The 68,926-nt window shown below is 34.9% G+C and overlaps 5 protein-coding genes and 1 pseudogene across 9 annotated transcripts; 3 read left to right on the top strand and 3 right to left on the bottom strand.

Annotated features, from left to right (window-relative positions):
- Positions 1-4,527: 4,527 nt before the first annotated feature.
- LOC108979235 (glucan endo-1,3-beta-glucosidase 13-like) lies at positions 4,528-8,528 on the top strand. Of its 2 annotated transcripts, none has more exons than XM_035688323.1 (4): positions 4,528-4,856; positions 6,919-7,248; positions 7,889-7,916; positions 8,023-8,528. In XM_035688323.1, the coding sequence occupies exons 1-4, from the start codon at positions 4,802-4,804 to the stop codon at positions 8,132-8,134; spliced, it is 525 nt and encodes a 174-aa protein (XP_035544216.1). In that variant the 5' UTR covers positions 4,528-4,801; the 3' UTR covers positions 8,135-8,528. The 2 variants fall into 2 exon arrangements, with proteins under 2 accessions (XP_035544216.1, XP_035544215.1); XM_035688322.1 differs by having other exon boundaries at positions 6,910-7,248.
- A 3,987-nt stretch (positions 8,529-12,515) lies between these two features.
- On the bottom strand, positions 12,516-16,128 carry LOC109011094 (pentatricopeptide repeat-containing protein At5g44230). 2 transcript variants are annotated; one of them, XM_018992156.2, is made up of 2 exons: positions 13,632-16,128; positions 12,516-12,879 (listed from the first exon to the last, which is right to left on the bottom strand). In XM_018992156.2, the coding sequence occupies exon 1, from the start codon at positions 16,062-16,064 to the stop codon at positions 14,109-14,111; it is 1,956 nt and encodes a 651-aa protein (XP_018847701.1). In that variant the 5' UTR covers positions 16,065-16,128; the 3' UTR covers positions 12,516-12,879; positions 13,632-14,108. The 2 variants fall into 2 exon arrangements, with proteins under 2 accessions (XP_018847701.1, XP_018847704.1); XM_018992159.2 differs by having other exon boundaries at positions 13,654-16,128.
- A 2,907-nt stretch (positions 16,129-19,035) lies between these two features.
- Positions 19,036-19,770, bottom strand: LOC108996494. Its single transcript, XM_035688682.1, has one exon. The coding sequence runs from the start codon at positions 19,768-19,770 to the stop codon at positions 19,036-19,038; it is 735 nt and encodes a 244-aa protein (XP_035544575.1).
- An 8,379-nt stretch (positions 19,771-28,149) lies between these two features.
- On the top strand, positions 28,150-29,293 carry LOC109011104 (annotated as a pseudogene).
- A 4,652-nt stretch (positions 29,294-33,945) lies between these two features.
- LOC108996556 (protein ALTERED PHOSPHATE STARVATION RESPONSE 1) lies at positions 33,946-41,449 on the top strand. Its single transcript, XM_018972503.2, has 6 exons — positions 33,946-34,681; positions 35,152-35,967; positions 37,557-37,735; positions 38,451-38,674; positions 39,091-39,421; positions 40,497-41,449. Exons 2-6 carry the CDS (start codon positions 35,202-35,204, stop codon positions 40,914-40,916), a joined length of 1,920 nt encoding a protein of 639 aa, XP_018828048.1. The 5' UTR covers positions 33,946-34,681; positions 35,152-35,201; the 3' UTR covers positions 40,917-41,449.
- Positions 41,450-42,837: 1,388 nt separating this feature from the next.
- Positions 42,838-68,226, bottom strand: LOC108996554 (ABC transporter C family member 12-like). Of its 3 annotated transcripts, none has more exons than XM_018972500.2 (28): positions 68,137-68,226; positions 67,322-67,691; positions 66,880-67,058; positions 66,536-66,575; positions 65,225-65,381; positions 64,704-64,818; positions 64,536-64,616; positions 64,414-64,438; positions 63,736-63,792; positions 57,326-57,391; positions 56,264-56,338; positions 55,933-56,040; positions 54,631-54,765; positions 52,994-53,100; positions 52,807-52,900; positions 51,900-52,067; positions 50,992-51,132; positions 49,751-49,951; positions 49,520-49,618; positions 49,285-49,437; positions 48,538-48,923; positions 46,931-47,111; positions 46,455-46,778; positions 45,578-46,334; positions 44,841-44,962; positions 44,056-44,301; positions 43,419-43,845; positions 42,838-43,086 (listed from the first exon to the last, which is right to left on the bottom strand). In XM_018972500.2, exons 2-28 carry the CDS (start codon positions 67,652-67,654, stop codon positions 42,986-42,988), a joined length of 4,878 nt encoding a protein of 1,625 aa, XP_018828045.2. In that variant the 5' UTR covers positions 67,655-67,691; positions 68,137-68,226; the 3' UTR covers positions 42,838-42,985. The 3 variants fall into 3 exon arrangements, with proteins under 3 accessions (XP_018828045.2, XP_018828042.2, XP_035544214.1); XM_018972497.2 differs by having other exon boundaries at positions 67,322-67,689; positions 68,044-68,193; XM_035688321.1 differs by having other exon boundaries at positions 67,322-67,689; positions 68,082-68,191.
- Positions 68,227-68,926: the final 700 nt, after the last annotated feature.

Here is a 68,926-nt window from a genome sequence, read left to right as displayed (position 1 = left end):
CAGGAAAGTTGTCAATCTATAATAATAATAATAATAATAATAATAATAATAATAGTACAAAACATGAATCATTAACCCTAGCTAAACCCTACTAATTATCAAAAGAAAAAGCAACCTTTAATTACTTTAAAAGTCCACTGAGATTATGGGAAGATATTAGATATATCATACAACGTGTAAATGTGTAGGCCACTCTTTTTTTTTTCCCTATTATTCCACAGAGATTTCCAATGATCTCCAACTCATGAGTCATGATCCTGTTTGTACTACGTAACCTCAGTTAACTTCAATATTCTCGTCCACACGTTAAAGATGCTTTGTCTTTTAACCTGTTTCCTTGGGAACAGACCTTTGTGACTGAAAACACGGACGGACAGCAACGTTTACACAATTTCACGTACTTAATTATGTATAAATATTTGCTTAATTTCCGTCACCCTAAACTTGATCTAATCTTGAACGTACAATTTCTTGTGTCGATCGATTAACACAGTTTCATATGTTAGAACTTAGAACATTACCAAATGCTTTCAGCTTAAATAGTCCTGAAGCGCGCGTTTGGATATTGAGCTGAGTTGAGATGAGTTGAGTTCTTTATAAATAGTAGCGAGTTGAGATGATTAAGTAAGTTTTATAGGGCACATAACTTAAAATGAGTTTAGATGTGTTTGGATATTAAAATAAGTTTAGATATATTTATGAGAATTTAAAAAATATTATGCATTATAGGTCCCATGTGTAAAGATGTATTGAATTGAAAAAGATTATGAGTCTTACGTGTAAAGAGGTTTTGAGTTGAGATGAATTTAGTGATTTAAGAGTTGAATTTTTAGATGTTAGATTCAACTTAAAATTAGACTGAACTGATATGATTTCAGTAGAGTCGAACAACCAAACAGGTCCTAAATATTGCTAAAATGATCTTAATAGCTAGCAGCCTAGGTTTTTTTTGTTTTCAGACCACATATATAGTTGCTGTTTTGAGTTCATAAACAAATAAACTATCAGAATTAACAAATATATTGTTTTAATTATACAGAAAACAGATCATTGGAAAAAGGGCCATACCAAACAGATTGACTTCACAAGAATATAATATTTCCTGAATCTTGACTTGGCAGGGCTTTCACATAACATTAAGCTCTTAGTTTTAGAGTTACGTACGTCGATTGGCAGTAGAATTAACGTGGATTGCATTAGTCTTTGACATAAAGATGGAGCAAATGTAGAGATTGGCGCAGCAAGATTGTGCTTTTTATTTTAGAAGACTGATCTCTAAATGCATGCAAGAAATTTATAAGGAACTGCGCGCCACAGAAAGAGATCGAAGATGGATCGATGATGATGATGATGATGAGTAGAGTACTGTAATAAGTAGTAGGGGAAGGATGCATGAAAGATTAACACTAAAAATGGGATATGTCAAAGAAAATAAATAAGAGGCCAAAACACAGAGCCAATATTCCCGCTGTTTTGATAGGCCGACAAACGGACAAAATATGTCAAGTGGACAGCTTCATCCTCAACAACATTATATAAACAAACACATTATAAATACTAGTATAGTACTTGAAAACGGCAACGTTAACATAATATATAAGAACCAACTTCGCATGTCAATATTATACGATCGACCTCATGATCATCAGTATTAAAATACAGTACGTACTTAGAATATCATAGAATAATTCCCAACCTTCGAACTACTTAAAATATCATACATAATGACTGTATCAAGAACAACCCAAAAATAGAAAAATTTGGTTTGTGGAATCCGAGTTCCGATCCTCTTTCTTAACACCATTTTTTAAAAGATTAAAAAAAAAAATATGCATTCACGCTGGCCTGATGTTCCCGAAGCTGTTTCACATTGCTTCTAGATGTGCCGGATTTTGTATACATAATTCAGTGGTTGCTCATCTAACTACTAGATTCTGTCCCCACATGCTTATAACTATATATATATATATATAATTATTGTTCTGGGTTATGAAAATTAAGCATCTGATTATGCATATCTAGTAGCTAGCTAGGCGATTTGTTATATATTGATCATCGATCATGATCATCTGCATTATGCATTGCTGTAAAACACAGACACCAGTACTACATGATCAATCCGTCAACCCCAGTCATTACTCTCTCTTTAATTTTTCTGTATATTTAAGTTATTGGGACTGACCCAGCAGCTTGGTGCACATGAAGATGTCTTTTCTTGTTTAGGATTTGAAAGGAAAAAGAAAGAAAAATATTAATAGTACTGACCCCACGCTTTTTGTATTTTATTTGAATCGTTGACCCTATGCTCGGATGCCTGTTTTTAAATGATCTGCATATGGTGTGATCTCTGATGTGTTTTCTGTCAACAATTCAGCATATATATATGGTAGTTCCCATGGCACCATCAACTGTAGTACGTACTACTGTATTTAATGATCAAATTAAATTATAAGCGAAACAAATCATATTTATTATCTTGGTTTCAATATATATATATAAGTTAGTTAAATTTTTTATATAAAACATTAAGTAAACGTGGCTACAACTTAAATAACTTTACAATTATTTAATAATTAATACCACTCCAAAATTAAAATAACAAAATGATGATGATAGTTAAAAATAAGTAGCATTACTATATATGAGAAAACAAAAACCACATCCCCATCCTGCATGAGACACGCTAAGGACAGATCCCAAATGGCCACCCTTGATCATAGGTGGGGGGGCACCACCGCTCTAAGGACCTCATTTTCCCCGTCTCCCACGCCTCCCATCCCTCCCTCCCAAAAGGAATTGGAAATTTGAGATTTTTGGTCACTTTTTTTTTTTTTTTTGGAAAATTTTTGAAAAAAACGATTTATACAATCTTAGGGTATGCGGATTTTACGCTCTTTTTGAAAAAAATGAATAAATCGAGATACAAATAAAAAAATTTATTTATTTTTATTCTAAGCTCCTCTTTTTCCCAAAAAGTGTACGCGAATAGACAGCTTACTCTTTTTACACATCACGGCCTCACGACTGTATCTCACCTTACTTTTTATTTTTTTGTGGAAAGATATATCAACTCAAGTGAGTTTCATCAATAATTCGATGAAAAGTATGATGGATATCTCATATTTAACCTCTAATTTATAATCTTAATGTTAGAATAAATAAAAAAATCGATGGGGTCTATGGTCATTTCTTGAAATTTGTAGTCCAACCAATAAAAAATTTTGTTGATAAACGTTTTATTTCCAAATAAAGCCTGAATCTTTGGTTAATTCCAATCAATAAACTACTATATATATATATATATATTTATATATATATATATATATATATTCTCGAGTGAGGAAGTCATATTATATATGGCCGGCATCATCATATCTATTAAATTCTAACAAAAAATTGACACATTCCGTGCAAACCCCCGTTTTTCCTCCTGTGTGAATATCACGACTACTTAAATTCTAAAGTCTCATTCTCAGAAAAATGGATAAATAAATAAATTCTAAAGTAGTCTCAACTTATGTTTCGGACTTCAGACTCCATTTTTTTTTATTGTTTATTGTTAATTGTTATTTTAAGTCGGGTCCAAATTGAACTTCAAGCCTTTAACTATGGAAAAAGCCCAAACCAGTCCGATAAAACTTTTAGGCCGGTGGGTTGTGGCTAACTTTGGTAGGCCCAAAAGGCCAATCCATGATTTATTCTTTCTATATATACTTTAAAAAAAAAAAAAAATTGATCATTTTATTTATGTTCAATCTCTCCATAATAGATCTTGGTTATTTTTTTTTTAAAAGAAGTGTTAAGCTAGAAAGATTTATGAATTGGTGAAGTTTATAAAAATATTTTTGAAAATTTATAAAATATTTAGGCCTCTTTTGGATAGTCAGTTGAAATAAGACGAGATGAAAAATTTATAAATAGTTATAAGATTGTTTGTAAATGGTAGTAAAATAATTTAAGTTAGGATTTTTGTTGAGTTTTCAAAAAAAAAAAATGAATAAAAAAATTATAAAATTAAAATATTATTATAATATAATCTTTATTTTAAAATTTAAAAAAGTTGAATTATTTTTTTATTTTATATGAAAATTTAAAAAAATTGTAATAATTAATAATGATTAAATAAAAAAAATATGAAAGAGAAATTAAAAAATATTTATATTTAGATATTCACTCTCACACTTTATATTTATAATATTTTTTTTTCATAAGATGATATTTTTGATAAGGAGCGTGGGATAATAAATAGTCACTGCAAATTTTTTCTTATATTTAAATATTGTTTAAATGTTGAGATGAATAGTACTTTTCCAAACGGGGCATTGTTGTCTTTGAACCAAATATTTATTGGGGGAATTTCAGGAGGAGGTCAAAATATCGCGAGAAACTGAATTGCTGCAGGACTGTGTTGTCTCTGCCATGCACCTTGTTAAAGCAAAGCATTTGACGTCAGTGTGTAAACTGTGCATAAGCCTAAAAACTGAATCCACCGCTCTACTCTGTCCTGTCAAAAGTAGTACCTAGCTTCTGAAGCATTCATCATACCTCTTAATGAACTTTCATAAAAGCGAAAAAAAAAAGGAACAGGATTTCCCTTCAAGAAACTACCGATTCCTCGACACAAGTCTTGCCATATATTCCTTCCACCCGTATTCTCGCTAGCTCCATCTTCATTCTTCACCGAAATTCACATTGAGATCTAGCAAGAGTGCTCGGAACATCTTGTTTTCAAGCTTTGAGAAAACGTGGGTGGTTTGGAAGGCCTTTTCTTGGCAGAAGGGGTGAGAAGAACCAACCTAGCATGTCGATGAAAGGATGGGCTTTGCAGTGCCTTTTGTTGTTGGAATGCTATCTGGGTATCTTCTACATACATTTCCTGTCATAAACTTACTCTTTCCTGTTACTCCGTCGATTCTTTTCACGGGCTTGGTTTGGTCGTCACTTTTTTTTTCTTGGGTACGTAGTGTGTGTTGCAGTTAGACGTTTTCTGTATTATTTTTCTTTACAGTTGCGTTATTCATTTCATTATCCTAGTCTTCTTTTCAAAAACTTAGCACTTGAAGTTCATCAATCAAGACACTGTTTGTTTGTAACTCTGCAACACCTAGAGTTTCTTACACTAGTTAGTGGATATAAGACTATTTCCTTTTCGATCTTTACATCGGAGGAGACAACTCCTCACACACGCGATATAATCAAATATTACAACTTTATCTCTAGCTAGCTGAGTTAGAGTTCTAAGTTTAATATATAACCATATCGTTTCCCCATCTGTTAGGATTTATGTACCAATTAAAAATTTTCTAGTATTCCGCATTTTCAAATATTGTTTTAGCCGTCACGGTTTCTACTTTCTAGATTTACTTGAATCTCTTTGTGGATGTGGATGTAGCACTTATTTGTTTGTATTCATTGCCAATGTGAGGATTTATCTGTGGAATTATATATATATATATATATATATTGTCTTTTTACTTATCAATATATGTATACAAAATACAAAATGAGAAAAGATACTTACAACCGTGAAAACCGTGAAGTGCGTAACCGCCGCGTAATCGCTTTGAAAAAAATGAATAAAATATAGGATCCACATGAAAAAAATTAATTTTTTAATAGTGGACTCCACTCTTTTTCAAAACGATTACGCATTTCACGGTTGTATGTAGAATTACTCTAGTTTTACTCAATTTTTAATTGTTCGGTGTGAAATAGATTTATAATGCCTTAGGATATATATGAAAGGAAAAAAGGTTGTGAGTATCGTACACTTTGCTTCCCGAGTGCACCTTAGTGGATGCTATATACACGAGCCCCAAATTAATCAATCTGCTGGAATGAAAATTTTTTATTATTAAGCATCACTAAAGATGTTCCGAAAGACAGTTAATAGCAGTTAAAAAGGTTGTTGCGGCAAGATAAAAAGTAATGGACCCCAGGTTCTTGTCATACTTGCACTTTTTTTCGCTTATGAACGTACTTGATCATGATGTTGCTGTATTACACAACCATTGTTTACAATCCTCGATCGACCATACCGCCCTCAGCCCACTGTTAAGTCCGGGGTTCAATTGAGTTTTCTGGCAATTTATGGTGAAGTACTACTTCTTGACAATTCATTGTACGTGCTTCCTTTCACTGTGAAAGATTGATGTACTTGAAAATTCCCAAAAAGTAGGTATTAACGATTCATAGCTTTATTCTAAAAAATATGAAAAGAAAATTGAAAATCTTATAGCTAACTTTATTCTGGAGTTTTTTCCCAAAAAATATAGCAAAAACGATGATATCTTCTTACAAATTACTATTAAGTTGTATATATTTGAAAAGAAATAGTTCAAAATTTTAACATCAAGCACAAAGTCGATCGTCAAGAACATTGTGGCCCTACTGTGATGGGGAAGTTTATATTTTTGTGTTTCTTTTTTTGTAAATGGCTATGTTCAGATTCACAAAATATTCATGTGTGTCCTTTTCAGTTATAAGAGAGAATACCTCACTACTATTTATTATTTTATTATTATTTTTTACTTACTTTTTACTACTATTCATTATTATTCAATATTTTATCATTACTTTTTTATTACTATTCACATAATACTTAAAAATACCTCACTACCCAAACACAACCTAAAACTATAATACTATATGAAAAAATGTTGTTTATAACTTTTTGTTTGGTATAATGTTTCAATATTATTGCTATTGTCATGAACTCCTGAGTTGGCCTTTTTTTTGGGGTACAGATACTCTGTGGTTGTGAAAACTAATAGTATTTAATTGTTGCATGCAATTATCCGGGCTCCTATTTTAATCCTTTTGCAAACTACCAAGTTTTTGAATAACTTTGAGTTATGAATTACCATGCATATATCATCTCTAATGTTTTTTCCTTCACAAAATATATAGTTTTGACAGCAGACTCAGTAGCGCAAGAGAAAGCAGATACAGCAATTCCAGTGACAACATTGTCACCTCCTGAAGGCAACACAACTTTCCTTGATGGCACGACATGGTGCGTGGCCCTTGCCGGGGTTTCCCAAGTTGATTTGAAGAATGCATTAGACTGGGCCTGTGGACTGGGGATGGCAGACTGCAGAGAAATCCAAGAGGGTGGAGCATGTTCTCAGCCGGACACTCTCTTGTCTCGTGCATCCTATGCTTTTAACAACTATTACCAACAGAACGGGAATTCTGATATTGCTTGCAATTTTGGAGGAACTGCCACTGTAACTAAAGCCAACCCAAGTACGTTTTGACTCTATCTTCTTTCCCGCAGCTAATCGTTAAAATACAAACACAAACACACACACACATATAACTATAATAATGGAAAGGGTTTGGGAGTAATAAGTTCAAAAATAGCCATAGAAAAGTATGTTTGCAGAGGTTTTACATGGATCTGAGCACTTAAAAGTAATTTTCTTCTTAGTTTGGTTAAATTTGGTATCAAGTTCCTTGCCTTGGAAGTTCAAGCCTGCTGAAAATTCCTGGATCTTCATCTGTTGAGTTTGGACTTAGTCTTGGAAGATTTTACAGCTGTCTCAGTAAGGCCTATCAAATTCAACTCTTAAAAAAAGAAACAGAACTAAGTTTGAGATCTTTATTCTTTTGGTGCGGTAGCTATACTGTTAGTTCTCTAAGTACTTGGGTTGGGCATGCACGCACTTGGTTTACAAGAGTACAACAGGTTCATTTTGAAGATTGAAAGAGCAGTAGTACTATATAGTTGACATTTTAGATTGCAATAATTTTAGTGGCTATTATGAATTATTCCTTATCATCTATTTTTCTAGCAAGAGCTAAATCATCCAATCATTGTGAGCTGACATGACTAATGTCTTTAAGAAAGATGGTTATATTTACACATGATGTCTTTCTGTTACAGGTTATGGAAAATGTGTCTACGCATCTGGGTATGTATTTAGTGGCCTTAGAGTTTGCTACATCTCAAAATGTTGGTGTATATGCATTTTTACGTACGTTATCAAGAATAAACTAATATGTCATTTGGTATTTCAGGTCCTTGGTCTCTTCAGCACCTATGCTGTCCAAGCATAATCCGATCTCCATCATGTGGTGGAAACTTATAGCGGCTGCTGTTGTACTTGGGAGACTGATCCAGCTTGTTTAGGTAAAGTTGTAAACCTCAGTACTCGAACAAACGTAGAATTGGTCTCTCAACCAATTGTTCCTAAATGTTATTTATGCAGTGGAAAGAGAAGCATCTTGTAACTGTTGTTTTGCTAAAGCTAGCATTCCTGTCTTTGATGTCGGGTTAGGAATCTATAGCTAAGCAATTCTCTCTCTCTTTTTTCCTTCTCAAAGTTGTTCACATAATTAAGAACAAAAAAGTTTGTTCCATTATGCTTTTGTTGAGTTTTTCTAACAGTTTAGTATCTCCACCCTGTAATTAGCTAGCCTTCTTTGTTTCAGTTGTAGCTATAGCAGCACATGATGCCAAGTCATTCGCACTCCCAAGTCCACATATATAGTTGCAAATGGCTGTAATTTTTCTAATTTCAATAGATGGAAGTTCCAAGATTCTGAATATTCAAAATCTGGGAGACAGATCTAACTCACACAACATTGAGCAGATTTTTTGTGGAGTTCATATTATTTTTCATTCTTCGGGTGCATTTGTGAGAAACTCTTTGTCGAGAGCATGTGCACCATCGATATTAGTTGAGATTTTGTTCTCGGACACCAATAAAATAATAACAATTATTTTTCTTTCTCATATTTAACTCCACTCAAAATGTCTTTTTACTTTCTATTTAGTTTCAGCTCTTTTCACTTTGTAGATATTTATTCATCCCATTTGAGTAAGAGAGTGTTTAAAGCTGGATCTACTAATCCAAAATGATTGAAAGGGTACATGTTTATCCCACTTATGAGGATGGTTCTACGGGCGTTCATGTTATACATGTTTAACATGCATGAGAGCATTCTTAATGGATTAACCAAAGTTAAAGGATATTTTTTATAAATGTAAGAAAATTTTGATTTTTGACTATTCCAATCACATAAATCTCCATATTGGAATAATTATTTTTTTATCATATAATAATAAATAATATAAGATGAATTTAGTTTTGGCTATTCACATCAAATCTCTATATTAGATTATCTATTTATTCATTATATATTAATGAGTAATTAATAATTTTAAAAATATTTAATTTTTTTAATTATTAATTTATTTTATTTTATCATATTTTACTATTCTACCTATTATATATTAATTAATAATTATATTCTAATTAAATTAATGTCACTAACTCAAATTAATATATCAAATTATCAATGCTTGAACTCAACCCCCAACACATGAATCGGTGCACATGAACCCAGCCATTGCAATAAAAATATGTTATAGAAAGAAAATGAGAGAAAAATAATTGATAAAATATGTATTTAATATTTGTACGCAATAAAAATATGTTATAGAAAGAAAATAATAGAGAAATAATTGATAAAATATGTATTTGATATTTGTACAATAATTTTAAATTTAAAAGTTCTTTTAAAAGTAACTATAATTAAATTCCAATCATTTAAAATTTGATTAATTCATTATCATTATATTTTATACTCTAATAACTAAATATCCAATAGATTTAATTTTTAAGCTCTTAGAGCATTCTCATTGGATTAGCTAAAAGCTAAATCCAATGAGAATTTAGCTATTAGGTGGATAAATTGCTCACATTGAATTAGCTATATTCCATAGCTACAGTAATATCCAAACTAATTTCCAAATTTGGAAGACACTATTCATTCATCAAATCTTTTTTATATTATTTCTTTCTCTTTCTTTTTAATATTAATTATTTATCTCTCCATTTTAAATGACAATTGAAAAAATATAATTAGAATACAATTACAAATTAATATATAATATTATAAATAGTAAAATATGAAAAAATAAAATAAATTCATAATTAAAAAAATTAAGAAATTTTCAAAATTATTAATTACTCATTACTATATAATGAATAAATAGATAATTCAATTTGAAGATTTGATGTGAATAATCAAAATTAAATTCATCTTATATTATTTTATTGTCATATAATGAAAAAATGGATATTCCAATATAGAGATTTATATAAATGGAATAGCTAAAAGTTAAATTCATCTTACATTCATCAAAAATATATTTTAATTTAGCTACTCCAATGAGAGTGCTCTTAGAGTTTTTTTTAGCCCTACTTGTTAATTTGATTCAAGTAGATTGATGATTTGTGTAGTGTTTATAGACATGTCGTCCTTGCTGGGAAGTACATAGAGTTACTTCGTTTGGTTACCAAACTTCTCTCAACTCATCTCAATTTATCATTATAACTTTTTAAAATTCTAACACAAAATATAATAAACAATTCAACTTTTTCAAATCTCAAAATAATAATAATATTAAAAAATAATATTCTAATAATATTTTATCATCTCAACTCAACTCAACTCAACTCACTTCAACATTCAAACACAATCTTAATGGAGAATCTTGAAAGTCTGAAACAGGATTAAATTTGGGGCCCTACTACTACAGTACTTTTGTTTTGCGAGTGGTAGATATCGTTTGTTCTGTCCTTTACTTTTTGTTTGTAAAATCAAATCCAACGTAAGTTCTGCGTAAAGAAACAAAGAAAAACAACGTCCCTGTACTATATATATAAAATAAAGAAACAAAGAAAACTACCATGTGTACCAGAAATTTAAACCGATAAAAAAAATATATTAATTTTATATCATAACATTCTCTTTACGTGTGAATCAAACTTTCTCTTAATAGATGACTTAAAATGTAAAATACTTAATTAAATGAAATATAATGTATATCAGTCAGAGTTTAAATTTAAGACTTTTATTTCGGTATCGTGTATATCACCGCTTGTCTATATCTATAAAGAGTCATGTTAAATATAAATCTCAAATATACAAATCTCATACAAATATTTTGTAAAAAAATAAGTCTCACTAATAAAGAATAGTTTTTTTTACATTTTTTTAAGATGTGGTCTATTTTTTTATAAAAACTTGTATGAGGCTTGTCTATTTAGGACTCGTACAAATAATTTCTCATCTGAAAACTATTTTTTCTTAGATAATGATAGGTTTAATACTTCATACCACCCATTTAGTATTTCTTTTATTTATTTATTATTTTATTTTTATTTAATAGTTAAGAAAGTGACTATTAATAAAGTATATTTTTTTAATGATTAAGGATATTAAAAAAATACTTAAAAAATAATAATAAAAAAAATAAAAATTTCAAATACACTGTATAATAGTAAAAGGATGATAGAAAAATAGTAAACCTATGCTATTCTTATTGCTGACCAGAGAGAAGAGGGGCCCTCCAAGTGACAGCTCTTTTTTTCTCTTTTGGGGACGCCAAGTGTTTGGTTGGCAGGAAAGTTTTGGGGCTTCTTGTTATACAGATCATTTTATATCTTTATTTTATCTAATTATTATAATTTTCTTAAATTTTTTTATAAAATATAATAAATAATTTAATTTTTTAAATTTTTATATAAAAATAATATTAAAAAAATAATATTTTATCAGGAGTTAGACAAACCACTTGGCCATGACCCAAATAACTTCAATCCATCTTCAAACCCCATAGTTGTAAATTACACAGATCCCTAAGTTTGCAAACATACCCATCGTTATTTGTTTCTCTCGGCAAAACACAGATTCAGGCCCAGGAAGGGGGAGAGATAAGTCCAAAAATCATGTTTTCTTTGTGACATTGGTATTGATTTAACCAAATATCAATGCATATTTAAAATTTAAGTAAATAATAATAAAATAGTCTATATTAAAATAGTCAAAATGAAGTTGTTCTACATATGAGCTATAATACTACCAAAATTTCTTCCTTTAAAAGATTTTTTTATTCTAAAAATATACACCAACTGCACGTTGGGACATTGCTCATTTTCTTCCAACTCGGTTGGGCCTTTCACATTGGGATACTGGATAAAATATTAAGTTATTAAATTATTAATTAACATATAGTTAGTATAGTTACAAAATATGAAAAAAGAAATTAAAAATATTATTATTAAAAAATAATATTATATTATTATTTTGACTAATCTAACGTGAGACAAAATCTTGAATGGTTTTGATTTTATGCAAAAATATATACTTTTAACTAAATTTTGGAGATGCGTTTGATGAAACTAATAGGCATGTCCCATGTAAAGTCAATATATAAGTCAACAAGTGTGAGCTGGCACTTTCTGATAGGTATATTCACCGTAATCCATACCATCTTGTAATTTACAGAAATCATTTTCTTCAGATGATTTTACTTGCATTTGTCAATATTTGTGTTTTTACTTTTTCCTCTGATGATCGATGAAAAAAGGGTCATATTTTCTTTTTCCAAGAACAGAAACAAAACATCGATATTTTGGATTTCTAATGATAGAGCTAAAGGAAAGTGAGACAAGAAGAAATTTATTGGAAGTTTGTAAAACTTATCTCAGAGATTATACAACCCAGCAGGGCCTTGTTAATATGTGCACAACAAGGCCGTACAGATTTTCGACTAATCATATACAAATTAAAAATCACTTACCAAGGAATTTATGCAAATAACTCAATTTCATTAATTTAACAACGCTTAAGGTTAACACTGACTAACAAGCATGAGATACCCCTCCTCACACCCCAAAAATAGCCCCCGAAAAGGCAAAAAGAAAGATGCATCATCCTTATGCAGATGATATACCATCATCCTCTTCATCAAAATATTCCATACCAAGCTTCCTCAATCCATTGATTTTGTCACAATGGGCAGCTTCATGAGCCTGATTAGCTTAAGTAATTTGAACATCTTACTCACTGCCACTATCTCCACTGCATAACCCAAGAGCCTCATAAGCATACAAAGCTAATAATTTTACCAAGACAGAAACATCATTAAATTCAATCTTCGGCTGTAGAATCCGGTGACATTTCTTTACATATACATATTTCGAAGTTGTAAAAATGGTTGAGTAGTGAACACTAGTCATCATAAAGTTCAATGAGTAAAAGCATCTGCCTTTGTAAGCTCATTTTCAATTCTGTGCTCATATTCATTTGAGAAATATCAATTGTTTTTTTTCTTGATAAAACACTTTTAAGAACCCCAAAGTATGAAAAATAGAAATTCTTTTTTGCAAGTATGGCAGTTCCTAAGCCTGCTATTCATCACGCCTGAAGGTACATCTAAATTATGCATATTTGTTGGCAAACAGCCAAAGAATTTTGCAAATATAGAACGCCAAGATTTTGCAAATTCTCCACATTAGTTATTGACTAAATAAATTCAATCTGTTTCTTCTACCTTGGCCATTGGACTAAATAAACTCAATCTGCTTGATTTGCACAAAATATTTGTCTGCACTGTTCGTTCTTCATATTCGTTTACTTCTACAATGAATAAATAATTAATTGTACTTTCAATAATAATAATAATAATAATAAATTGAAGTTGAAATTTAAGATATCTGATCATAGAACGGTTATGCAAACAAATGAAATCTTTGAGCTTGAATTCAAATAAGGCTTGGCTAACAGTGATTAAATCGTAGAGAAAAAAAATTCACTACCATTACAGGAATTACCTCCTCCAAAGCACAAACTTACTGATATTTCTTCTTTCAAAGGAGAGTCGCAATTCAAGTGTTCTATTTGACGTTCCCACATTGATGAAAATCGGCATACTGGTCCATAAGTTTGTCCTCTTGTAGTACCAAATAGTAACCTTTGAGGTAACAAATTTTGTCGATGTCCTAGCTCACTAGTGAAAAGGGAAAGATGTCCAGTAAAGAAAGCTGTGTGAACAATCAGAACTATTTCGTCATCGTAATTTTCTTTTTCATAGACCAAAAATCTCAAAGGTTGCATTATCCACAAAAGAAGCCGGCTAACGCAAATTCAGAAATAACTGTTCCAGAAGAGGTTTTCTAGGCGGCTGCTCAAATATATCATACCAATTGAGGAGCATGGATATTTGAGTATCAACGGGCAAAACAATTATATTACCAACATCCACCCATATAAAGGACTGTAAGGGGTTGGTGTTGGACCTTCATCATCAATCACCAAAAATCACCACAAGAGCATGCCCCATCATGAAAGTGATGAAATCTCATGTTATCCCTTATAACAATCTCCCGCCCAGTAGCTTGAGATGCACTACACATGAACGCATGGCAATCATCGCATATTCTGACATTCTTCATGATCTTAATCGAGCAACCGGCATCTGTACTGAGCAGCCCATATGCCAAGGCTAGCTTCTCACTATGACTCATCAGTATACGCTGCTTCTCCTCATTACTAACATCATAAGTGACAGAACTTAGTATTGGCTGGTACCCATGAGCCTTTAATATGTCCAGCAGATCATCCAATGCCTGCTTAATCTCAATGGATTTTGGATGGCTCATATCACCTGCATAGAACTCGTGAATTACCCCCTTTTTTGCTTCAACCCAGCTACACCCAGGATTCTTTTTCAAGCCCTTCTTTCTCATCAACTTCCTCAAACTAGAAACATCATCCCACCTACCCGCCGATGCATATATGTTAGAAAGCAAGATGTAGTTTCCAATACGATTAGGTTCTAGCTCAAAGAGATGGTTAGCAGCAATCTGAGCAATGTCAGGATTTCCATGAATGCGACATGCTCCAAGCAGTGCTCCCCACACACCTCCGTGGGGTTCCATGGGCATTGTTTCAACAAGCTCAAGTGCTTCTTCCAGCCGTCCAGCCCGACCAAGCAGATCTACCATGCAAGCATAGTGATCTGCCAAAGGAGAAACACCAAAACATTTGTCCATGGTCAGAAATAATTGCCGACCTTGTTCAACCAAGCCTGCATGGCTGCATGCTGTAAGCACCCCAATAAAAGTGACTTTGTTGGGTCTTGTCTCAGTCTTCAACATCTCATGAAACAACTGCATTGCTGCATGAGCGCAACCATGCATCGCAAATCCCACAATCATTGAACTATAAGAAAACACATTCCTTTCCTTCATTCCTTCAAAAATCTTATATGCTTCCTCAACACTTCCACACTTTGAGTACATATCTATCAATGCAGATCCCACAACAACATTCTCAGTGGGCCCAAATCCCGATTTCTCAGCAACATCTCGCACCCAATTAGCATACTTAGCCGCACCCAATTGTGCACAAGCCGAAATGACACCAACCAATGTAACATCATCGGTCTCCACACCCACCTCCTGCATTTTCTCGAAACACTGCAACGCCTCCCTTGGCCTAGCATTTTGAGCATAGCCTGTGACCATCGCAGTCCACACCACCATATCCTTCATAGGCAACCCTTGAAACAATTCCCCTGCTGAATCCATATCACCATGCTTCGCATAAGCAACAATCAACTCGGTCCAAGAAACCACATCCCTTTCACCCATTTCGTCAAACACTTTGCGCCCACAATTTAAAAACCCGCATTTTACATACATATCTATCATAGTATTGCCAACATACAAATCAGAAGCAAACCCACCAATCACAATTGTTTGCGCATGGATTTGTCGCCCTAAATTTACGTCAAGAACTGCACCGCAAGCCTTAAAAAGTGCAGAGAACGTGAACGAGACTGGCCCAGTACCTTCCCTTCTCATGCGATTATACAAAACAACCGATTCGGAAAAGGGACCTTGGATAGCATACCCGCGGATGAGAGCAGTCCAGAGGAATGGGTTTGGGTACTTGACCTGTTGGAAGACAAGGTAAGGGTAGGGGTGAACCGGAACGTGGAGGCTAGTGAGGATACGTATAAGCTTGGTGAGAACGTAGCAACATTGTTCAAGGCCCATGCGGAGGATGTGGGCGTGGACTTGTTTGATTTCGGTGAGGTTGGTGCAGCCATGGAGAACAGAGACGAGCCGCACCTCTAGAAGTTTTCGCTGCTGAAGCTGAGAGAAAGGTATGAATATTTTAGTTGATCGTGGTAGCCGTTGCTCTTGAGGAACTAGCTTTGGGATAGCAATGAGGGAGAATTTACGGTAGAAAGAGACCATGACACAATCGAAGTTGATAGTTTCAATGAATAAAAGGACGAGGAGACCATGAAGCTTTACTTACTATGACTGTAATATTAGCAGTTGATAGTTTCTAACGTAAATTCTCCCTCATTGGGTCTATTTGTCAAGGTGTTTTGGATCAGTCCATTATAAACATGAACTGTTGGCATAATTGGACCTATACATGGTGGTGTTAGACTGTTAGTGGTGCAATATACACCCATGACTTGCTTAAATAAATAAATAAATATCAGAAAAAATGTAAGTTTTATTAATACAATGTCAATGTCTCTCCTACCCGATGAGAAAAAAAGTATAAAGTTAATAGTTCCACTTTGGAGCGGTCATGACTGGTTTTGCCTTTAGATCAGCCGCCAATAAAAGTATTGACACACCAACAATATACATTGTAACACAATGAAGATGACTACATCAGAACACCTAAAATATCCTACTTATTTCCCTTTTCTTTTGCTACTTGTTGTTAGGGGTGATTAACGGTCCGGTCGGACCGAACGGACCGACCGGACCGACCGTTTCGGTCCGGACCGGACCGGACCGAGACTTAGACCGGTCCGGTCCGGTCCATATTTTAGAGGACCGAAATCATTCGGTCCCGTCCACGGTCCACAGTTTTTTCGGACCGGACCGGACCGGACCGGACCGAATGAAAAATTAAAAAAAAAAAATATTTTTTATATATATTTTATATATAATAATTGTACAATTAACAATATAAATTTTTAAATATATTATTAATACTTGTTAATATTCTATAAATTAACAATATTTTATATATATCTTCATTTAACCTATCACTATTAATAATATAAAATTTTAAATATACTATTAACACTTGTTAATATTCTATGAATTAATAAATATATAATATCAATTAGTTAATTATATAGTAATTATATAAATTAATAATATAATTTTCATCTAATTTATTATCATTGACCATATAAAATATTTTTTTATTGAGTTTGTTACATAATCCACATTAATAAGTCACTTAGTTTAATTTAGTATTTTAAATAAATTTTTTTATTAATTATTTAAAAAAAAAAAAAAAGAGGGCGGACCGACTGGACCGGACCGGACCGATAGCTATCGGTCCGGTCCGGTCCCTTTGGGTGTTCGGTCCGGTCCGGTCCGGAAAAATAATGGACCGAAAATTTTCGGTCCATCGCCGGACCGGACCGGACCGGACCGGACCGGCCCGTTTGCAGCCCTACTTGTTGTTATCTCCCATCACCGCCCAACCATTCCCACGCCAGCAGCCCAACGCCACAACCATAGCCATTCCGAAGATTTCTCTTCCTCAATTCTCATATTATAACTTAGAAGCTGCAGGATGAGAGAAAGAAACAAGGAGGAACTGGAAAACCCATTTGGGCCATTTCCTTTCATTTTCACACATTACACACACACATACACTCTCTCTCTCTCTCTTTTTTTGATTCACACGGGGAGACATCTCCATTGTCTGTTTTCTAAGCTCCATTACTAAGAATAGCTGAAATTTGATGGTTCTAATTGTAGAAGAGTTCCTTGAATTTCCAACTTGTGTTCATTTTTTGTTTCTTTTCTACGATCCTACCATTTCTTCTCCAAGAGAATGCTTGCTGAGAAAACTAGAGGAAATGCAAGAAAGAAACGCAAAAACCAGCTGGAGTTTATATTATACTTTTTTGTAAATGAATGATGAAATTCTCCCATGGCAACTTTGCTGAAAAGTTTTGGTGAAGGAAACCATTTTCGAAATGTTTCTGTTGCCTGTTGTTTGGTTGCGAGAGAGACGACTCATAACTGAAGGTGACGAAATAATTTCGATGAGGGTAAGAGAGAGAAACCCTGGTGAGGAACTGAAGGAAGTTTTCTTTAGGAGAAAGAGGCGAGAGTTTGCTTTGCTTCGGTGCGTTGCGTCCCATTATTAGTGAAATGAGTGGGCTACGTGGTCGGCACCTATTGGAGCCTGTTTTCATCCCAAAATTAGATGTATTGGTCAGAAGATTTTAATAAGATTGTTGAACCATTGAGCTGTCAATCCACCTAAAACTAATTGGTGTTAGAAAAGACACACTCAAGTCTTTTATGACATTCGACATTGTACCTTGTAGGGGCCTATTATTAGAACGATCACAAAGGGTGATATTGTGGATACGCCCCGAGAAAGTGGAAGCATAAATCTATCTCTATGAAATATTCTAAAACTATAAATGATAGAAAAATTAGGAGAAGCGGTTGTTTACATAATTTATTCACATCATAGAAAACTACTAATAACTAGATCCTCTTATACAATCTACTCATCCCAAATTCCTAGCTACCTTAATGATGACAGACAAATCCCATATATTAGGGTTGTTAGTAGTTACTTGCCCCCAAACGGGCATGTAGCTCGCTTCCTTAATGCCCATCCCCACTTAGGTGAGCGGTGGCGACCTCACTCACTGCCCCCACCTCCTCACTTGTACCCACTCGTATAGGCAAGTGGATTGTCCAGATCACTGTCCACCTAGGCTCCTAGCCTCATCAAACAAACAAAACATCTCATAACATCATCAAAGCATCAAACATGGAATACAACAACCAAAGACTGCCATTGAATACGGCCACCATCAAAGTTCTTTGACCTAAACATGTAGTACAAGAAAAATAAATATTTATGACGAATTATTTGTGATAAAAATAAACTCGTTTTGATAGAAATAATAATTTTTGTAGAAAATAACTGACTACAAATAAACAATTTTCTTATAATGGCAATGTAGTAATACTGCTTGCATGGTTATGGATTCTATCTGAAAAATGTGAGGAGTTTATGGTTAAAAAATTAATGTACATATTAATGTACATATTTACAGTTCTCAAAATTCATAAACAAACGAATAGAAAAACAAAAAACAAAGAAAACATCTTCATCATCTCAGAATACATCGGGATGGAAAATTCCGTGAACTGATCAGTCTTTTCTCTGAGCCGCCTTCAAATGCATCGTCAATGCATGGTTCTTCACCTCAAGTTTTCTCAGTAGCTCCCTATACTGAGGAACCAACTCCTTCAGAAATTGCAACTCCAGATCCTTATCCCCGTTTTCTTCCTGGCGCCGTTCGTGCTGGATAACCACCGCGCGTCTGAGAACGGTATTCTCCTGCCTCAGCTTTTCAACTTGCTCTTTCAACATCGACTTCTCTTTTCCAAGACTTTCTACAATGGCATAAGCCTGTGAACTCACGACGGTCTTCTCTGAACTCCCGAGCAATTTCGCGGCGCGATCTTTGGCGTCTTCCACACTTTTAGCATTCGTCAGTTCCTTAATAAGCAACTCGATGAATTCGGCTCCCTCATTGGGAAGGTTCTTCATGAGGGCCAATGGGTTTCCCGGAGAAGCAACTTTCTTCTGGTGACTCGGATTTGATTCATCAACAGTGGCTGATGCAGATGACCCTAACAGAATATCATGCAGGCGCTTGATGGCAGCGTCTAAATCGCCTTTACGTTTTTGCATTGATATCTCGTGAAGCTGGGCGTCTTTGTCAGAAAGCACGCCCTGGAGTAGATCAACAATGGCGGTAATGGGAGGGTGAAACTCACGAGACCGCAAGGCTGGAGGAGAACAACGGAGCCTCTTGGAAACAACAGGCGATGGAGGAAGTTCCTCCACGAATGGCCTCTTAACTCCAGAGACTGCAGACATCGCGACGATCAAGGAAGAGAGATCTACTTGGGTGTAAAAAGGATTAAAACAGAAATTTGGAAAATACTCTACAATAGATTACATGAACTTTGAGTTGATCTTCGCTGTATATATATAGAGCCCGCCGGTGTCTGGTTGAAGTCCTAATCAGAGAGGAAGTCTGATTTCCTTCATTGAGTGGGAATTTGCTTGGTATGTGGTGGCGGCGCCACAGCCCATAAATGGTTAAAAAGCCCGTTATTGAGGGCTGGGCTCAAATTTGTAGACCTGATTAAGATTGCGCATTTGGGCTCACGTGACCCAGCAAACAACAATATTTCATGTATTCGAGTTTTGTTACTAATCATTCCACATACCACATATCATATATTTTTTATTTATTTTAGTATTAAATTAATTGAGTTATTCTACTCATCATTCATATACCATAATTAAATTAATTGAAATTTTCTTTTCAATTTTATTTCGTTCTGCCCGAAGTTTTATATTTTGGAACAGTAATTGGCACGGATTGAGGGTGTATTGCATTTCAAACAAGATTTCGGCCATTTCAAAGCATTTTCCGATCGGATTCTGGTATTCTGGCCGAAATATTGATTTAGGTCCGAAATAATAGATCATGTCATTTTTTAAATTATTTAGGGTATTTGGTATTTTGAACGATATCTTCTGCTTAAGCCCAGTACATTTTTATCACATCTCTCTACTTGGGCTCTTTATTTTTCTTTTTTCAGCTCAAACAAAACCTTTAAAATTTACATCCTATCAATACCGAGTCCTAACTTTTAGCTCCAGTCTTATAAATTCGTTTGTTTTCATAATTTATCTCAACTTATTTAATCATTATAATTTTTTTAAATTTTTATATAAAATAAAATAAATAATTTAATTTTTTCAAAATTTAAAATAAAAATAATATTAAAAAATAAATATATTTTAACAATATTTAATTCAACTTTTAATTTTACTCTCAATCTATCTCATTTTATCTGTAAAAATAAACAAAACCTAAGTCCAGTTTAAGCTTACAAACCAGCAAACGATGAATTTTTCCTGTTGTGATGAGTTTTTGTTAATAAAATTCGGATTGAGAATTCAAGATTTTGGTCAATTCTCTCTCTCCCACACACAATAATAAAAGGCTTTTCCATATATAATATAACATGCAGGTAATTCAAGAGGTCCCTCTAAACTCAGATCTTGCTCGGTTTGATTCTCATACAAGAGACATGACTTAAATCGTATTTAAAGTTTCAGTTTCACATAAATATTTAACTTTCATGTTATTGAGGAGCGCGTATTTATAAATTAACATGACTTGATATAAGGAAGTGCCTCGACTCGTTTCCGTTTATACCCTTTTTCTCTCTAAAGAATAGGGTTCTTGCTGCTGCACGGGGTCTGGGCTTTACGTGAGGCTGCATGGCAGCCGTAAAGGGTGGCATCGGTCGGCCTTCCTTTGCCGATCTGGTGGGTACAGTCCCTCAACCTATACCGGAGATGCTTCTTGCACCCAGGCTTCCAAAGATGTTGGAAGGTGAGGTATATTTTCAGTTTACTAAAGAAGAAATAACAAGATCAGCGGAACCTTTCCGTTACTCTGTAGTCCTCAAGTTCTTGAAGAACCGTCCGTCGTTGGATGCTGTGAGGGCTTTCATTCACAGTCGATGGGGCCTTACGGCCAGTCCAGTAGTTTCTGCCATGAGGAGACCGCGTAATGTCTTCGTTCGCATGGCTAATGATGTTGATTTCACCAAAGCATTATCACGGGAGGTTTGTGAAATAAATGGGATATTCTACCGTGCTTTCAGATGGCCACCAGAATTCAATGAGGATGCCGAGCCATCAAGGGTCCTGGTATGGGTTTCTTTGCCGGGTCTTCCTCCAAACTTTTATCAAGAATCTTTCTTGAAGATTTTGATGGCACCGATTGGAACTTTCATTCGCCGTGATAATCCGACACGGTGCGCAACAAGAACGGATGGTGCACGGCTCTGTGTGGAAGTGGATGCTGCAAAATCGCCATTGTCTCATTTCTGGATTGGAGCACCTGGACTGTCTTCTAGCCGAAAGCAAGAAATATTTTATGAAACGCTCCCGACTTTCTGTTCGTCATGTAAGATGCAGGGTCATAATGCACGAACTTGTAATCCTGGTAAAGCTGGTAAGAAAGGGGGGAGAAAAGGGAGTAGGAAAGGCCTTTCGGATGATCAAGGGGTAGAGCAGAATGATGATAAGGTTGAAACTCCTCTGCTCTTGGAAAATAATGTTGTGGGTGAACATTCTATGCGGATGGATAAAGAAACAGAGGAGGCTGGGGTGGAGAAGGCGACGGAAGTAGCAGTTGTAGTTCATGTGCAGTTGGATGCCGAGAAGGAAGAATTGACAGTGCAGGTGGCAGACCAAATGGTGCAGTTGGGTTCTGAGAATGATGAACAACCAGAGCAGATGGGCGAAGTAATTCCTCCTGTGATTAATAAGGTGGTGCAGTTGACGCCTCTTGTTGAAACAGAGGATGAAACAAATTTAATGTTACAAGTTGGGGACGCAGATGGTGTAGGGATTGTCATGGGTGCGGGTTATGTGGTGTCTAATATGGACGTAAATCAGAGTTTGTGTGCGGAAGATAATGGTCCGATTATGGAGCAGACGCAACCAGTGGTGGAAGAGGAAATAGATGAGGACGTTGATGAAGAAGTTGATGAAGAAATCATGATGGAAGAGAATTGTTCTTCAGAACCAGAACCGGAATAGCATCCAGAGGTTTTTTCACAAACTAAAGACTACTTTACTGAATCTGAGTTGAATGATGGTAAAAAGAGGTATAATAAAAAAAAGTTTATTAAAATGCGTAGTTCTTCTCGGGTTCTTGCCCGAAATAACATTGCTTAATGATTGATTCCATCTTGGTATGGAATATTAGAGGGGTGGGAACATCTAGAACCAGACTAAAGACATTGGTGGGAAGATATAAACCGAAAATTATTGCACTTTTAGAACCGTTTCAAAATTTAGAGTGTGCTCGTAAATTGGCTAGAAGTCTAAATTTTGATATGGTTATTTCTAATGAGGTGGAAGGGGGGAAAATATGGCTTTTGTGGGATAGTATTTATAAGGTGCAAGTTGATAAGTTGGGGATGCAATTTATTTCCGTTGTTGTAGAAAATGGTGCGGATAAAATTTTGATTCATGTGATTTATGCTAAATGTTCCTGGGTGGAGAGGCGCTATCTATGGCAAGAGCTCAGTAGTAATCATGTGGGTGCAGATCCTTGTGTATTTGTGGGGGATTTTAATATTATCAGGAATGATTCGGAAAGGAGAAGAGGAAGACATCGGCCAAATGTGGCTATGGATGATTTTAATGATTGGATTCATCAAAGGGGTCTTATGGAAATGGCTACGAAAGGGAGTTGTTTCTCATGGTGTAATGGGCAGTCAGGATTGGCCCGTTCGTGGGCTCAGCTTGATCGTGCTCTAATGGATAATTCATTCAGTAATTTGTTCCCTAATACTATTTGTTCTTACTTGTCTAGATCTGCTTCAGACCATGCCCCCATGATCATTGAGTTCAAGAAAGATCCTTTCTCCTATGGGCCGTCTTCATTTCGGTTTCAACAAATGTGGGTGGATCATCCTGGTTTCCTGGATTGTGTTAGAACTGCTTGGAATTTACAGATGGTAGGTTCTCCGATCCTGTGTTTAAGTAAGAAATTAAAACATACGAAGGTGGTGCTTCAGGAATGGAATAAAAGAGTATTTGGTCACACAATAGGGCGTATTGATGCCCTTGAAAAACAGATTGAGGAGATTGAGATACAGCTTCAATCAAATTGGGAGGTAAATTTGGAGAGAGAGCTACATGAGGCAGTCTCAAATCTAGCTGGTTAGAGGCATCGGGAAGAGATGAGATTGGCACAAATGGCTAAGCTTAAATGGAAGTTGGAGGGAGATAGTAATTCAAAATTTTTTCATGCTTGTCTTATCAATAAAAGAAGGAAGAGAGTGCTGGAGATGAGATCGAATGGAATAACTTATGAGAGCCCGGAGAGTATTCATCAAGGGGCGATGGAATTTTTTCAAGATGCACTTCGAGGAGAACCGCCTATAGAGCAATCTAGACTGGAAGGCCTTATTGAGACGGTCATACTAGAGGAGGAAAATGCCTCTTTGATTAGGCCGCCTACTTTAGAGGAAGTGTTTGAGGCAGTATCATCCATCCCAAATCAAAGCACTCCGGGTCCTGATGGGTTTGGAGCGGGTTTTTATAAAAATTGTTGGGAAGTGGTTAAGGTTGATGTTTGGAAGGCAGTAGTGGAATTCTTTATGATCAAGGATCTTCCAAGATTTTTCACGGCCTCATATTTGGTTCTTATACCAAAGATGGAGTCACCCACAGGTTTTGATAAGTTCCGCCCTATTAGTCTTTGTTCTGTATTTTATAAAATTTGCTCCAAGATTATTGTTTCTCGTTTAACTGGTATTTTACCTCGCTTGATTTCTTTGGAGCAAGGAGCCTTCATTCCTGGAAGGAGTATTTTTGAGAACATTAGCCTCACTCAAGAGTTAGTGCAATCTATTAATAAAAAAATACATGGGGGGAATATCTTGTTAAAAGTGGATATGGCGAAAGCTTATGATCGGGTGGATTGGGGATTCTTGATAATGGTTTTGAGAAGGTTTGGTTTCTCTTCTCAATTTTGTGAGTTGATTTATTCATGTATCTCTAGCCCTTGGTATTCAGTCATGATGAATGGAACGGTTAAGAGTTTTTTTCCGGGTGGTCGTGGGCTCCTTCAAGGGGATCCTCTATCTCCTTATTTGTTCATCATCCAACAAGAGGTTCTTTCCCGTTTGATTCATAGGAGTGTGCAAGAGAATCAGTTTGGACTATTCTCTCAGACCCGAGGTACTCCTATTATCTCTCATTTGATGTATGCTGATGATGTTATGGTTTTTTCTAATGGAAGTCAAAGATCGGTGCAGGTTCTTCAAAAAATTTTGATTCAATATGAGAGGTGGTCAGGACAAACTATTAATGTTCAGAAATCTGCTTTGTATTGTTCTAATAAAATTCCAATCCGGCGTAAGCAATGGATTTTAAGGCAGACGGGCTTTATGGAAGGAACTTTCCCTTTCAAATACCTAGGTGTGCCAATTATTCGAGGGCGTTTGAAACATGCTCATTTAGAAGAAATGGTGAATAAAGTGAGGCAAAAGATCAGTGGATGGAAGATGATGCTTCTTTCTTCGGGAGGAAAACTTGTTCTTTTGAGGCATGTCCTATCTAGTATGAATATCCATCTACTTGCTGTTTTACAGGTACCTCAAGTTACTATTGCCAAGATTCATAGATTGATGAGTTCTTTTTTTTTGGGAGAAGCTGATGGACGGAACAAAAAGAAATGGTTGGCTTGGAATAAGATGTGTAAGCCGGTGGAAGAAGGAGGAATTGGGTTACGAAGCCTTGAGGATGTTCAGAAAGCCTTGCATATGCGCTTCGCTTGGAACCTTCTTCAAGGTAATTCTTTATGGGCAAATTTTTTCAAAACCAAATATGTTGGAACCCGGCCGTGATATCTTATAGAAAATAATAAAGGATCTCGATTTTGGAGAATGGTTGCTAATTGTATTCCGTTGTTGTTAAATAATTCAAAATGGAAAATTAGAGAGGGTGATCTTTTTTTCTGGTATGACAAATGGAGGGATAATGGTCCATTGATTAATGAAATGAATATTATGGATTCTCCTCTTTTGAAAGTTAAAGATTGTAGGATGTCGAATAGTTGGGATGTTGAGTTATTGGAGGAGTTAGTAGGGCATGATAAGGTGGATGAGATAATAACTGATTTAGCTGGACTAAAGAATGGAAAGGATGTTCTAGTTTGGACTCCTACGGATACAAGTATTTTCTCTACAAAATCTGCATAGAATTGTATTCGTATTAGAGGTAATTCTATGGTTTGGCATGCATGGATTTGGCATAAGAATCTTCCTTTAAAAATGTCTATCCATTTTTGGAGGACATGGTTTATGGCCTTGAGTGTGGATGACAGATTACGCCGTATTGGTATTCCTCTAGTATCTAAATGTAATTGCTGTAATCATGGTCATATTGAAGATATTAATCATGTGCTTTTTGAGGGAGAATTTCCATTTAGAGTGTAGTCTTTTTTTGGAAATCTTATTGGCATACCTCTTGGTAGAACTTGGAAACAGAATGTTGAGATTTGGTTTAGGAGGGCTAGCTCTTCCTCACAGGTGTGCTTTATTGTTGGCATTATTCCCATTATTATTACTTGGCGCCTATGGAGAAGGAGGTGTCTTGCTCGAATGGAAGGTATTTTGGAATCGCATAATTCTGTTGTTCATTCTATATGTGTGTGGTTAGGGTCCATCTCACAGGCGGCTAAGCAAAATAAAAATCTGTCTCGTTGAGATGGTATGATTCTGGAAGCTTTGTGGATAGTTCCGGTGGTTCCGAAAGTTCCAAGTTGTAAAGTGGTGAGGTGGGATAAACCGCCGTTGGGATGGTTTAAATTGAATACGGATGGTAGCAGTATGGGTAATCCGGGCTCTTGTAGTATTGGTGGGGTTATTCGGGATGCTTCTGGTGAGATAGTTCAGACTTATACTTCTTATATTGGGTTTGGTTCAAATAATAAGGCGGAGCTTATGGCTCTCCTTTATGGGTTGAGAAGATGCAAAACGTTGAATCTCTCAAATGTGATAGTTGAAATGGATTCTATGGTAGTTATTTCTTGGTGGAGTAGAGGGAGATGTGGAGTATGGTACTTTGAGGATTTTTGGGAGGAAATTGTTGAGTTAGCTTGCACGGTTCATTGTTGGTTTCAGCATGTTTTTCGTGAAGGTAATAGGGTGGCGGATTGGTTAGCAAAGGCAGGGGCCTTAGGATCTGAGTGAGATTTTTCGAGTAGTTATAATTTGCCTCGGGTTCTTAGAGGCCTGATCCGTTTGGATTCTTTGGGTTTTCCTTCTTTGAGATGTTAGATTGTGAAAGTTGAGGTTATTTGTAAGCCTTGGTTTTTGGGTTGTGGTGGGTTTTGTTTAAATAGTGGTCTATTATTTTTGTTCTAGATTTTTTCTTGATTATGGACCTGTTTTTCCATGGTCCTTTCTTGTAACCACGGTATTCCTCCGCTATAAGTGAGGAGTTTATTAATAAACTTTGAGAGGGGTCACTATTGAACATGTGACTTCCTACTCTTTAAAACAAAAAAAAAAAACATGACTTGATATAATTAATTATATTTATATATATATTTTTAAAAGTTATATTTATATATTAAAAAGAAAAAAAAAGGATTTCACCTATAAAACATGATTTCCAGCTCAAAACCAACCCATTTCTATCAAAAATCTTATCCAACTTGGATAAACCCAATGGCATGATGCCACATAAGCGACAAGTATCCAAGCCTCGCATTCTGAAGCCACAAATTGCACATGTGGTTGTCCTCCAACATTTCTTCAATGGAAAATGCAAGATGCCCCCCGCTGGGGCTCCGCTGGATTTTAGTGTTTTTTTATATGTATTTTTTTTATATAAATATTTTTAATAATTTTAATATTTTAAAAAAATCAAATAAAAATTATAATATTATTAAAAAATATTTCTTTAATTACGAAGTAGAATATTTCGTGATTAAAGAATATTTTTTAATTTTTTTTTTTACTTTTTGATTAAGAAACTGTTTTTTAATGATATTTTAAATTTATTTTGTTTTTTAAAAATATTTAAAAGTGTAAAAAAAACCTATATAAAAAATAAATTAAAAAAGACACATAGAAAAGTGAGTACTGCTACGGTCCCGAATTTGGAATCTAAAAAATATCTCGAATAGTATAATTTTTTTTCATGTATTTTTTAATCATCACAAACATTTTTTAACAAAATAAAAAATTCACAATATCATTAAAAAATATTTTTTTAATCATTCAATAAAAAATAAAAAATTCTATTCGAATCATTTTTTAAATTTCGAATTTAAGATCCAGAGTATTTCTCTAAAAAAGTATATGGTCCCAGCAGAGGCTTAGCATGACCCTTCTTCAATAGATCAGTTTATAATAGTACTTTAGAACAAAGGAAATATAATAAAATAACTAAAACTATCAAAGTGGAGAGAATTCTACGTATTGCACATTGTTAGGTTAATTTAGGTTGTATTTAGATGGTGAAGTGAGTTGAGTTGAGTTGAATTGAAATGATAAAATATTGTTAGAATATTATTTTTTAATATTCTTATTATTTTAAAATTTAAAAAAATTAAATTATTTATTATATTTTATATTAAAATTTAAAAAAATTATAATAATAAGTTGAAATTAGTTAATCAACCTTAGCGCGGATCGGAAAATGGCAACGACCGCCATGACTTCTCTCCCACAATACAGTGGGCTGACCCAAAATTCCAGTATCTCCTCATGTCCGAAGCCTGGTCAGTGTCCCCTTTTCCCATGCATTTCTACGTGTAAATGTACAGAACTGGAGTACAGCTATTCTCTCTCCTACACACAAAAGCTAATGTTTTCAGGTAGCAATTCAACCAATGAGGCGTAAGGGAAAGGGAGCTTTGGGTGCTCGATTTGATTTCACTGGCTCACCCACTAATTTGGTGAGGGTGTGAGAAGTATTGTAATTTGCTCTTATACATGATAAGAAAAATTATTTACATCAGTCTATTATTGGTTGCATCTTGTTGAGTTAAAAAAAAAAAGAGAGAGAGAACAAACACGATGTGTAGAGAGTGCTGGCTGATGTATAGCCAGGCTCATTTGGGTAATGCTAGGGAGCTTAGAGCTCCCGCTCCCATTTTTATTTTTATTTTTTTAGTTTTTTTTATTTAGTGATTAAGAAAATATTTTTTAATAATATTATTTTTATTTTTTATTTTTTTAAAATATTTAAAAGTGTTAAAAAATGATGTGAAAAAAAAAATTCACATAATTTTTCAACACTTTTAAATATTTTAAAAAAAAGAAAAAAATTTATAATATTATTAAAAAACACTTTCTTAATTACTAAGTTAAAAAAAAAAATTTGTAGTGGGAACTCTAGCTGGATTCCTATTATTTTCCTTAATATTTTTGGGGTTTTTTATTTTATTTATTATTTTTATGTTTAGGAGAGGAGATGACTGAAAATGTGTATTAATTTGTGGGGCAGATAATTGTGGCATCAACTAGCCTGATGCTATTTGCAGGAAGGCTTGGGTTGGCACCATCGGCAAACAGGAAGGCCACGGCGGGACTAAAGCTTGAAGTAAGGGACTCAGGGCTGCAGACGGGTGACCCAGCTGGTTTCACCCTTGCATTGCCTGTGGAACTGTTGGTCATATTATTGGGGTTGGGGTCGTTCTTGGCCTTAAGAACATGGGTGCCCTGTAAAAAAAAATTATCTTAATCCATCTTCTTAATTTTGATTTGACTCTCTAGCTCATTTGTGTTGCGTTGTTGTTGATTTATAACGTTTATTTGGTTTGACAAGAACTCCTTCAGCGTTTGTGTTGGTAGTGTTCAATCGCTAATTGTAATGACTCGGTAAAATGCAGTGATTCAAATTCAAGATCTTTGTTTCGATGTTATATAAAATTATTATTTGTTCAAAAAATTTAATTAATAAGAAGAAGTAGATTAATCTTTTATATTTATCTTAGCATTTAGTAACATTTAACATGATTATGCTCATGGATGGTTTTGTGAATTATCACAAACCATGTCTACAAAAAGAATGATATTTGGGCACAAGGAATGGTTTCGAAGCTGAACTTCAGTACTTTTGGGCGCAAGTATCTATATATCTACCCACTATAATATATTATATGCTCATGACTTGTCTTTCAATAGTACTTACCCACTATTAAACCGTGTCAAGGAATCAAATCAATCCAAGGTTCTTGATTTTGGTACCAATTGTCATATCATGATTTTAGGATATGACAAAGAAAAAAAAAAAGGATGTGAGCTAAGCTATCTCCGAGATGAAACTACTTTTTTTTTTTTTTTCTTTCTTGTTTAGGTGAAGTTGGAGCATAAGCTTAGAAGGTTTATATCCTTGTTTTGAGTTGGTGGAAAGAAAGATTAAAGTTTTAGGTAGGTCGCATTGGGTAGTTCCACGTTAATAAAGAGTCATGAGGATGAGGATGTGAGATAATAAGTGCTTAAGCCACCATGCATGCGTATTAGATTAAGATACTTCTTATATGCGCTAGTGTTGGGGATTATGATCATTTAGTTGCTTTTTGCCTTCCAAAAAATATGTTTATATATATATATATATATTAGTTAATTGGCTTCATAAACACTAATGCCGACACTCTCTCTCAAACTTTCTCTAAGAAATCCTCCAAATCGTGGAGGTGGAGGAGGACTGGAGTCCTCCTCCTCCCTCCTTCCCTCCTATCTCCATCTCTCACTCTCTTCCTTTCTCCTTCTCTTACTCTCATTTCTCTTCTTTTCTTAATTTATTTTGCTTCCTTAGGAAAAGATAGATCTATAATTTTTTAGCACCTCTTGTGAGGCACGAGCAGCACAAAATGCTTCCTAGATCGATCGTTGGGAAGATAGTGGCGGATTACTGGATCAGATCGTTTAGATCTGACTTTTATGGCTGATTTCAAAGTCTACTGGAGTAGATCTAAACTGTAATTTATCATTTTCACATTATATTTTTACTTTTATTGTTGTTTCCTTATGTTTAGTTAAAAAAAAAAAAAAATCATCTCTTGGACGATTTTGTCTATAGAGATTTCCTCTCCTATGAAGGGTAAGGTATGAGTCTCAATTTTAAGCAAAGTGTTATCTCTTAGACGGTTTGTCTGTAAATATATACAACAATAGTTAAGACCACACCAGTCAAATGAATTTGTGTACTGATAGAGCTCCAATTGTAATAGTTGGCTTGTGATCCAAAAACTTTCCTCTATATATCCGATTATGGATATAACTTTTCTCTGTTGAATAAATGAAGTCAAATTTTTATAATATATATATATATATATATAGAGAGAGAGAGAGGGAGAGAGAGAGAGAGATAAAAGCTAAGGTGTTAGTTAACTGTGAAATTCACTTCTCAATTTGCTTCTTTTAATTTTAGAAAGCCTCATTTTTATAAGGGAAATGTTACAAACATACGTACAATTATTTCATAGTTTTTACACAATATTTTAATAAAATATTATTATTTTTAATTTCAAAGCCATCAAGTAAATCATATATATATATTTTAAATCAAAGAGTAGTATTATTATTTAAAAAAACAATGCTAGGATTATTAATATAAAATTTTTATGTACAGTAATTTTTTTATACTCTTTGCACATTCTACTAATATAATTGGTTACATTATTTTTTTTTAATATAAAATAACTGTTTTGACCAATCACATTAATAAAATATACAAAAAAAAAAAAATGAAAAAATGAATGTATGTGATAAAACTCTTATTAATAATGCATGTGGTAGGTGTGGTATACTTGAGTCGTGAGTGGCAAGACTAAATACGGTGCAATATTAAAGTATAGTATACCAATTGTCTTTATTTCTTACTGCACAACTTAAACAATTTTCATTTATTTTTTTACTTTTTTTCATGTTCAACGTAGCATAATATAACGAGATTGTCGATAAAACAAAATTATGATTTCTTACGAATCCTTTGATAATATCATAATGTTGTCTTTCTTTTCTTTGTCTCCGGTATGTTTAAAAAGACGTATTTAGATGTTGAACTGAGTTGAATTAAAATGATAAAATATTATTAAAATATTATTTTTAAATATTATTATTATTTTAAGATTTGAAAAAGTTAAATTATTTATTATATTTTATGTTAAAATTTTAAAAAATTATAATAATGAATTGAGATGAGTTGAGTTTGGTTTAGTTTTCAAACGTTAACCTCTTTAATTTAGTTGTTTTTCATTTAAAAACAAGAATATATATCTTCATCTAGGACTTCATTATTTCATTCATATTTGTTAATAATATGTTGTACCTTAAATAATCTCTTATTTAAATAATTGATATACCAAATTATCTGAAATTATAATACATTAATTGATATAAATAGAGATGATAAATAAATAGGGAAGAGTCATTTAAAAAAAATACAAAATGAACTGTAATTGTAGAATGATTGTGATTGAAAAAAGGTTGGCTCTACGGCCACAGCTAAGAGCGGGCCCGCTAGTTATTTTGTGTGTTCTTTTTTTACATATATTTTTTAATATTTGTTTTAAAAAAAATTTACAATATTATTAAAACATACTTATTTAATCATTAAATAAAAAAAAGCTAACGATAGCTCCCAAAAAGAAAAAAAAAAAAAAAAGGACAGAATCAAGGAGGATAATCCAGGAACAAGCCAACAGTCGAAAGCAGATTATTAGTCAGAAAAGTGCTTTTTATTTTTTTGCTTTTAGAAAGCAGCCAGGGTTTATTAAAATAAACAAAAATAAAGCCTATAAAACATGATAAGAGACATGCCTTTAAGTAATTGTTTTCGTGAAAGTTTTCTTTATAACATTCATATTAAATAACATAAAGATAATATTGCTTTTATATATATATATATATATTTTAGAATAATGATACATTTAGAATTATTTTTATAATTTTTTATATAATCAAGTTTTAAATTAAGAATATTTATGTAAAACTATGTTATTTTTATAAGTTATTTTATAAAGAGGAATTCTATGCATGAATTACTATTCACTTTTACACCCTACATATATATATATATATATATTTATAGAGTGTGAAGTAATAATATTAATTGATGAGAATAATTTTTTTTTTATAAAATACATTTTATTTAAAATATAACGTAATTTATTTTAAATAAAAGTTACACATATATCATTTTAAAAAATAACAATAATATTTTTATTTTGTAGAAAAAAAAAAGAAGAAAATGAATAGTTGTCAAGATCCATATCTTCCTTTGGGACACTTTGAGAAGTTGGTTAAAGTTACTTTTGGAAGATAATATTACTATTTTCTTTTTTTCTTTTTAAGCTTTTAGAAAGTAGCCATACCAAACCAAAAGAGAAAAAACTATCAAATGTGTTTAGAGATACATCATTTCAAATTTTAGATAACGTGAGGAAGAAGACTGCTTTAGCCTAGATCTACCCTTTTTTTTTTTTTTCTCTTGTTTTATTCTAGAAGATAGTTTTACCTTAGCCGTGAAGAAAATCCTTTTCAAAGTTGTTATAAGAAAATGATAAGAAAATTTGCAAAATAAAATCAAGGCATAATATATATATATATATATATATATATATTATATTTGCAAGTTAATATTGAAAAATTATTAAATTGTTGAATATATTTTTATTAAGAGAAATTTTATTTACCGTTCCCATTTAAGAACTGCATGTACAAATCTTTCATTAAATAAAAAAAAAGTATTATTTTGATAAGGATATTATTATAATTTTAAATAAATTTAAAGATAAAATTAACTAGACTTATAATGTAATTCTCATTTAAAAATTATATGTAGTATTGCTCTTTTACTAATTATGTTTTCAATTATATCATTTTGAATTTTAATTTTTTATTGAATTTAAAATCTCTCTCAAATTTCTTTTTAGGTTTTTTAATGAAAATGATGTAAGCCATGTGGCTAAAAATGATAAAATATATCAAAATATAAATTAGTTTTTAAAAGTTAAAAAAACAAGTTATTAAATTATAAAAAAAATACTATTAATATTTTGATATTTGTTTTAATCAACTTAATAATTTGATTTTTTAAGTTTTGAAAATCTATCTTATTTAATTTATTTATAATAAAAGATCGAAATATTATTGAATAATGCTACATGTTATTTATACTTTTATTTTTAAAATTCATTTTATTAATTTTTTTTAAATTTAAAATTTAAAATTTAAAATTTTTAGCATATTAAATAATTAATTTTTTATAAATATTTTTTTTAAACACAATTATCATTTTTCAAAGGAAAAAGTGTCTGAATAGCACCGTTTATTGTTGTTGTTAGTTTTTTTGTAATTTTATAATTTATTTATTTTTATATTTTTTTAATATATTTTAATATTTTAAAAAGTAAAAAATATATTAATATATTTAAAATTATTTCTTTAATCACTAAATAATAAAAAAAAAGACCAGTGGTCGACTAGAGCGGTCAAACACAGCGGCAAAGTCTCTGGTCTTCTCGTCTCCGGTCCGGTCTTTTGTCCAAAAGCTTAAACTGGCAGGAAAATAGAGTAATAACTTCGGTGCCAAATGCACCTTCTCTGCTTTGGATGCTTCTCTGCTCTCATCGGGTCTCGAGCTACCTCTCTCTCTCTCTCTTCTTGATGTTTTCTAAAAGCATGAAGAGGGTGGGGGCTTCTTTGGAAGGCTTTTCTACGCGGAGAGGATTCCTCCTTTTCGGGTCGTCGTTTTCAAACGCAACCCAACGATATTAGTACTACCGGTAGTAGTCTGTTTTCTGTGCTTTGCTGAGATAAATATTGGTCTCTGTTTCTCACAGTTTCCATGTCAGAACCATTGTTTTCCTGTCATTTTGTATTTTTTCACGACAAGTAAACGTATCAGAAGAAGAAAGAAAGAAATTTGTTGAATTTTAGAAGAAGAAAGAATTTCTCTTCTTCTAAAATTGCCATTTTTAATTGCTGATTTTTGCCTTATGAGCCTTGGAGATTTCGGAACTGCGAGATTTTGTTTACAGTTCCTTATGTCCTGTTCTTTTGAGCCTTTGATGGGCCAGTAGTAAGAGTTGCTAATTCGGGATTTGGTGTGGTGGGGTTTTCATACTTCGGGGCGAGGATCAGTTTTGGCCGAGTATACTTGGGAAATCAGCGACGCTAGTGCTACCCATTTTGGTGATTATTTTCTGGCAGCTTTGTGGGTATGTGGCATTTTCGACGTTGAATGTTTGAAAATGGCTATTCTTTTTTGCTTACCTTTTTGCCTTATTCGAGTTCGCTGAATTACCAGAATTTGCTAGGCATATATTGTGAGAACAGAGACTGTAGGATTTTGAAGACCAATTCAACATATAAAACTCGAGATCCACTGGATTATGAAAATCTTGGAATTAGATAATTTATTTACCTATCTTGTTTGGGTATTTTTTTTTTTCTTAAACGGAGAAAAGATTAAGTGCATGCATGGCTAGAACTCCAAAATTTAGACGTGGAGGGTTTTAGATTGTCTTTGTACAATGTGATGGTCATTTGAGCCGGAAACAGCTTGAAAAGTTAAGGGGCGCTGAGAATTTTTTTTTTGTGTACCCTTTCATAGTCAGTATCATTTGTGTGTATAGAAGCAGAGAAAATTAACCTGCATTTGTCTTTATTCTTTGTGTTATATTTTCAGTTGAACTAGATAGCATAAACTCTACTTTGCTGTCGCACACATCGAGCAAAATGGGCTGTGTTGCGTCAAGGATTGATACGGATGAGAGGGTGCAGATTTGCAAGGAGAGGAAGAAGCTAATGAAACAGTTGGTTGGGTTTAGGGGAGAATTTGCGGATGCCCTATTGGCTTACTTGAGAGCATTGAAGGATACTGGAGTGACCCTTCGGCAATTCACAGAGTCTGAGTCACTGGAGCTCGAAAATACCTCCTACGCCCTGACATTGCCTCCCTCACCACCTCCGCCTCCTTATTTAAGAAAGAATAAAGAAAATAATTGGAAGGAAAAAGTTCTCCAAAAAGAAAGCATAGAGATTGAAGAGGATGATAGTTCTACTCCATCCAGTCCACCACCTCTTACAACCCAGGGCTCATGTTCCTATTGGGACCCTTTTGGGTCTTCTTCACAACAGCATCATCTCAAGAAGAGTGAAGTGGTGGAACTAGTTGGGGATGAAAAGTGGGCTGAGACTAAGACAGAATTCGACGAAGAAGATCAGAAAGAGGGAGCTGATTTGAAGATTATTATGAATCCACTTCTTGATAAGCCACAGCCTGTAGAACTGGTTGATGATAATTCATCAACAATGAGCTGCTGCACTAAGGACACTGCAGATATCGCCATGGTGGTGAGGAGCAAGAAGACATTGGAGGGTATTGTGGGGGAGTTAGACGATTATTTTCTTAAAGCTTCAGCTGCCGGAAAGGAAATAGCTGTTGTTGTAGACATTAATGGAGCAGACAACTTCCCGTCGCAGGGCTTCAAAGAAAATGATAGTAAATTCTATCTTCTTTCAACAATCTAGCATTTTTCTGATGTTTTCTGGTTTCTTCTTTATATGTTTTCCCTCCATACTTGGTACATACTTCTGAAGAGGAAGTTTCACTTGATAACATTGTCTTTTTTTCATGATTTTGTCATGCAAAATCATGATCTTTGTGTGCAATCACCACCAATATTATTATTCTGATTGTATGAAAACCTCCTCATATTGAGATCTCTGTTAAGGATTCTGTGCCTTCTGTTACTATTTGTGCAACAGTTCAAGCTTCCAACCATTGTGGAGGCATTTTTCATTCCATATCAGTGATTGGACTATAGCTTCTTTTGAGTTTTAAAGCCTCGTTTGTTTTTTGTGATGAGATGAGATGAGTTGAGATGAAAGTTGAATAAAATATTGTTAGAATATATATTTTTAATATTATTTTTGTTTTGGGATTGAAAAAGTTGAATTAGGATTTGAAAAAGTTGAATTGTTTATTATATTTTGTGTGAAAATTTGGAAAAGTTGTAATGATTAGATGAGATGAGATGAGTTGAGATGAACTGTGAAAACAAACGAGGCTAAATGATTCAAGTAAACAAGCATCATTATAGGCTATAGATATGTGAAACTTAACTCATGCCAACTAAAAACAAATTCACGCATCTGACCATTTTTTATGGGGAAATAAACCAGTTACAAGTCAAACTCACTAAAAAATATTTTTTTTATTGGAACTGGGCATCCGCGACTAATCCCGGGGTGGTGCATGGGCCTTCGGTAAGAAGTTTCCGGCAAGTGCACTCTGGATAATTCAAGGAAAATTCCCCTAGTCCGATGGCTCCAAGAGTGTGAATGTGGAGATTCAAACATAATGGATTCAAAAGCGAATTCCCATATTTTGACTAAACATGTGGAATCTCATGTCTAACCCATTATTGAGCAACTGGAGTGACAGTTTGTTTCTGAAATTGTCTGCCTAGTCTTTCTTTCATCCTTGTTTTCTTGTATTCAGAGGTATAACGCTGGAGCATGGATTGATTTCTCGTTATTTTCTATGCAATATTTTATCAATTATTAGATTGTGACTGCTGTTTCTATTTCTTTTGTTTCTGAGATCTAAGCTTCAACTCCCCTCTCTTCACTTGGCGTCTAATATGATCATTTATGAATAGTTTGTTCAGAGAAATCTTGTTTTGGTTTAATTGATTTCTGCTCAAAGTATGGCTTTATTCTTGTGATCCTTTCCACGGATGATTTTAGCTATCAAGTTCTGTTGGAATTTATTGTTACTCCATCATTACATAGAAGAACTGGACCATGGATTGATTCTTCATTATTCTTTATGTAATGCTAAACCAATCAGATGATCATGACTATTGTTTGTATTTCTTTTGTTTCTGAGATCTAAGCTTCATTTCCCCTCTATTCACTTGGCGCCTAATATGATCATTTGTGAATAGTTTGTTCAGGGAAATCCCATTTTGATTTAATTAATTTCTACTCAAATTATGTCTTTATTCTTGTGCTTGTGATCATGCCCGCTGATGATTTTAGCTATCACATTCCCGTTGGAATTTATTGTTGTTCTATCATTTACAGGGAAGAACTCTGCAAAGGTCTTTAGTGCATTGTCTTGGAGTCGGTCTTCCAAGTCTCTTCAGGTAACCAAAGAGGCGGTTGAGCCTTGTGGCTCTAGTGAACCATGCAGGCCTGGAGCTCATTGCATCACACTTAAGAAACTTCATGCTGCAGAACAGAGACTTTACAAGGAAATGAAGGTAAGATCCTCATTGGACAACTAAGTTCAACTAGTAAGCATGTGTGTTCTTTGTCAGCATCTGGTGCATGTACCTAAAAAGTTCATAACTTTAATTGGCATAGCCCCATGTTGCTAATTTCTGGAAACATTGTGCTATGAGGATTTTAGGTGTGCTTTTTCTTGTGAATGTTTTATTTTTGATAAGTACAACGAACTTCCTGTGAAAGTTAAGAGTTCTCTATGGCATTGTGGCATGAAACGCCTTGAAAATTATCCCCGTTTCGAATATTCTCTCCTTTCTTTGGAAGGTAATTTGAATCTCATGAAACATACAGAAGCTATATCTATAGAAATTAGGATATATGGCGGATGTTCACAGTCACACTGGCAGGGTTTTTTCTCACAGCTGCATCTTTCTGTTCTAATGCATGCTTGGGATATTGGAAAATTATTGTAGTTCACACACTCATTCGTGTATATCACATGGTATAAGTTACTTGGTAGGTGTGTCTCTGGGATGATTTTGACAATCGATGACCTCGATTTACTCTTTTTATATATATATATACACTTCTGGGAAAGTTATTGAGCCAATATTCGGCACTTATTCCAGGATTGGTTATATGTCTTGCATAAAGAATTGCTATAACCTTATACTTTTCTTTGTTTTTTTTTTTGTTTCTTCTCCTTACTTTGTAGTTGCTAATAATATATTTGCTCATCGCATTGTGTAGGAGGAAGAGATTACCAAATTGGAACATCAAAGGAAGTCCTTCATGCTACAGAAACAAGAGGATGAGAATCATGACTGGACCAAGACTGAGAAAACTCGATTGAGTGTTGAGAGTTTGGAGGCTGACATGGTACGTCTGCAACAATCAATTAGTAAGATCTGTTCATCTATATTGGAGCTTATAGATGAGGAGCTCTACCCTCAGCTGGTAGCATTGACTTCTGGGTAAGTGTTGTAGACATCATCAATATCTAATATTAGCACTCTTTTGATTACCATACATGGTTCTGTATCGATTTTTGAGCTTCCTTTCCATTGGACACAAGGAATTGTATTACTTGCAATTATAAAATAAAAAATTGTATTACTTGCAAAAGTATGCTCTCCAGCTTTTAAAAATTTGAAAAATGGCACCCCTCATCTCAAAACTACTGGAATTGATCAAGAATAGGTTAGCTATTGTACATTCCCCTGCCTTGTAATGGGATATTCAACAGGCCTTAAATACGGGTAGGTGGGATTTTGGAATATATATATATATATATATATATATATTGTATCCTCTACGTCTGGCCAGAGAATCATATTGAGATCATGATTTTGCCCCCAATATTCTCACTGATGCTTGAATCCTTATGTAGGTTGATGCAAATGTGGAAAACAATGTATGAGTGTCATCAGGTTCAGATAGATATCTCCAAGCAGTTGAATTATCTGCATGATAACGCAATCACAGACTTCAGTACAGATTTCCATCGCCAGGCAACAGCTCAGCTTGAAACTGAAATCTCTTACTGGTTTAACAGCTTCTGCAAACTCATAAAGTCTCAAAGAGGGTATGTAAGAACCCTCTGCAGGTGGATTCAACTCACTGAACACGTCACAGATGGCCATCAGCACAGTAGTTACTCGTCTGTAGTCCACAGCCTCTGCGAAGTTTGGCAGGTTGCCCTTGACAAGTTACCTGATAAGGTTCTTCTGCTGATCTTACCTTGGATATTACCAAGTTTACTGATGATCTTCGATCTGGGTGCTTAATATAAATATTCTCAATACATGGCAAACCTACACACACAGTTATGTCTTTCGCCTGTTTGGTCAGAGTTATTAGAGTCAACCATCTAGCAAATTAAATTGCACTGGGTGATTTAACTGATGAACTTGACATCAAATGAAAATGTCAACCCTAGACATTTATATGGCTCAAAACAAAGATGACATCCTTTTGTTTTAACTATCGAGATTAATTTGAAAATCTTAGTTCGAGGTGAATGTGAAGCCCATTATTGCCTTATTGGAATCAGTCTTTGCCTGGATATCTGTGGTGGGGGTCGTGTCTTGACATTTGTCTAATTCTGATAGAATGGTCTCTTTTTTGGTTGGGAAAATATTACAGAAAAATCACATTAACATCGGAGTAAATTCTGAGCGGTTAGTTCTATTTCATGATTGTATACAGTTGCTTTCTTTCAGTCTTGTAAGTTTATAGATAATATAATTGTCTAATCTTTAGCTATTGAGGCTAAGAGATCCATGCCAGGAGTTCCAGAAACAGCTCACAGTCTTGATAGATGAGGTCATTCAAGTAATCTCCTAGCTTTAATCTCAGAATATATCATTATTTTTAAAAATAATGTAAATGAATACTCTTGAGGGTGCAATCTAATGGTCAAAGGGTTTTCTTGGGAAGAGATGTAGACCAGTGATCTTGGGTTCAATAGAATTCTTGTGGATTATCCGGGATTTATTCCCCAGGGTGGGTCTGAAGGGCCGTACCTTGATAAGTAAATGATATGCAACCCACGTGGAACCTTGGTGAGGTGGTCACAAAAAATGTAAATGATTTTATTGTTCTCATGAAAGAATTCTTGGATGCTGCAATTCCCTTTTATCAAAATGATCTGGTGGGGATGCTAGAAAATATTACCTTTAATAAATTTCTGCAATTATTCTCATTTTACTTGCAAAAAAACAACCTTGTAATGTAGAGAATATCTACTCCGATTTTTCACATAGGGAAGTTACTCTATTTGATGTTCCGTTGTAGGTAGCCTCAGAGGCCATTAAAAGCTTCTTGTCTGCCATCCACTCTGTACTCCTGCAACAGGTGGAGGAGTGCAACCAGCAGAAGAAATATGAAAAACTTGAAAGAAGAGTGCAAAAGGAGTCGGATTCGCTAGTCGAATTGGAGAAAAAACTTGAGGGAAGCTTTGCTGATGAAAATACAGTCTCCAATTTGAGCCCTAAGCATCCTCTATCCCTGAAGCGTGCCAAAACTGAAGCGTTAAAGAAGCAAAAAAACATTGAGGAGGCCAAATATCTTAACGCAGTTAATGTTACAAGGGCCATGACTTTAAAGAACTTGAAAACAAGCCTTCCTGTAGTATTCCAGGCATTGATGGCATTCTCACGTGATTCTGTTCGGGCTATGGAAGGCTGTTCACAACCACGTGAAACTGGGAGTTAGTTGTGATGTTGCATCACAAAACTCAACAAACTGAATACTTTTCAGATTATAAGATGAAGTGAAAAGACCTTGTTCCGGGACTATTCAATCAAATCATAGCAAAATTCCGTTTATAGTAGCAGCAGACATGATTGCTGTCTTCACAACACAGGAAGAATGCTGGGATACATACTGTCTGCCTTATAATGAGATATTGGTTTTTCTGCACGAGGATTCTGATGTAATTGCGCCATGTAAGTGGGTGTTTGCATTTACGTGGAGATGAAATACCTCTATTCATTGCTCTCAGCTTCTGTGCATTTGAAAACGCGTCATCTTATTCTCCATTTTTGTTGGAGTAAGGACAAGAGAAAAGACTAGAGTTTTTGGAACTCTACCTGAGTGTAGTGTGATTTTCTAGTTCTTGTTAGGAGGACGTGGGATCAAAACGCATGGGATGCACAGACACGTCTCGAGATAAGTTTGAATAGAGTCTGAAACATTGCTTGAAACATTTTTTTGATATTGAAAATATGCTTTAATTGAAATTGAAAGCTTTTCTGAATAATTTTAGTAATATGGTCCGAAAAATTGAGTTCCATCTTGAACTCAAAACTGAATAATCTAGGTAAGAGATAATCCAAGCTCAATTTACATTCAAAACGAACGTTCATGCCATGTTGCCATGTTGGTTTTCAATTGCATCAGACGTCATTCCCTTATTGGTTTCCAACTGCAGAAGAAATAAGGAGAGGTTTGGATTCAAAATCCACTTCAATTCATTTCAATTCATTTCATTTCATCATTATAATTTTTTCAAATTTCTACACAAAATATAATAAATAATTTAACTTTTTGAAATTTCAAAAAAACTTTTTCAAATTTTTACATAAAATATAATAAATAATTTAATTTTTATTCTACTATTCACAAACCATCTCAATCCATCTCAACTTATCTCCGAATCCAAACCTCTCCAAGTTTGTTGTTTTTTTTTCTTTAATAAAAGGCTCATTGTTATGGTTGTTTCTAGTCACAGAAATGAGATGGCCCGTTATAATTTCCAAACAATCATTTACCACCCCGGTATGAAAAAAGTTTTGTTACTCATTATCCTACACATTATACTTGTTTTTATTTTATTTTTAGTTTTATTCATGCTAAATTAATTGAGTTCTTCTATTCATTATCCCTACACCACATATTTGCTAAGAGAAAAAATAAAAAATCATGTGTGATGTAGGTTTGATGAGTAGGATTTTTCTTTTAAAAAACAACATTAAATTATAGAATAATGCTACAATGCCATTTCAATTTGCCCTCTCATTTTGACTACTCATGCATTTAATTTTTTTTCCTTACTAATTAAGGAAGTGACTATTAGCGTATTTTTATTTTTTAAAAATATTTAAACATGTTTGAAATAAAAAGCAAAAAAAAAAAAAAGAAGTATAATTTGCACTAAGCGGCACAATGAGCAGACACCTATAGGCAAAAGAGGCTCTAATAACAAAAGAGCACTGCTACACATCCTGAATAGGCTATTTCACTTTCTTATTTTTCTTTTCTTTTTTTTTATGTATTTTTTTAATCATTATAAATATTTTAAAAAAAATTTATAATATTATTAAAAAACACTTCCTTAATCACTAAGTAAAAAAAAAAAAAAAAAGTCATTCGTTACACAAATTCGGGATACATTTTCGAGACAAAAAGTATTTCTCATAACAAAAAGGGTACTGCTAGGGTGCCACCCAAAGCGTGCCCCTAGCGTAAATCCCACTTTTTTATTTTTTATTTTCATACTTTTTAAACATATTTACATATTTTTAAAAAATAAAAAAAATATATCAATACACTAATAATTACTTTCTTAATCATTAAGTAAAAAAAAAAAAAATAATAAATAAATAAATACACGAGTGATTAGAACGAGGAAACAAAATGAAGGACATGCTATCCTTTTCCATAACAAAAAGCAGAACCAGCTGTTTTATTTTACATAAATGATTATAAGTTGGAGCTTTTACGTTACTGATTCCTGTTTTTTCAAGCATCAAGACATTGTAAGTAAGGAATTGACATTGGTCCTACGCTTCAACATGGTCCCAATCTAAAGAAGGTCCGTCTTCAAAATCACATCCTAATTGTTGATGCCTGTTGTTGGCTAACCTGCTCATCACAGCGAGACCTGCCACAAAAGGCTACTAGCATCAGATGATGAAAAGCTGATGCAAACATTTTTATTCTTCAACTGCAACCTCTTCATAGTTCCTATAGACAGAGAATGACACGGATATGGCTTGTTGAATTTGATAGTATATTCTTCATAAATAGGAAAATTCTATTCGTTAAGATGATTAGAAAGAAGTTGATCTTCCTTATCATTGAAAATAGAAGCTAAAGATTAAAACAAACAATTTGAAAGTCTGAAGAGTATGTGCATGAATGAGTTGTTACTTCTAATATTTACATAAAGTCGCCAGGGAATATGTGCATGCTGAGGAAGTATGATAGCTGTACCTTCGATAACTTTGTAGAGAGAAGACCACCATCTATCTGCGGAAACATGGTACATATTTAACGTCTCATCTATGTTACTGTCATGCCTCCCCGCCAAAACTCCCTCCAGTGTTATAACTGCATCCTTTGTTTGCATGAGTATGTTGTTGATGTCTTCAAAGTTTGACCTCTGAAGATCGTCCCATGCAGAAGTGAGGCTGGCAGCTAAGGCAAACTGAGCAGCAGCAGCCCAGCGGGAAGAGGCCAGCCGTCTCCTCTGGCCATCTAGTTGCTTGCTTTCTTCACTGCTGGACTTGTCTTCTTTACCAGTTCCCAGTACTAAGCTACGTAAATACTGTGCATTTGCAGGGCCTGTACTTTGGACCATCCTGGAGAATGCGCTTCCATCATTCAATAGAAGGTCCTCTGGTGTATCATATTCTAAAACCTGAAATAAATGTTTCAGGGTCTTAACTGATTGGAAATAATTCAAAGATCAGAATTCATGTCAGCTTGCAATTTTTTTTGGATGATTCTTGGATTTGGCTGCTCAATGTCGTTTAATGGATCCTATTAAGTTGCAGGGTTAGCATTCTTCTACAAACCCAAATATTCCCGTCAAGTAGGAAAGATAATTTCTGTAGGAATTGCATGATACCTGACCAGCATCAAGAAGAAGAATTCGGTCGGAGTCGATGATAGTATTTAGCCTGTGAGCAATAATGAGCATTGTGCAGGATTTGAATTCTTCACGAATGGTTTTCTGAATAAGTGCATCAGTTCTAACATCAACAGCTGCAGTTGCTTCATCAAGAACTAGAATTCTTGATCTTCGCAACAATGCTCTAGCAAGACTTAGCAGCTGCCTTTGTCCAACGCTGAAGTTTTCTCCTCCCTCTGAGACCTTCACACAACTCGAGAGTGCTTTCTGTTAGCATTTGTCATATATTCTCTGGACATTTATTTTTTATCTTTTGCAAAATGAAGTTGTTTGTTAAGTGCCCAGATTTTCTTTTTCCCAGCGCATGGAAAGAAGAAAAATACATGTTTTTTAACCATATTGAAATCTTTATTAAAATGACCTAACCCATTTGAACATGGATTGGCAATCACCGTTGGATAATCATAATATCCTACCATCGAAAGTGAATAAGAATATATTAACATGGAGAACAACCTATGACCTGCATCCTAATTAACTATGGATGATCAGTCTTATACCTCAGCATCAAGACTGAAAGAATTCCTCCTGATAACATCCTTTTGATGTACCCTTACCATATTGAAATCTTTATTAAAATGACCTAACCCGTATGAACATGAATTGGCAATCACCGTCGGATAATCATAATATCCTACCGTTGAAAGTGAATAAGAATATATTAACATGGAGAACAATCTATGACCTGCATCCTAATTAACTAGGGATGATCAGTCTTATACCTCAGCATCAAGACCTAAAGAATTCCTCCTGATAACATCCTTTAGATGTGCCCTTTCTAAAGCCTCCCAAAGGTCAGCATCACTGTGCTCACTGAAAGGATCAAGATTTAATCGCACGGTTCCTTGAAAAAAAAAATACAATGGCCATTAATGATGCATTTCAATATTCCAAATTTTGAAATAACATATTCAAACTAAAATTAGGCATACAATGTCATCTAAAAAAATTTGCTGCCTAGTTCAGGTTAACTAGTGTAATATGGTTTGGCTGCTTCCAAAATGGGGCAGACAGAATGATAAAACACAAGACTGGTTTTTTTAATAATCCATTAAGGATACAAATCAGCACACACACACAAACATAATGATACAAGTTTAAAGAGCGATACTCATAACAATAAGAAGGAAAACAAGCAATCCTAGAGACACATTGACGAACACACACAAGGACAAGCTGCCTTTCTTCGGGAGTGGTTAGGAGTGCAATAACGTATTGCACCATACAAACAAGCATTCAATTGGTGCAAAAAAAGTTTCTGAAATGCATATTATAATAAGGAAAAACCAGAAGGAAAGCCATCTTATAATTGAAGACCAAAGAGGCATCAACTTACCACAATTACAAAGTCAAAGATTGAAAAATATTTCCCGTGTTGGAAAAAAAATAACCACAAGATGAGGAAATAAAATCATGTCATTGTCAAAAAAGCAACATAGGGCTATCTAATTAAGCATACCTGAGAATAGAACCGGTGATTGTGGAATGATTCCAAGAACTTTCCGCAAATCTGTTAGTCCAAACTTAGCAATGTCACAGCCATCAATCAAGATTCTCCCTCTTTCCATTTCTACAATCCGAAATAGTGCATTAATCATGCTAGATTTCCCTGCACCTGTTCTTCCAACTATTCCTAGCTTTTCACTTGGAGGAACTGTAAAGGACAATCCATGTAAGACTGGAGGAAGTTCAGGCCTGTAGCGCATGAAAACATCCTCAAATTTAATCAATCCTGATGAAGGCCAACCAGGTGGGGGACGGTTGGTCTCAATGATAGTTGGGGCTTCAGAAGGCAAATCAATATATGTGCCAACACGCTCAACAGAATTTAAGCTATTTTCAGCTCTACTTGCTTGTCTCAGAACGCCACTCAATAGATTTGTTATATTTAATGTATAACTGAGAAGTAGACCCATCACAGAAGCAAAAGCCACCTGGTTTTCCTCTCTTGCATTCTGTAAGACAGCAAAGGTTGCTATCAACCAAATCATGATGCCTCCTAATGTTTCCAACCTTATGGTGAGCCAACGATTTGAACTAATATTTGCAAGAGTGAATCTGATATTATTATCCATTGACTTCCCATTAATGTTGGCCATCCTGTCATATGCTTTATATGCACGAATGGTTGACAAACCATTTAATGCTTCTCCAAATTGTGCATAAACAGGGGATCTGGTAATGGAATCCAAGCGTTTCACTTCACGGGATGTGCTCTGTAACAACACATACACATTCACAAAACGTGTGGAATAAGAACTCATTATAGAAAGCGAGACTATGTCAGACAGGCAAAACAGCAGAAAACAATCAAAATACTAAAATGTTGAGCCTACCTGATAGTACAGATATGCTGCATAAAACAAGATCAGAAGCGGCATTATGGACCACAGGGATATCGTGCTTACGGTGCCAATCAGAACAAAAGTTGAAAGAAGCTGCCATACTTGGCCCAGAAACATATTCACAAAATTGGCAACATTGCGATCTATATCACCCAGATCCTTTGCAAACCTATTGATTATCCGTCCAATTGGATTAGTGTGGAAGAATATCATTGGAGCTCTAAGAACAGAATGTAGCATAGAATCATGCAATCTTTTAGCAGCACGAAGACTTGAAATGATCAGCCAAAAAGAGTTTCCAAGTGTCACAGCTACCTGAATCCATCAACGGGTGAGCAAGCCTTTAAACTTTATTACAATTACAGATTAATCTTCTTCATCTGTTTTAGAATTTATGTCACTCTAAATTCTAAAACGGATGGAAAGGGAGAAGATCAACAGTTTCCATTTACTTATTTAAGACGCACCTGGCCAAATGAAAGAAGGGCATAAATAAGAATGTAATAGCCAGGTTTGTAACTCTCGGAAGTGCTTTGATTGGTCCAAACACTTAACCATGTGCTACTTAAAACACGAAGAACTTCTGTTAATATATAGCAGATGAAGAGAATCATAACTACCCATAGGCCTCCTAGTGCATTTTTGTACCTGCAGATTGGAGCAATGTAAACCTATCAAGTTATAATAAACCGATTGACAAAAAAACAAAAAACATTAAATGATAGATTAATTTACATAAAATAGTCAACTTGGGGAAAGAGGCTCATTAGAGTGGCCATATCAAGGAAAAGTACTCCCATGGCCCTTTTACACCTAGAAACCCATAACACAAGTTACACGACTACATTGGATTGGCCAAACAAATAAATTTTCACATTCTTCTCTATTATGAGGCACAGCAGAAAGGCTCTTGTTCACGATTTTCTAGTTATTGGTCATCCAAAAAATAATTCATTAAATGAAGTGGACGTCCAACCTCATAGCAACTGAACAAACCCATACTCCAACTTCTTTGGGGTTGACCACACGAATTCTTTTCTATTTTCTACCATTCTTCTCACTAAGAGGAATCAGTGAAAAATTAGGGGTCATGCTTTTCCAGCATAGCTACTGCTGATGAAGGAATTTTAAATCCTTAATTTTTCTTTAAAAATTTTCTACTTCAATTTGTTTAGATATATGTTTTCTGATGATAATTGACCTAAATCATAAGAAATGACTTGTGCAGGATACCTTGTTTTGCTTTGATAACAAAAAGGGGGCATACAAGATTATTGGAATTGAGTTTGGAACGATTAAAGAGAATTAAAATCCAAGAATCAGCAGACACTTGCTACTAAGTTGCATACAATGATCCAGATAGTCTTTCTATTTCTCGTCTCCTTAATTCTTTTAAAACCCATTGCCGCCTTGCTTATTTGACCCATACACTCCACTTGTAAGCCATGTATCTGTGGAGCTAACATAAGTACTTTATAATTTTAAGTTTTAACATTTTCTTGAGTTGGTCAGGTACGTGTTTCCACATGCTAGAGAGCGAGCGTGTTTATGTTCACACTCCCACAACTCTTCTGTAAATTATTTCAAATTAGATTAAAGAGGAGTTTTAATTGTTGTTCTTGGGATGGTAAATACAGGTGGATAGGTTCATTAATTCAGGAGCATAGCATATCTTTGATTTTGTCCATTTCTGGTCCACTAATTCAGGAAAACTTCAGAATCAGCATATAGATTTGTGGGTAATATATGAAACATTATGTCTTTTGGTTTGACACTCATGCTGGGCTCTGCATGGGTTCAATACTGATACAGCTCCTTTCAAGAAGAGCATGTTCTACCTAGGATGAAATGTCGCATTTTCAGTATTCAGCTGCATCCAAGGTTCCAGAGTAGACTATAAAGGCTTCAGAGACATATTGGAACATTATTTGATTTACTGTAGAGGTTATAATTCAGAAAGGAGTAGAAAAAGGGATTTAACACTAGTTTTGTACTGAGTTTTGTCCGTATCAGAAATATCCATCAGAATAGCTGATCAAAGATTATTTTGAAGGTGTTAAAGTATGTATTTTACCTCATCAAAATGCCCCAGCTGACAACACCCGTTTCTCTTTCTTCTTGTTTGATAAGCACAGATTTCTGTCCTTTACCTTTCTTATTACAGCTTGTATCTTTTTTAAGATCATTCTCTAGTCCACTGGAAGCTGGTTTAGAGCTTTTCTGATCGTATTTTATTCCATCTTCCTTTTCCGCCTCTTGTTCTTCCATTTCTCCAGCATTCTCCATTAGTTTCTGGAATAGAACTCCATTTTTCGACAACTCCTCAAAGGTTCCATCCTCTTTGACCATGCCTTCAGACACCAAAATAATCCTATCCACCTGGGGGAGAAAATGTAGCTGGTTGGTGACAAGAACCCGGGTTTTCCCCTGCAGCTCTTCCTTTACACAGCTATTAAAAACCTGGAGATGACTAAGGATTAAATTAATTCAAAATGATCTCAACAACTAGTTTTTAAATATTGATTCACTACAAAAAGTCCTACTATCGTCTGTTTAGTCTTTTAACTGCAAAACGATATATTTTTTTTTTTCACAGTTGTAAGAAACTTGAAAAGTTGGATTTCCTCCTGGAATTGCAGAACTTTATATACCTTTCAGATTTAATGGTTTACCTGAACAGAATTATACTAAAAAGCCATTTCCTATTCTAGTGATAGAATGTAATTAAACCTAATTTCATACTACTAAGCAAAATATTTAGTGATCTCAAGCCATCCCTTAAAAATGAAGCGATCTCATACCACTCGACAATATATAATACCTGTCGAGCAACATGTGCATCAAGAGCACTTAATGGATCATCGAATATGTATACATCTGAATTAGAATATACAGCCCTAGCCATGGAAACTCTCTGCTTTTGCCCACCACTGAGGTTCACTCCTCTTTCACCAATTTCTGTGTAATCATAGCCCTGAGAAAAATATGTTAAAATATGTTAGAATGATAAATTTAGTACAAATATTTCATTTCATAAATTGGAAAATTTACTCAACAGGAAGTAAGTCGAGATCATGCTGTAATGCCGTCACGTCAATAGATTTCCAGTACCGTCCGGGTTCAAATTCTGAGCCAAATAATATATTCTCACGTAGCTGTAAAAAATGCATTTAAGTCAGGACATTCATGGTCATGAGATATTAATCCAGAGTATAAAACAGAAGTTTAAGAGGAGTACAGAAATAGGTGATGTAGTGTCAATGAGAAGACAAGTAAGCTGCACTCACAGTCGCATTGAAAATCCATGAAACTTGAGGTACATAGGCAACAGTTCCTCTGATTACGATGCTTGAATCTCCCACAGAAGGTAGCTCCCCAAGCATTGCCGATATTATTGATGTCTTGCCTTCTCCGGTACCACCAACAACTGCAACTAAACTGCCAACTGCTATGTCCAAATTGATATTTGATAATGTGGGCTTATCTGCCTGGATAGAACTGGAATGTTAATGCTAATTCAAACCAAAAACAAGAGCATTTGAGAATCAACAGAGTCAATAACATCATCTTAAAAACAAGATCTAATGGATAGGGGTGAAAACTTCGCCTTCAGTGTCAAAATGTTGCTCAGTATCATGTGTATTCTTGGTCCAGAGCGCCTATCAAGTGCAGGGTCTTAACTCATGTATTTTGACTAGTTTTTATGCCTCCATCTTTGGTTCTGTCTTGGATTTCAAGTTCATATGTGGGTCAAGCCCAGTGACAAAGGTAAAGACTTAAAGATTCAAGTAATTTTTCATTTTGACCTAGAATTTATCTTGAAAGTGTCATATTTTGCTTGGGAGAAAAATGTTGGTTAATGTATATGAAAGTATTTAGGTCCTACGAGCAGTACACTTGCTCAGGAAAGGATGTCCTTTCCTTCTGGGGAAGGGTTGAGGCCTCACAAACACTTCCACCCTGTTTAGAATGTCTAATATTCCACACACACGTGCCCAACAATCAAATCAATCAGTGCTGCTCATCATCAAGTGACCTTCTGTGTTTTCAATCAGGGTAAAACATTTCTTGACCTCCAAAAAAGAGACATTCATGTCTCTTCTTGTGTCTTTATTTGTGATGAAATCCTTGGCTTACCTCGTAGTCATCTAAAGTGAGGAACAACCCACTGTTGGGGGAGCTGAGTTCTTGACACCAGCATTAAGGGTACAAAAGATGGAATAATATATAATTGTCTACATTATATCAAACAACTTCAATAGTTTTAAATTTTTTTTTGTAACCTTAGATTCTAAATAGGGCCCATAACTGAAGGAGCATAATATTCTCACCAAGCACCTTAAGGCTGAAGTCTCCTAAAACTAAAGTGTCTACCACCCACATCATGCCTTTTCCGTCTCTAAAAGTTGATTTAGACTTGGCCCAAATGAATTAACCCTTAAAAGTTTTCATCTAATTAACCCAAGAAAATGTCCACATTAGTAGAAGTATGATATATTTCATTAAAATCATCTAATAAAAGTTTTACCTTTGAATCCCACGAAAAGTACCCATCCTTAATAGAGATAGCAGGAAGAACTGGTTCAAGAGGTGGATTTGGTATTAGAACTCGCTCCTCAGCTAAAAACAATTCCTCCAAGCGTTGCAATGATACGTTAGCATTTACAACCTGTAAACCCAAAATAACTATATCATTTTGTGAATTAATTATCAAAAGAATTACTGCTGATATGTTGGCCACCTAAACAATGCCACTTTTGCCCGCACTCTGTATCAAGGCAAATAATTTAAGGAAACAAGTTAAAACTCGCATCAAAACAGGGAAGGTTAACATGACCAATAAATTTGACGCATACATTTGAATGGCTGAATCCCCTGGGTGAACCATTCATATAATAGAAGCAGACACTTTCACAAAATATCCCCCCTTAATCCCATGATTAATCTAAGACACAAAATATATAAATTATTTCTTTTTCGCAAGTGCATAATAACGTATTTAAGAACTAAAGCCACTAAATTTGTATGATGTTTCTCCAGTTCCACAAAGGCTTCCCAACTATTTGGGGTGGGATTGCATGAATCCCGTATTTCTAATAAATTACTATTAGTTACATTCCTTTTAAGGTATTATAGGAACAAACATCAGATACACTTCTCAACTTCATTCATCTAGACTACTTTCTCAGGACATTGTCCCCAAATTTGACAATTTTTACCAAACATTCCTGAGATCTTGTAAAAGACTGATCTAATTCCATTCTTTCAACACATATCCATATTTGGGCCACCGAGTATAGACACTAACCTTGGAACAGGATGCAAGGGTAGTTTAATACTCACCGAAAAAAATAATAACTAGGTAATATACCCATTCTAGACGATGGTTTAAACAAAATACAGGAAATATACACAAACTTAAAAGTACATACAGACCTGACTTAATAAGTTAGGAAGCATGTTCAAAGGAAACCGCAATACTGAAAACAGAGAAAGTGAGGTAAATGCCCGTGCTGGGGTCAAATGCCCACCAAGCAAAGTGAACAACCCAAAAGAGGTCACTGTTACAACAACTGGGATGCTGTTCAGTATAAAACTGTTGAACTGCAAAGAAACCATTAGCAAGTCAGAAATAACAATAAAGCTAAGAATGAGATATTCTTATGGTGATGCATATGTCTTTGCTGGTCTCAAATCCCCATATTTCTGGTTCTATATATATCGTGGGTCATGAATTTAGTCATGATAAGTCTATTATGAATAAAATTGACGCTAAAAATCTAGATCAGCATATATATGAAGCATCAGGGAGAATCAGATCGTGATAACATAGAGATCGTTCCATTTTCTATAATAATAATAATAATAATAATAATAATAATAAAAATGCAGTGCTCAAAAACAAGATATATCTTCCAAGTACCTTATTTTTAATTTTGCATACACAATCTATCAAGTGGCACTAAGGGCGAAGGTCTAGAAAAAAAATGACATTGAAATCATAACAACCAATTTCAGTATTTTCTAATCTCAATCTAGTATGGGCTCAGAGCTGCCATTTATTGCTGGCCACTGTGCTACCACAAGCTGTTGAAGTATATATAGTAGCCGGATAAATATGCAAGGTCCCCTCCAGCACTCATACCTATCCCTACTCACTCATATCAAAGTATGCAGTCACTCAAATTTGATCACAAAAGAACTTCAAACAGTTGATTTAAATACAACATAAAAGGTGACTGGAACTTCAAATAGCAGCTAGTAGTATCGTCATGATTTTGAAATTCTTGAGATAGATATGCACTAAAATGAAAACTTCCAAGATTATGTTTTTGAGCTATACAGCAGATAGTAATTGGGCTTTGCGGAACCACGACAGCTCATCATCCCTAATTCTTTGAACTCTAGATTGGAAGCTTGTCTCCCATGCATAACATCTGAAAGAGCATATAGTAATAAAACACGTGCTGTCAAGCATGCAAAACTAAAAAAAAAAAGTTTATTGCAAATGTTCTCGGAGTTAACCATACTTCACAGTGTCCATAGCTGCCAAAATCTCATTCATGAGGCCCACTCTCTTGTCAGTCCACTGTAGTCCTTCCTTGGTTAGTTTCCGCATTTTGCTAAGCACACAGGTCTGTTCTCACAAGGTCATTCATGAAACATGGGCTAATTAGTTCCACCGCTGACAGAATACTCAGTGAGGAAAAATAGTATTGAAATATCTGATAACAGATACTCATTAAAGTTTGAGTATGAAAAGCAAACAGACTGAAGTTCCATTGTTATATTATATAATCCATAATAATGTTAGAAACATGAAAGAGCAACAACAAACTGAAATTGATACAAATCTGAAACAACTTGATGTGACCATTATGATTACTTTTTGTACAAACCAAGCTCATTAATATTAACTAAAACCCCTCTCAGAGCCAGCCCCCTCAATAGCAATGAACCAAATACAGGCCCCACACATTGCATGGAGAAGAAATTACAATGTTAGGAAGAGAACCATTGATGTAACTAGCTTAGGACAAACTAGGAATAAGCCATCACAATCTACCAGCATTATCTACAGTGTATAAAGGAGATATGACCATAACAATAATCCATCACAAAGCCGCCAAAATATGACTTTAGATTTGGGACACTCTCTTCTTGTCAAAGTTAAGAAAATAGTGTCAAAAATGAATACGATAAATCCAAGTGTCATACTACGTTTAAAAGTAACTTAACTCATTAATCATATCATGTACCATAATACATAATTTTTGAAGTGATGAACTTTGTTCCAGTTTAACTCCATCATCCACTCACCCATTATATATGTCATTAAAAAAATTATATATTATACGTAACTAAAATTTAAATTATTAAATGAAAAATAATATATCTGCTTAAGTTAGTAATTTTCATTTAAAGTTAGTAGAGTCTTTTAGTTTTCCCAACACGCTTTTTTTTTTTCTCAATCCAAGCCTTTTGGTTTTGTAATTTAAGGATTCAATAAAGGGTATTGAATATAAAATGAAGTCAGAAAGCCTATAAGTTAGTACTCTTGATGATCAAGGTACTTTGGCACACTATATAAAAAATCTTGGTCACTCTCTCCACTCAAGCAAAGTTTGTGAGGTTTCTCATCACTGACATAGAAACAAAGAGAAGTAGGGGAGAGGAGATGAAGGTGCTCAACCAAATTTTAGAGATTAAGGTGCTATCATTGACAATCTTCTTAAGATTTTACATATGAAGGTGCTATCACTGACATAGTTCAAGGTATGCTAACTTATTTACATATATTATTTTTCATTTTAGTAAATTTATTTATCACTGCACATCGCACAAGTCTACAACTAGTTGTCAATATGAAACCCAAACTTTGTGACAGTACTGCATGTAACTAGATAAGACCTCTGATGTAGTAAGATGTAGTGCAGTGGTCAACTGATGCAGAAAGCACAACAGTTGTTGTATGAACTAAGAAACCAGCCATTGGTAGGTGTAGATTCAGTCAGAATATGGAATATGCAATAAAACTAAAACATATTTACCCAATAATTGCTATAAAGAACACTCAAGGAAAAAAATATCAACAGGATATAGCAAACTGGTAAAGATCCAAGTAATCAACCATTTTTCAAAGGAGGATAGGAAAAAAATCTCTTACCTGTATTGGGACCATGAAAACGAGCATTAGTGATCCAAGAAGTGAAGCAACACCTAGTTGCTGATAAAGAAGGACCATAGCTATGATGATTCGAAATGGAGCTGACCACAATCCATGGAGTTGTTGACATATTTGCTGAACAATGTAAAGAGTATATTAATGGTGATTGAGTCATGCTCACATTCCCCAAAACAAAATTATGCGATGATGTCTTGATTCGATATTGCAGTATACTTCACTAAATTACTGAGATCCATATACTTTAGTAGATCAAATCCAACATAACAGCCATAATTTTTTTTATTTTTGATTTTCACACTCATTACTTTTTCTTGTATGTTTTTGCACTGATATGCACTATCAATGACTACAGGCTTAAAAAATTCTTTGCCGGATAGAATCTTATCATTAGCTGCCACTTTAGATCATTTATCCTTATAAGAACATAATTAAAACTCTCGGATTCAGTTCCCGTTGCTCCAAGAAGCCAAAAGAATGTCATTATTACAATCTTCTTTTACAAATATGACTTTAAAATTTCTAGGCTACTTGTCTCTTTTCCTCATTTGATATCATACCTGATGCATGACTGATCACAAGCAGCATACCGATAAGATTTTCTGTTAATGATGTCTCTAAGGTCTATTATATCTCAATCACATTATGTTCTTGTATCATGTACTTGCTTCACTGCATTACAATATGTATCCTATAAAATGATTACAAACAAACATGGGGGAAAAGTGGCATCAAGATGATGGAATATGACCTGTATCACAATTCAACAAAAATGGAGCCAATGAACGGAAAACCAGCATACTTGATGATGTTATTTGAGCTCTTCATCAACATTGATTGCATTCTTAATTGATAATTTCAAGAACTTGTGCATGCTACTATATTAAAAGTTGAGGAGCACCGACCTAATATGTTTGAGTTTGAAGCATTGTGACCAAAACTTTTGAAGTGCGCACAATAAAATATTTCCTTTGCTCCAAAAAATTTATTTGCAAGAATTTTTCTTTCAAGGCGTATTTTTTTGGGTAAGCTCTTTGAAGGCACTTTGCCAAGTATAACAGATATTGTATTCTACAAAATCTATAGCTTAACTAGGTATTTTCAATTATTTTTTTATTTACTAAATTTTCAATATTCGCGTTATGACAAAATACGTCATTAGTTTTCTAAACAGAAGTCGAAGGCATCAAGTAATATCAAAATGCAGGATATTTAAAGGTTATCAAATTAATGGGAAATTTATTCAGCCTTCATATAATCATATTCACTTAATTTAGAGAATACCTGAAGTGCATTGGCATCAGTTGTCATCATATTGGTTATCTTTCCAGATGAGAACTTCTTGCGACTCTCATGGGTTACTCTTAAAGATTTGCGGAATACAGCAGCCACCTTTAATCAGGAACAGTCACACTTAAAATTTCAGGTGATTTTTGCCATCCCATGTTGTTCATATCATTTGCTCAAATTTAAAGTTTAGGAGAAACATTGCAACTGACCATGTGAAATGTAATTTACTCTAAAAGTTTCCTATTCATTCTGTCAAAGAGGAAGTTGTAGCTAAAAGTGATGCACTAATATATATCTAAAAATCGTTAGGATATAAAGGATTTACCAAAGTTGACCTCAGCCGAAAACCAACACGCATAACATTCTGAAAATACTGAGATTCGCAGAGCACACCTAGTGACTGAAATAAAATGAATCAACCAGTCAATCTTCTTCAAATATAGATGTAATCAATTAAAAATAATGCTCACAAAGTCATCAACTCCTATCTTTTCTCAGAAAGAAACAAGAAGAGCTTTTCATTGCTATTTGACAGTAAATATTTTAAAATGTGGTCTCTTCTCACCAGCCAATAACATAATGAATGCAAGGACAAAAGTCAATGTATAATAAATACTTAATTCAATGGGTAACAAAGACTTTAACAAACCATTAAGAAACAAAATTTGCTAAAATTATTAAACGATATCTACCATATCAAGAAAAGTAGTTTACTTGATCATCATAACATGAATGGAGTATATCCATGCTATTGATTTACTAGAGAAGTCTCCAATGAAAGATGTCGTTAAACCCCTGTGACTCCTGTACCTTCGCAACTATCTTCTTGTAATGACCTAAGGAAAGTTCACAATACATCTAGGCTTATACACTCCAGAAGACCTAATCAAGGTTACAATTAGAACTTCCTTGGAACTATTTTTAATGCCAAAAACTTCTCCCTCTCAGGTAATGTGGGATCACATTCACCACCCTTTCAAAGAAGTGGGTTTGCAATCGTCCACACTCATATGCTTGACTTCCTTGTCAGACCATTTTACTGTGGTAAGGTTCAAGACTTAGCATGGTTCAAGTCTCACACTTCTAGCTAAGATAGACTTCGACACCATTTGTAACGACCCAATGAATTTTAGAAAAATCATAAACTCAACTTGAAAGAAACTATCTTAAAATGTAAATCCAATAACATTCTTGATGTGTTGAAAATATCCTTTACATAATAAATTATCATTCATGATGCCTTTCACTTAAACATATATTGCCCCTTTTGATGACAAGGATGATCAGCCACAACTGTCCACCAAAAATCTAGTGTTAGAAGAGCAAAATTTAAAGTATTTGTGTCAAGAAACATGATATGTAAGATAATATGAGGTAGAATTCGTACCACCCCGATGAAAATTGAGAAGGCATATATGTAACCAATCCAAGCTGGATCGCCTCGTTGCATTGACTGCAGGCAGTAACAAGACAGTTATCAAGTTTGATGGTCCAAAGGCAAGCCACAGGAACCTCAAAAAGTAGGTTCATTTTGTGGCTTAAACTGTAACAGAATTAAACATTGTAAAATCGTTTCAAACTGAGCTAACTGATTAAATTTTATGCATGGATATGAATTAGCCTGAGCACCCAAAAATCTCTCATCATCACAGCAGGTAAATGTCAGGAATCAATGGACTCAGTGTCCAAAGGGTTAATTAGAGAATCAAAATTTATTAACTCAAAATATCAACTGAGTTCCAGGACTATTACAATTTTTTAGTTTTACTTAAACTATGTGGTAGTTTGTCATTGTTGACCTCATTGGCATCATAAAACCATAAATTGATATAGTCCACAAAATTTGCCTGGTCACAATCGAATATTTATAAAATCCAGCCAAACAGATATTGTTAAAGGCTGAAAGTAAAGCTATGATCCCCCTTACAATTTGATGTGATTATCAACTACGAAAATATCCAAGAAGCGTCAAAATTTTTATTTTCTACTTTCTCTTGTTGGAATTTAACAAAATTCTGCCCAGCATATGCTACAGTTTATGAATAGAAGTATCTGTTCAAGCAACGAGTCCAGGCTCTTATTTGGATAAAGAAAAAACATGTTGGATATATTTCATTGGAAACATTTGAAATCCCTAACTTTAGTCCAATTTTAATAATCATACACCACTTTTAATTACTTATTTCTCTTCATGATTACAATATAGAAACCAAAAAATCATGAAAAAAGTCCTTTATGCTAGGGATTGAGCTGTGTAAATAAGTTCTTTATATTTTTTTTTTAATAAGTAAGAGATCAATATTATATATATGAATGAAAGGGGCATAGCCTATGTACACAGGGAGTATACAGAAGAACACCTAAATACATTCTAAGAGCGATAAATTAAGACAAAAAATCATGAACATCGTCCCCGTGCAATACAATAGCAGAAAACCAGCACATTAAAGTGCGTAACAAAAAATTCTTCATCTCGGCCATTGTGCGTTCCTTGTCTTCAAAGCAACACGCATTCCTTTCCGTCCAAATGCACCACATGATGCACGACGGAATCATCTTCCATAGCGCTGCCACTTGATGACAGCCTTGCAACTTTCTCCAACAACCCAACAAATCCACCACCCTCATAGGCATAACCCAAGCAACATCAACCCTTTGAAAGATCTCATCCCACAACACCCTTGTTACCTCACAATGTAGTAAAAGATGGTCCACAGATTCTCCATTCTTTTTACACATGTAACACCAATCCATTACTACACATCCTCTCTTCCTCAAGTTGTCCGTAGTCAATATCTTCCCAAGAGCGGCAGTCCAAACAAAAAAAGCTACTTTAGAAGGCACACGGGACCGCCAAATCTTCTTCCAAGGGAATGGAGTATGCTCTTGTGATGTCAAGATGTTATAATACGCCTACACTGTACATATCTTGTGATTATTAGACCTCCACTTCAATTTATCTCACTGTGCTATAGGAGTCCCCATGGAATATAGTAGGCTGAAAAAGTTTGAAACAATAGGTAATTCCCAATCATAAAAACTTCTAATGAAAATAATATTCCATTGGTGCGAGCCATGAGAAAGTAGCCGCACATCCGCCACTGAAACCTCCCTGTAAACTGCAATACGATATAGGCCTAGAAAAGCCCTTTCCAATGCTCGATCTCCACACCACACGTCCCGCCAGAAACTGATTCGATTGCCCTCACCAACTACAAAGCGTCTGTGATTTGCAAAGCATGGCCACCCTTTCCTTATAAACTTCCATAAACCCATACCATAGCCCCCTCTCACTTCGTTGGAACACCAACCATCCCCAGCGACACCATATCTAGCGTCAATAATTTCCTTCCACAATGATCCCCCCTCTAAGTGATATCTCCAAAGCCATTTCCCCAAAAGAGCTCTATTAAAAGTTCTCAAGTTATATACTCCCAACCCCCCATTCACAACTGAGGCACAAACTCTTCTCCATCTAACTAGATAAAGTTTCTTTTCCTCCCCCAAGCCTCCCCATAAAAATGCCCTAAAGAGTTTTTCCATTCTGTTCATCACCCCTGCAGGCATAGGAAACAAAGATAAAAAATATGTGGAGAGGTTAGTGAGAGTACTCTTAATAAGAGTGAGGCGGCCCCCTTTTGATAAATACACCCTTTTCCAACTAGCCAACCTTTTCTTTACCTTCTCCACCACTCCGTCCCATATAGCTCTATTCTTGAAAGTTGCACCCAGCAGAAGCCCCAAATATTTCATTGGGAAAGAAGACACCTTACAATCCAGAAGGCTTGCTAAACTATGGATATTAGAAACCGCACCCACAGGAACCATCTCAGACTTGCCAAGGTTCACCTTAAGCCCTGACACTGCTTCAAAGCAAAGTAACAGTGCTCGCAAAGTTTGGATCTGGCTATTATCCGCTTCACAGAAGACTAAAGTGTCATCTGCGAAAAGAAGATGTGAGATAATAACAGAGCCACTAGAGCCATTACCCACCTGAAAACCAAATAAGTATCCTCCCCCAACAGCAGCCTACACCATCATGCTTAAAGCCTCCATAACTATAACAAATAAAAGGGGAGAGAGAGGATCTCCCTGCCGCAATCCCCGTGAACTATCAAAAAAACCAGTAGGTGTGCCGTTAACTATAACTGAGAACCGGGCGGTTGAAATACAGTGCCTCATCCTTGAAATCCACCTATCCCCAAAGCCACACCTCTTAAGTAGATATAAGAGGAATTCTCAATTCACATGATTACATGCCTTTTCCATGTCAAGCTTGCAAAGAACACCTGAACCTCCCTCCCGTAGTCTGTGATCCAAACATTCATTTGCAATGAGTACCGAATCAAGAATTTGTCTCCCTCGAATAAATGCGTTTTGAGACTTGGAAATAATGGATTCTAGCACCGTACTAAGCCGGTTGGCAAGAACTTATGAAATGATCATATAAATGCTACTAATGAGACTTATTGGACGAAAGTCCTCAATAGTTGAAGCCTCTTGTTTCTTAGGAATGAGAGCAATGAAGGTCGCATTAAGGAATTTTTCAAACTTTTGACAAGAGTGAAATTCATTAAAAACCTGCAAAACATCACCTTTGACTATGTCCCAACAAGTTTGAATAAACCCCATTGAGAAACCATCCGGACCCGGTGCTTTATCCTTAGCCATACCAGAAATGACCTTGTAAATTTCTTCTTCAACAAAAGGTCTCTTCAAGACACTTACATTGTGAGTCAATTGCCCCAAAGGGCAATGTGTCAAGCTTCGGCCTCCAATAATCCGATTCTGTGAGAAGCGTCTCATAGTAATGCACAATATGGTTTTATAGCTCCGGAGAAGAAGACAACACCTGAGAGCCGAATTGGAGCGACTCAATAGCATTGTTACGCCGATGTGAGTTAGACACTTTGTGAAAGAACTTTGTGCACCTATCTCCTTCTTTCAACCAAAGTGTCCTGGATTTTTGACACCATGAAATCTCCTCTGAAAACAGAACTCTCTCCAAGTTTGCCATAACCGTGCCTTTCCTCAATAACACCTCCTCCGAAGTATCCCCCAATAATTATTTACCCTCTAACTCCTGCAATTCCTCCAATAGTGTAGACTTCTGATTGTCAATGTGACCAAATACTTCCAAGTTCCACTTCTTTAGATCCTGTTTCAAAGCCATCAACTTGCCTGCAAGAATGAAACTTGGAGTACCATTAAATTGATATGATGACCACCAAGCACTCACCATCTCTACAAACCCGTTCGCTGTTAGCCACATATTTTCAAACTTAAAGTACCGACGACCCCTGTTAATACCCCCACAATCTAAAATGATAGGAAAATGGCTAAGCTGACTCGAGCTAACCGTTTCTGACTTACTTCCGGATAATGTGCTTCCCACGAAGGAGAAACAAGAAATCTATCCAATCTCGACCAAGCTCGTCCGTTTGACCAAGTGTACTCGCCCCCTACTTGGGGAAGATCCATGAGGTCCAATTCAAAAATGAACTAGGAGAAATCCTCCATGGCCACAGAATTTCTATAATGCCCTGAACGTTCACTAGGAAAGCGAGTAATGTTTTAATCACCCCCCATACACCATGGCACGTCCCATAAGGAGTTTAGACCTGCCAACTCCTCCCACAGCCTTCTCCTATCCCTATCTACGTTAGGACCATAGGAACCTGCAAATGCCCATTCCCATCCATCATCCACATTTTTAAATAAAGTCGCAACCGAGTAATCTCCAATACACTCCTCAATCGCCTCAACCACTCTTTTATCCCACATTAGTAAGACTCCACCTGAGGCTCCCAAAGAAGCCAAATAAATCCAACCCACGTGCAAGCACCCCCACAAACTTCGCACCATTCTTCTATCAATGAATTGCAACTTCGTTTCTTGGAAACATACCACATCACCCTTCCATGATAAAATCTTAGGCTTCATAAAAACAAAGTGTTACCCCTCCCTTTCGATCTATCCCTTCCAACAATCCCTTCCTTTACATCATAATTAATGGAGCAAATTAGCCTTCTAAGTTCCCTATCTTGCTTTGTGGCTGATTTTGAATGACTAGCTTCAAGAGCTACGAGAAGAGCCTTAAATTGTTCTTCATACCCTCCAAAAGAAATCCCAATAACATCTTGGATCTCCTCTACCTTCTTAAAAACCCAATTTGATGGACAACTCCCAAATTTAGAGCTGGGAGGCAGTGTACATGGAGGAGTCAGAACAGCCCCCTCCTCCCCAGAACTACCAGGAGCTAATAAGGCCAGTTCCGATCCACATGCTAAATTAGGTTCACCAATGGATGCCACCACATTTTCAGAAATTTTCATGACTTCGAACCCATCTCCAGACTTATGCACATCAACCAGACCCATCTCTAGTGGTAAAGTGACTAACGGGGTAAAGTGATATAAGTTCTTTATATCAGAGGTACACTCTCTGAATATGCCTCATGATGGGGTTCTCCTAACTAGAATCTACCTTCTCAGATCACAAACTAATTTCCAACATGTTCAAGATGGAATCCTCATGATTTTTCAATTCCTACTGTTCTTAACACGTCTGACAACTTTTAGCATATTTTGAAGTCACTAATTCAAACAGGTAATTGGAGTGAAAACAACAGTACCTATCTGAAGTCTTAGAATGGTCAGCGAATGAGAAAATGATTTGGCAATTGGTAGCATAAGTCACCCAGTTAGGGGACCTAGAAGATGTAATGACTGTAATTATGTCAGCATCATCCAACAATTATACTCATAGTCTTTTGTACTTTTTTGCGGCATACGAAGCCCGCTTTCATTTTACCACCATGTGGTATGCTAAGCATTACTTTGCCCCCTCGGTTTGCTCAATCACCATTATGGTAAACGTGAATATCCATTTCTTTCAATAGTATAACATAAAGGGAATCAAACTCAAAGGGAAAAGAGAGACAATATAAGCATTAGGGTGACAAAGATGCACCCTAGAGGGAAAATGTGCACTCACGCACACATTTGTACATACGTGTAATATAAAATAACATAGCGATGTATACGAGTTATAACACTTGGCAGTTCTTGTGATTACAATAGATACTGTCCAATATCCTTTAGCTTCTTATAATGATATGACTCAAATCCCTCAACAGCCACTACTGAAACCTTTACATCTTTGAACAAAGAGATGATTTTCATCTCCATGGTTCCTCTATTTTGTATTCTTTCTTCCATTTTCTTTAGCTACTAGTTATCTGATAGATTCTTATTTAATTACCAACTAATCTCCGACTATATGCTTACACAATAACTTAATAATTCTCCAGATATATGGCTCTTGTCAGGCCAGAATATTATAGCCTACTTCTTCCACACTTGTAAGACCGTAATTTATCATTTTCTTCCATTGTGTGGCCTGCACTTGTTGTAGACCACCTTTCTAACAACCATTTAAAACCACACACCGGTCCATTTAATACTAAAATCTTGACTTAATTTTCTTGGGATAAAAGTAATTTCCATTCTACTTCCAGCTTCCATATTTTTAACGACATCAGGAAGATTTCTATCCTCATTATGAAACTAATGGATCACAAATTGATGCCATAATCTTGTCAAATTATTAGATTTATGAGGTCTTCAATTAGATCAAATAAACACGGAACATTATTCTTTACTTCAAGCATTGAAAAACACAGCTTTTTTATATAAAAATTAATGAAATTAATACAAAAGAAACTCCTTTAGGTAGCAAATAAATTAGATAGATTGCATCACTTATCAATAAAACCATGGAAAGAAAGTGACTGACCTCTAAAAGATGATTCAATAGAATTGGCCCCACGAATTGTGAAAGATCATTGCCAATCTATCACATGATCGACAAATAATAAGCTCCCAAAGAGTAGTCAAATAGAGAAGTGAAAATTATTTTTCACATGTAACACTTCAAAACTCTGGCCCCACTATAACTTTATTCTGAATTTCCAAAGTAAACTTCCAGTTTTACGTATCCCACAAAAAGTATAAGAGCCAGATATCCATGCATCAAGATCCAGGCGAAAGCATCTTTTTAAAAGTCCTCATTTAGTAAATTTCTAATTTTCATATACAAAATATAAGGGCCAGATACCTGCTCATAAGAAAACTTTAGAAGTATATCATTGCAAAAGCATGCACAGAAAAGTGCCTATTCGGTAACATCTAATTGGCGCCCATTGATGGCACACCAAGATTCTTTCATTTCACTTTATGAGATCACATATGGTACATAATGAATATAACCAGTTAAGATGATTAAGTCAGATAAGTTAGTCCTCTGAATGCTGAAAATAAGATTATCTTCACTTTTTTTTTCCAAAAACACAGTAGATCACAGACATACAATTGAAACATATATAGTAAGGCAGATGACGAGTGGTGGGCAACAATGCCATCATAAATTATCCAGGACACATATGAGGGCAAAAAGGGGGAATGAGCATGCTACCTTGAAAAAACCTCCCCGCCAAAACCTACACAAAACATTTATGATACAATTATAGGTTGGAAAGGTTAAGTGTAATGACCATTTAGGGTAGGAAAATTAAAATTATAAAGTGTAGGTCATACCTTCCTCCGAGGCTATTGTTCAAGGCTCTTAAAAGCCGTGGCTTGGGCTTTTGGGATTCTTCAATCCAACACCTCTGGAACCTGCAAAATCACCAGTACTATACATATTTCACAATTTGTGATGAACTCATGATGATGCACGTGAAAAGGTGGCAGCATGATGCTAACTTTTCAATCAGTGTTTCAGTACGATCCCATGTGTCTAGCTTCCAAACATCCCTCTCTATGATGGGTTTTCTGTAACCTTGCTGCATGAGTGGAGTCATCCATCCAAAATATATTCCTACAGAAATTAAACTAAAGGGTAAGGAGGTAAAGCCTACAACAATTATGCACTTACTCATAAAAAATATTGTTGGTTTGATCTCCCATCAGGGTACACGCAATGAAAGTTTAGAGGAAATCCTAGCTTCCATCCCAAGACATCTCTAGGGGTACCCGAGATAGCTTTAAAGACCCAACAACTAGGTTTATAAATGGGTGTGGGCTTCTTGAATCTTTTTGGGTTCATAAAATATAGAAAATCTGGAGACTAAAATCCTTCACAAACACTTACAGTGCTGTTTTCAAAGTGTATACCATTCTTATCTACCAATTCAGTAATAAGCCAATGATTCATGAAGTGATGAAATGTTACAAAATCAGAGAACTTATGGCATTAAGGACCGGTCACTTTAGGAAGTACTCACTTGACAATATATTGACATGCCTCTCAGGACAAATTTTCTCTTCTCCAGGAAGTGCTTCGTATTCGACATCATGAAGAGACTCAGCTTGCATCAGAACGTAACCCGGATAAGGATCCAGATTTGGGACATAAACAACAAGAAGAATTCCAAATAGAACCTAAATCAGAATAGTAGAAATAAATCTCAGACGTATCAACATGCTTTAACACAAGTTAAATAAAAAACAAGATTTCTAATATCTAAGAAGGGTAGGTGTAAATGTAAACTGACTGTGTCACTCACAAAGATACCACATATCTTAATCCCAACCTTGGCCATTGTTATTTGAGCTCATGACAAGGAGTTGCAATGGCCTACTGAGTATAATATTGGGGTTAGTCCAGGGTCCAGAATGCTGTCAGGATTAGTGTGTATGTAAGTTCACTTTCTAATGGCTTAAATTTTTGAGATAGATGGTTTCGAGCATGGTATCAAAACTATGTTTTCTTTTCTTTGAGGTCCGTCACTCACGTTTTGTAACTCTAACCTCCATTTTATTAGATTCTTCTGTTCTGTTTTCCAAATGCAAGGCTCAAGGTTTGTTTTGCTATTTGGTGAACCTACATGTGAGTGGGGACAGTGTCTGTATGAGCTTGAATCCTTGATATACATTATTGACCAATTTTATTATAGCTTAAGCTTTTTAAGAGAAAATGATTTTAAACTAGACTTTTAGACCGGATTGGGAGATGCCATGGCCAATTTTCTAGTACCTTAAGCTTTTGGGGTGTGTGGTCTTTTATAAGAATTTCAAAGAAGGTTGAGATATGCAGCCAACTTGACCTCAGACTTAGACTAGAACGCCAAGCCCCATGCTATAGATGGTAACAAAGATGCTCACAACCACGTGTCCAATGCCTCCCTTCAGAAGCCAGCAAGACCATGTAAGTGGCCTATCAGATTTACAAATTCACTTCCAAAAGTGCAGCATACAAGGAGTGCTTCAACATTGATGTCCTTACTACAGAGTTCATATTTTTACAGTTTCCCATTTTAGTTTATTATCATATTATCCATTTCAAAATTATTTCAATTAAGATATATAACTGCTCACTGCATATTTCTTTAGACCAAGGCAGAAGTCCCTGAAGCCTTCCAAGGCATTTGGCAAGTGACTGTTAACTGCTTTATAGAGAGCCTATGTATATACAAAGCTTATACATCCAACATTTATGACAGGGTAAAACAGCACAGATTAAAACTAATATAAGAAGGGGAGATGGACCACATAACTGTTACAGAGGAGGGACAAAGTAAAAAAAGGGAACAAACCTGGCAGCAAACTGTACTGATGTACAAATACAAAGCAGATCTGCATGAGTAGAATAAAATGATAAGTATGACAGACGTACTGCAAGAATGAATGGTTTTCCACTCCAGAAAGCAGTACCACTAACGTGTATCCTATCTGCAGTTGCCATGTTAATTGATCATGGCTCACTGCAAACCATCTGTACACCACTGAAGTTCTTGGAGAGGCTTTAAATCTATAATTATCATCTTCGTACCAACAATATACTAAAAAAAAATTAAAATGCTTTCGTTTTATGTATTTTGTGTGTTTGTGAGTGATTTTCTCTTAAGTATTGCACTTGATAAATGGGAGAAAAGCTAACCTATTGTAGTAACTGCTCACAGAAAGAATAAGATTGAGCAGCACGGCATCGCCTACCAAAACATAAATGACTCCAAACCGCACATACCACCGAAATTGTCGAATGTATGTTTTAGTTTCTAAGCCAATCATTATCAGCATGGAGAACCAACCAACAGCCTCGATGATCAAAGAAATTACCTGCAAGAGAACAAAATAATTCACATCACACATTCCAGTCGAATCAACTTGAATGTTATTTGGTAATGTAATATTGCAATTAACTCCAGCGGGAATTGGAGATAACAATTATCATACTGACATTTAAACGTCAAACATTTTACAACAAATTCAAGTTAACAGCTATCAAATTTGAATCCCATTTCATTTCGCGTTTAGGATTTGAAAGTGCCATGTCTGACGAGATTGAAAGAATCATAAACCAAGAAAATATGAAAACTCACCTCAAAAGGAGCAAATCCTGTCTGTCCATCCAGATTAAAGATTGAAAAGCCCATCACCAACCTTAATAAAGGCCCAGCAGTGCAATAACCAGCCAACAACCCCAACATATAATTATAGTAATTCGACCTCAACTGAAACCTTTTAGCTTTGGAGTTATTCTTTATCAGGCATACTCGGTAAGAGCAAAGGCCAAGGAGAACCAAATGAGAAATGGAGATCACTAGAGTATCAATGGCACAAGGTGTGTATGAGCTAAAAGCACTATCTACTGCTTTGGTCCATACCCCATTTGCCACCGGCCGACAGTACCAAAGTAATGGCTCAAAAGCCATGATCTGGTCCCTATTTCACAAATATTCAGCACCTCCTGCAACAAGAGTAAATCATACTAATTAAAACAGGAAAACTGAGCTAAGTTTTAAGTAAATCTTTATCAAATAACTCTACTATACATGAAGGGACACAAACCCATCTCTATTCTGCAAGTACTAATAAAACTTTCTCAAGCAATGGACCATAGAAAAAAGAAAAGGTGAAAGAAAATCTTCATTCTCGATTTGATTGCTGAAAGAAGACACAGGAAAAGTACACAAAAAACGGAAGCACATACTTCAGTTAACTAGAAACTATAGTTTCCTCAACTACCAAGTAAAACATGCAGAACCCATTACTACAAATCCTCACATTTTTCAATATTTAGTAAAGAAAGAGAAAAGACAACCGGTGTTAAGAACAAGAACCGCAGTTCAGTAAGCGCACCAACAACGATTACAACAAGAACAGAAGAACATCCACAACAATTAGAGACTTATATCCTAGAGAGTTTTGCCACGTTAAGCAGCTTCAGCACAAGAAAGAATGAAACACAAAGAAGAGATTCTGTTAGCCGTGGCATGCATGTTCGGTTATATATAGTTTCAAATAAGACAAAGGAGAGTAATACAATAGAAGCCGCAAAGGGACAATGAAACATAAGCAGTAATGCCCAGCGTCATGGCTTACGACTCATCCTACACACTAGGAAAAGGACACAGAAAATAATCCCAATATGATTAGGATTTCTATCTCCCCACTGATTTTGTCTACTTCCCCGTGCACCTTAAGGCCTCGTTTGTCATGGTCGGCCATACCATTCGTGACAATACTGAAACTTTGAAACTTTCACTGCCAGTGCCTGATAGAGTCACGAGGTTTAAAAAGTATCTAACTTTATTTAATGGAAAATGATACTTTTTCTCAAATTTATTTACTACTCGAATATTTTATTTATTTATTCTTAATAATTAAGAAAGTCATTATTAATAAAATTGTATATATATTTTTTTAATTCTTTTTAATAACTAAAGATACGGCCAGTACTAGCCGACTGACTAGCAGCACCTTAATTAATTTTGAACAGAATAAAGTTGACTCAGCTATGACTGAGTGCTAGCCCCATAGAAATGTTGGGTGTTTCGAAAGAATATGGAACTAAACAATGATTAAAATGTTGGAAAAAATGCAATCTTCAAATTATCGCAACCGGGAAATCTGGGCCACAAATTGTTCCTCCGTGAACTGAACCGTTGTCACTACCTTAACGGATTGCGGATATTTTCGTCGCG

This window comes from Juglans regia, chromosome 3 (assembly GCF_001411555.2).
Source record: "Juglans regia cultivar Chandler chromosome 3, Walnut 2.0, whole genome shotgun sequence".
Taxonomy (NCBI): Eukaryota; Viridiplantae; Streptophyta; class Magnoliopsida; order Fagales; family Juglandaceae; genus Juglans; species Juglans regia.
This window is presented reverse-complemented; position numbering and strand designations above follow the sequence as displayed.

Excerpts from the sequence above, each read along its gene's own strand:
- LOC108996556 (XM_018972503.2), top strand. The coding sequence starts at position 35,202 with ATGGGCTGTGTTGCGTCAAGGATTGATACGGATGAGAGGGTGCAGATT. Across the intron at positions 37,736-38,450 it reads GACTTTACAAGGAAATGAAG|GAGGAAGAGATTACCAAATT; the intron begins GTAAGATCCTCA and ends CGCATTGTGTAG. Across the intron at positions 39,422-40,496 it reads TTGACAAGTTACCTGATAAG|GTAGCCTCAGAGGCCATTAA; the intron begins GTTCTTCTGCTG and ends GTTCCGTTGTAG.
- LOC109011094 (XM_018992156.2), bottom strand. The coding sequence starts at position 16,064 with ATGGTCTCTTTCTACCGTAAATTCTCCCTCATTGCTATCCCAAAGCTA.
- LOC108979235 (XM_035688322.1), top strand. The coding sequence starts at position 4,802 with ATGTCGATGAAAGGATGGGCTTTGCAGTGCCTTTTGTTGTTGGAATGC. Across the intron at positions 7,249-7,888 it reads TGTAACTAAAGCCAACCCAA|GTTATGGAAAATGTGTCTAC; the intron begins GTACGTTTTGAC and ends TTTCTGTTACAG. Across the intron at positions 7,917-8,022 it reads AAATGTGTCTACGCATCTGG|GTCCTTGGTCTCTTCAGCAC; the intron begins GTATGTATTTAG and ends TTGGTATTTCAG.
- LOC108996554 (XM_018972500.2), bottom strand. The coding sequence starts at position 67,654 with ATGGCTTTTGAGCCATTACTTTGGTACTGTCGGCCGGTGGCAAATGGG. Across the intron at positions 52,068-52,806 it reads AAGCCCAATTACTATCTGCT|TTCAACAGTTTTATACTGAA; the intron begins GTATAGCTCAAA and ends GTTTCTTTGCAG. Across the intron at positions 49,438-49,519 it reads ATGATCTCGACTTACTTCCT|GGCTATGATTACACAGAAAT; the intron begins GTTGAGTAAATT and ends TATTTTTCTCAG.
- LOC108996494 (XM_035688682.1), bottom strand. The coding sequence starts at position 19,770 with ATGTCTGCAGTCTCTGGAGTTAAGAGGCCATTCGTGGAGGAACTTCCT.